The 58,210-nt window shown below is 36.6% G+C and overlaps 6 protein-coding genes and 1 pseudogene across 6 annotated transcripts; 3 read left to right on the forward strand and 4 right to left on the reverse strand.

Annotated features, from left to right (window-relative positions):
- Nucleotides 1–4,730: 4,730 nt before the first annotated feature.
- Nucleotides 4,731–8,600, reverse strand: LOC116134801 (annotated as a pseudogene).
- Nucleotides 8,601–9,230: 630 nt separating this feature from the next.
- Nucleotides 9,231–10,384, reverse strand: LOC116134771 (glycine-rich cell wall structural protein 1-like). The gene is made up of 3 exons (XM_031420420.1): nt 10,378–10,384; nt 9,558–9,737; nt 9,231–9,502 (listed from the first exon to the last, which is right to left on the reverse strand). The coding sequence occupies exons 1-3, from the start codon at nt 10,382–10,384 to the stop codon at nt 9,231–9,233; spliced, it is 459 nt and encodes a 152-aa protein (XP_031276280.1).
- A 3,683-nt stretch (nt 10,385–14,067) lies between these two features.
- On the reverse strand, nt 14,068–18,106 carry LOC116134723 (calcium-dependent protein kinase 10-like). Its single transcript, XM_031420382.1, has 7 exons — nt 17,431–18,106; nt 16,811–16,954; nt 16,547–16,699; nt 15,709–15,824; nt 15,422–15,589; nt 14,542–14,772; nt 14,068–14,450 (listed from the first exon to the last, which is right to left on the reverse strand). The coding sequence occupies exons 1-7, from the start codon at nt 18,104–18,106 to the stop codon at nt 14,277–14,279; spliced, it is 1,662 nt and encodes a 553-aa protein (XP_031276242.1). The 3' UTR covers nt 14,068–14,276.
- Nucleotides 18,107–25,798: 7,692 nt separating this feature from the next.
- Nucleotides 25,799–30,287, forward strand: LOC116134730 (pentatricopeptide repeat-containing protein At1g74750-like). Its single transcript, XM_031420391.1, has 2 exons — nt 25,799–25,992; nt 27,577–30,287. Exon 2 carries the CDS (start codon nt 27,580–27,582, stop codon nt 30,139–30,141), a length of 2,562 nt encoding a protein of 853 aa, XP_031276251.1. The 5' UTR covers nt 25,799–25,992; nt 27,577–27,579; the 3' UTR covers nt 30,142–30,287.
- Nucleotides 30,288–31,085: 798 nt separating this feature from the next.
- LOC116134720 lies at nt 31,086–40,316 on the forward strand. Its single transcript, XM_031420380.1, has 15 exons — nt 31,086–33,979; nt 34,067–34,195; nt 34,288–34,479; nt 34,556–34,608; nt 34,742–35,054; nt 35,237–35,384; nt 35,458–35,637; nt 36,694–36,807; nt 36,996–37,192; nt 37,344–37,559; nt 37,720–37,995; nt 38,144–38,291; nt 38,376–38,509; nt 39,226–39,312; nt 39,393–40,316. The coding sequence occupies exons 1-15, from the start codon at nt 31,337–31,339 to the stop codon at nt 39,477–39,479; spliced, it is 4,917 nt and encodes a 1,638-aa protein (XP_031276240.1). The 5' UTR covers nt 31,086–31,336; the 3' UTR covers nt 39,480–40,316.
- Nucleotides 40,317–42,397: 2,081 nt separating this feature from the next.
- On the forward strand, nt 42,398–43,646 carry LOC116134712 (LOB domain-containing protein 27-like). The gene is made up of 2 exons (XM_031420374.1): nt 42,398–43,330; nt 43,431–43,646. The coding sequence occupies exons 1-2, from the start codon at nt 42,579–42,581 to the stop codon at nt 43,531–43,533; spliced, it is 855 nt and encodes a 284-aa protein (XP_031276234.1). The 5' UTR covers nt 42,398–42,578; the 3' UTR covers nt 43,534–43,646.
- A 5,677-nt stretch (nt 43,647–49,323) lies between these two features.
- On the reverse strand, nt 49,324–50,204 carry LOC116134772 (zinc finger BED domain-containing protein RICESLEEPER 2-like). Its single transcript, XM_031420421.1, has 2 exons — nt 50,016–50,204; nt 49,324–49,920 (listed from the first exon to the last, which is right to left on the reverse strand). Exons 1-2 carry the CDS (start codon nt 50,202–50,204, stop codon nt 49,324–49,326), a joined length of 786 nt encoding a protein of 261 aa, XP_031276281.1.
- Between the last annotated feature and the right edge of the window lie 8,006 nt (nt 50,205–58,210).

The following is a 58,210-nucleotide window of genomic DNA, read 5'->3' on the forward strand; positions in this document are numbered from 1 at the left end:
TAAAGCTAACTGTCCTATATACATCAGAATTATAACGCCAAGTAGTACCCATATTAGTTATTTGAGTTTGTTGATACTTCTCTATTTCCATGTTGATTAATAGTGTTTATAGCATGCCTTTTAAAGTACTAGTACCATTACCTGAATCAAATTTATAAACATTTGCACAATATTTGCATATTGCTTTCTTGACTTGAACGCTATTTTCTGTCTCGTAAAAATTGTCGAAATGCACCCAAACGTCTGATGGTGTCTGTCTCGCTTCGACGGCAATTGATGATCCCGCCTCAGCTTGAGATGAAGTTGGAGAGGACGACAATTACGAGGACGACTTCTAGAACCACCGGGAGCTGTTGAATCGACGGCATATTTGAGGTGTATCGGATTCTGAGAATGGGATTGGGACAGCGGGAATATTGAATCTCCTGCATTCTAGTAAAATCAGCGGGACTAGGACTAGGATAGTAGTTTCTTTCATCATTGAAATGAGGGAGAGAAATATCTTCCATTGTAGTTGAAAAAAAAATTGATGTAGAAGAAATAAAAATTAAAGAAGAGAATTGGAATATGGAAATTGGAATTTGGAAAATTGGAAATATGAATTGAAAATTGCAAAAACTAATAAAAATTAAAATAAGAGCAAATTGATAACAAAAAGATTAAGAGAATAAATGAATAATTGAGAGAATAGAGATTAGAGAATATGAGAGAATGAGAGAATTTGAGTTGTGAGAAAAATATGAGAGTTTAAGGCCAATTTATAGAAAAAAATGGGGAAAGAAAATGATGAAAAAGACCCCTCCAACGGCTATAAAACGGCTATATTTTAAGGGTAAAAGTGTAATTTAAAAAACTAAATTAATTTTGCATTTTTTTTTTAATTTTTTTTTTTGCCCAACTCGGCGGGTTGGCACACCCAACCCACCCGCAACCCGCCGGGTTGCGGTCCTCCTGCAGAGAGGACAAAATAGCAACCCGTGGGCCGGCGGGTTGCCATTTTGCAACCCGGCCCGCCCGGGGGTTGCTGGCAGGTTGGGCTCAACCCTCTTTTTTTCGGGCTGGGTTAGGGTTGACCCACCTAACCCGGCCCATTTTTTCCACCTCTAGTAGCGAACCCTCTGGTCACCTCCATCACCTTCCCCATCGTCTATCGTCCAAAACCCCTCTGGTTCCCGACTCATTGGGCCCTCCCATCGTCAGCGTCGTCAAGCTTAGGTTTTTGTCGCTCTTCGCTGGATTCTGGTCGATTCCGGCGACGAAATCCAATTGGACATCACTAATGCAACCAGCGTCTCGAAATCTACAAAACCCCTATGTCCCTAGCAACCGTTTAGTGGTCATTCGCTGGTGGAGACCGACGAAAACCAATCGCATGTGGCAACTGTCGTGGCTGGCAATCGACAAGTAATAAGGGGTTGTGAAGGGTAAGGTTTTGTAGAGGGGAGGATGAGGGTTTGAATAGTGGTGATAAGGGTGATTTTAGGTGGAAGAATCGTCGGAAAAGGACGAAAAACGTCGGCGTTGATGTTGGCTAACATGCGCCAGAGCTTTGTTAGGGGCGACAATCTGCTAATGTACGTCTCCTCTGTGAAATAACCAATTTACCCCTGAGCTGTTATATCTAACCATTTTTTATTACTTTAAGAGTGGGAATCTGAAATAAATGGAACTTGGGGTACCAACTTGGGATTTCGTCAAACCTTGGACGGGAATATGTCGTTTACTCAAATTTTTATCCAAAGTTATGGTAACAAATCAATTCCCAAAAAATCCTTTCGACAACTCCCCAGTTAATCTTCCCCTCCATTATACACCATTTATTGTTTTACAACAATACTACACTTATAACCCATTTTTATAAACTTCCTCTCACAATTTTGACATGACAGTTTGTAATTGGTTTGTTCTCAAATAAATATCATTTGCTCGCTCTGGGTCTTGTGTGTCTAATTACGAACTGTCACACAGGATTGTGAGAAAAAGTTGATGAGATTTAGTTGGAAACCAATCTTTATTAATAGCTATATTCACCGTTGATAAAGAAGCAGAATAATATTTGATAATACACTTCACATGGCAAACCCAAATGTAGGAATTAAAGTTATATATACAAAAATGGATAACTAGAAAAATAAATTGAACAATAATTGAGATACATGTTATCTGTAATCTGTCCTGTCCAGAGGGTTTGTTTTATTGGGATGATGAAGAGAATTTCTAAGGCTGGAAATTGTTCAGAGTCGGCAGCACACCACCACCGACTACACATGGTCCACTTCCATTAACTCAAATTTAATGCTATCCAACATCTCCACATGTTTTGCTTATAATATAAAGTTTTTATTTTATTTTTCAACGATGTAATTTGTTTTTGCAATCTTCTCAAAACAAAATATATACTTCTTACCCACATGGATATTCATATTTAATGAAAATAATATCTAGGGGATTCTGTATTCTTACCCATATGAAATGAAAATATTGATTTGTGAGATGAGTAAGCAATCAATATAAGAGACACAAAAAAGAGAAAAAGCAAAGTGGATTTCAGAATCTTTACATGAGAAAACAACATATTCCCACCCGCAATTTAGCGACACCCAATGTTGATAGCCCTAGTTGCATTTATTTCAAATTCTTACCCTTAAAGCAATGTTGTTTCCTTTATTTTGACAAATAGCACACATTAACACACTAAAGTACCCCGATGCTTTCTTTGGCAGAAGATGGACTCATGTTAGCAAAAAGTGAATCACGTTAGCAACGTCCAAGCTAGGGTTTTTGGCTTTTTCCAGTCGATTCCGAAGTTTAAAATCACTTCCAAGACTACCATTGGACCCCCCATAACCTCCTTTACAAAACCCATACCTTCACTTACCGATCTCACTCACCATTTTTTACCACCTCCAACAATCATTAACGATGTTACTTTAAGGGTGAGGATCTAAAATAAATACAATCAGGGGTATCAACTTAGAATTTCGCTAAACTTGAAGGGGAATACGTTTTTACTCAATTTACATAAAGAGAAGATACATCACTTTTCACTTTTTATATTTGTGTTTTCAACATTATGACAAAAAATTTCATAGGTATCTTCATTGCTTTCCGAAAAGCACTCACTTTTCTAAACCAGAATCAAACTCTCATTCGCCAATTGTCATCCAATCTCTGCAACTAAAATGACATGATAAGATACATGATAAAAGAAAGAATGGAATCAATCAAAACTCAAATACAAAAGAAAGAAGCCTTTGTAAAGACATCTTGTAGTGGTTGTGTGCATGTGCAAATCCCTTTTCTCTGTTGTTTCACAACCCAAAGAATCTTGCAATTTGTGTATTTCAGGTGTTATTATTTATATATTTTAACTTTCAAGCTTGCCCTTCTGTCGTTAATCATAAGCCAAATTGAAACATCCACAACTCACTTTCAGAAAGAAAAAAAACAAGCAGAAAGTGGGCATCAATGGACCATTATAAGCTCATTCATAGCTTTTGTTAAGTGTTATTTATTAGTGAAGTATAATTATTGGGTAGTACTATTTTTAAGTTATATGGCGTTTTCAAATCAAATCTGATGGGAGCCGAAGTTATCACATGGGGTTGAAGAAGTTGACCCAATTTGCTCTACTGGTCATAACAATATCAACTATAATTTTTGTATCGACAGCATGTGATTAGTAATCTTCTTTTATTGATGCTGTGAATCGTTCGTACATTTTTGCATCCAAAAATGAACCAGAAAATCCAATAATTTGGTTGCATATGAACCATTAAAAAGAATTCGAAAATGAGCATTTAAACAAAATAAGTTAGCCCTTCATTACTTTCGGCTGGACCAAACAATGAGGATTCGAAGAAATGCGGAAAGGAAGAGCCACCTAACTATTCATACAAAAACAAACAGCTCATTCACCAGATTTATGCAGTAAAATAATGATAATGTCTTCAATGTGACTGATAGATTAGCTACCATCCTCCAAAAACCCTCCTTCCTACGATACTCCCACTAAAATGTTACTATATACTAACCAAACTTGGGTAATTGACAAACTCTCCAAGATTTCTTTCTTTTGGGTAATTCCATGGCATATGATACAGTAATTTACACCTAGTATCACTTCCCAAATGATTTGGGCCTCCAAGAACTGAAGACAGAATCCAGAAATCCATCCACAGTGAAGAGTTTGTACTAACCTATTTTTTTGCATCTGAGCATATTAGACAACCACTGAAAGTTGTTGCCTTTTATTCAGGGCACGAATAGTGAAGATGATCTTCTGAATGAAAACATTTAGGACAGGAACATGATTTCTTACAAAAAAAAACTTGGCAACTCAATTTAATGTTTTACACAAATTAGAGAACGAACACTTGCCTAGAATCTTTCAAAAAAAAAAAAAAAAAACCAAAAAATGAAATATGATATTTCTCATGGTAAAAAATTCACCAGGTCACTCCACTGTCAGTTCAAATCCAAGAACAATCTTTCTAAATGTATAGTATACCAGCATCCAAATCACGGTAAATTATTGTAAGGAAAAAAATGACAGAAGCTTAGGTAGAATTTACCTACCTATTCCTTCCATAGACTGAAACTCAGCTCTTAGCTATACCATACCACACCAAAACCTGCCTAGCATTCACTTCTACGACCGCATACTATTATTTACATCTAAGATCAAGATACTCCAATGCTAATTTAGTTGTCCATTTGAAATGATTAAACTATGAAACTCCTCCAAGAACCCTTCTTAGCTCAGATTTCTGCCTGATGTGAGCATTGAAGGATACTTGACACTGATCTTGATCTCAATTACCTTTTTCCCAGGTTCTTTAGAAATTGGCATCCTTCATTTGGGACAACTACTTCAGCACCCGGTTTGTAATATCTGTCAGGGGATCATAATATTCCTTCCACAGGGTAGTCAGGGCAAGGGTCTTACTGTGAGGGCCTCCAGCAGTGTTATCTCTGGTTTACTACCAAGTCATTACCCTCCTTTTGTAAAGATCATGTGGCTTCTCATCTACAACAAAAATAAGATCTGCTGGAATAAGACCAGGTTCCTGGTTACCTTCTCCTCGAATGTTATTTTGTTCCCTTCTTCCAACCAGGTCTGATCTCAATGGTCAATATCAATAGTCCTTAGCTTACTGCCAAAAAGGTGCTCAAATATCAAGCTCAAGGTCAATGAACAGAAGAAAACCAAAATAAACATAGAATTAATGCAACTAAACAATAAGTGGATTGCATGAGAAAAAAATTATCATAACGTTAATATCAAAAGCCATCATTATTCTACATATTTTGAACTAGAAAGTGATAGGAACCCACTCCAATAACTCAACAATTGGGCTGAGCCATGAGTCTTTCATGGGCTTGGGTAGAACTCTCCTTGGAAAACCGGCTTGCCAAGGGAGGGTGCCCAAGCCTTTATAAACCACATGCCCACCTTTTTCCTTTCAATGTGGGATCCAACATTCCACCACGCTCCGAACCGAGTCCACGTCGGCCTCTTTACCCCCGTCGGCTCTTACCCCTTGGGTGACTACGGGATCCCCTTTTTCCCTGGGCCTCCATGCACTTTCTCCGTGGTAGCAGTCCGGGCCCAAGGTCAGCCTGCCACGAGCAGCCTGCCACGCGTGCGCTGCCACATAGGCACAAGATCATGCTCTGATACCAATTGATAGGAACCCACTCCAATAACTCAACAATTTGGGCTGAGCCATGGGTCTTTCATGGGCTTGGGTATAACTCTCCTTGGAAAACCGGCTTGCCAAGGGAGGGTGCCCAAGCCTTTATAACCCACATGCCCACCTTTTTCCTTTCAATGTGGGATCCCAAAAAAGACGAGAGTACCTTTTGTTACAAACTACTCTGCAGGTTTTAAAACATGAATTTGAAAATCTTTAAAATCACCTATAAGAGTCTCTTTAATATTTAACAGCATAAACCAGGAAACAGACACTCCTGGCCTAATCAAATGTAAGAAATTGCATAAACAAATGTACAATGAAAACTTGAGCTTCAAGAGAAACAGAAATGGAAGGAAGTTCTTAATCCCATTGATTTTCGCCTAAAAATCAAACTCACAACAATCAAGCATTTAGCTACTTTTCCACCGAGGAAAGAAAGATGTTTAATCAGCAACTATAATCATAGCTGAAATCATAATAAAAAGAACACAAACAGTTATAAAAAAACTCATTTTATTTACACTAAACAATAGCAAGTTTGCTTGTGGAAGAAAATCCTACATGCATTCTACCAAGAAGGAAAACAAGAAAAACCAAAATCCTAAAAATTGGAAAACACTTCAACATGACAAATTCTGCGCTTCCTAGTCACCTCCTACAGGAACAAGTAACTTTCAGTGTTTAATCAATGTTGCCTCTTCCAAATACAGGTGGAAAAATCCCATCCTGGTCCATATGGCAAACATCTTCTAGCTTATATATAATTCTTTAGTTTAAATGCCAAAGAAAAATTAATAGTGAGATTAAATTCAATCTGGTAAACTTTCCTGACGTTAACATCAGCAGCATCTAGATTTCAGACTGCAATACACCTGGAAAAATGTTCTCAAAATATTCATTGACTACTAAAACAAACAGTACACAAGTCTAGCGTTACTTGTCAAAGAACAAATGAAAAAGAAAACTTGCAGCAAGACAGAAGTGGCCTTCATTGCAAGGTTCATGAAAGAAAGTAAGCTACTTCTTGGCTTATTTTGGAACTTTCGAGTGGTTGCTTAACTTCTTCCTAATTTTCTGTATCCTATACAGCTCACAAATACAAATCGTTTAGGAACGAGGCAGCTCCTTTTGGGCTTGGACTGAAACTCATTAGAGAAACATTAACAGAATAGCAGATATTTATTATTCTAGCCTCTTTTATTAATATTTTCTCTCTCACTTGCATTCTCCTTCAACTTTACTCGATTACTATCATATCCTAAGGCCAAGAGATAATCTATTACCATCAACAAAGATCCATTTAAATTTTATCCAAGGAAGTGGATTCCATTTTACATCTTCGGTAGATCTCAAGAAGATATTTCCCTCACATATTTATCCACTATTATGAAATATTAGCACTTTCATGAAATTATTCAACATATCAAATATTTTGCTGCTCCTCGTTTTGCTCTTTAAGTCTGTTGGTTTGTTTGGCTATAATAAAAGTTTCTTTTTATAAGTAGAAAAGAAAACCAAGACCAGTGTTTTGTTTTAGATGAACAATGAGACATATATATAAATGTAGTAGTAGGACAAGCAAATGAGAACATCTTTGCAAGGAAACCTGGCACTGCACTATTGAAACCCTTAATTCACGTAAACAATTTAATTTGATCTCCATCCGTGCTAAAAAAATGAGTGAGACAATTTTTTATATTAATGCCCGATATGCTAACAGTTTTTTTTATCAGCAAAATTAAAGATTGACTATAACTTGCAAAAAATGAATAAGATACAATCATGATTGTTTTGTAGCAATAGACCACTAAACAAGGTGAATCCAAGAAATATAATGATAACACAACAGAAATCTCAGTCAAGCAAAAACTAAGTACATTGCACGGATGCTAACAGAATTAAATCAAACAACAAAAAAATTATACCAACTGAATGAGAATGGTTTGAAGCTATCCATAAATAAACAATTCATAGATCCTAGAGTAATAAAATCTTGACACTTCATAATATCTATGGTAGCATAAAGATCAATGGTCAGTGAGGCGCAACAATCATAGTCAAGTCAGCAAAACTATTTTTACCAAAAACAATCAAGAGAATCTTTAACCTAACATATAAGCTGTTAAACTCCTAAACTTCAGTAGCATGGTCTTGCAAGATTTCCAATTGACAACCTTCTAAGCATTTTTCAAGTACACATAAAATTCTTATAAGTAACACATTAAACATGTTTACATTAACAAAAAAAAAAAAGAAGAAGCAATTAATAGGAAGAAAAGAGAACATACCGAGAAACATCATAGACATTCCGGGAAATTCGCATCTTCTTTTTAGCACCTTTATAAATGTCCTCCAAGCTACAGGGCAAAACAGTCTCAACAGGCAAAGCTTTCTTGAAGTCGGCTCCATTAGCAGTACTAGTATTCCCATTCCTAAAATATCCATCTCTATGTCCTCTATACCCTCTTTGCCCTCCATTATTACTACTCTCAGATCCAAAAACCTCCTCATAAATATCCTCCGCATCTCTGGGATTAAACCGGAACGTCGGATTGGGATGCTGGCGTTGATAATAATGTTGGCCCTGTCCACGAGCCGACGTGGAGGCAGAACTCGAAGTTGGTGGGACCTGTCCTGCTTTCAACGCCTCCTCTCCGTACAAATCGTAGATCTGTCGTTTCTGCGGGTCGCTTAAAACATCATAGGCTTCGGAGATTTGCTTGAATTTCGCTTCCGCTTCTGGTCTTTTAGAAGTTGGGTTCTTGTCCGGGTGCCATATCATGGCCAATCTCTTGTACGCCTTTTTGAGGTCGTCATCGGTGGCGTTGCGATTCAATTTTAATATGTTGTAATAATCCATGCCCATTTCCTCAAGAAAAATACTCTCTTTCTCACTGTTCTTGAATTTGTTTTTTGTTGTTGGTTTTGGTTTATGTGGTGGCCGGAAAATTGGAAGAGGCGGGAATTATAACCGTTGGATGGGTAACGGAAAAGGAAACGAGGGTGAGGATCTGACGGTTATCACAAAATCCTAGTAAAGCTGGATTATTATTTGATTACGATTTTATGAATTGTTCACGACGTGTTTAAAGGGCGAAATATTGTGCGTCCCCATAATCACAAACGTGGAGGAAACTAACTACTGGGATATTGGGCCTAGCCCATAACATCAACCATCGATTTAATGGGCTTTGTGGGCCTGTGAAATTATTGTAGAAAAAATTATCACAAGAATTATTGAAAACAACCACATTATTAGAATTACCGGATTATGATAATGAAAAACTAAAATAAAATATTGTAATAACCATCTAAGAATAATAACAAACATATTTTAAAAATTTTACTAAATGTAAAATGAAAAAGGGTCATTAAAAAAAAACAGACAATTCTAATGAAAATTTTACAGTTGATTTAACTTAAAAATAAGGGAGAGCGATAAGCCGACAATATTCCACCCAGGGTTTGGCCAAACAACATTTTCCACCCAGAAAGTTTCAAAAAGACACTTTTACACCCATAATTAAGAACTTAAGATCCATCGGTTAACTTTAATTGAAAAAGGATAGAATGGTAAATCACTCTAATGTCTATCCCAATTCCACCTCCACCACCACCACCAGCTTCATGCCTTTTTCCAATACCACATGCTGCTACTCCTCCAACACCACCACCTATACCTGCACCTTCTCCTACATCTCCACCAACTCCAAACCCACCACCATGACTTGAACCCCCACCTATTCCTCCTCCACCCTCGCCTCCAACTACTTCTTCGCTACCTATGCCTCCATCAGCTCCACCTCTTACACCGTCACTAGCACCAAATTAAGCCACCCCCATGTCTAGATCCTCTACATAATCCACCCTCAACTCCACTTCCACTTCCACCCCCAACACCATCACCTCCTCCTCCAACACCACCACCGACACCAAAGCCTACACCTCCTCCAACATCAAAGCCTCCATTGTGGCCAGAACCACCAACAACAACACCTCCTTCTCCTCCCTGCTCCACCACCACCCGCTTAATATAGCCTTAAGATGGATTTTGGAAAACAAAAAAGATTTACTAAAAAAACTTTGTAATTCAAGAATCTTTTCCAAATTTGACATGAAGTTAGGATTTTGGAAAATTCAAATTAAACTAGAAGATAGATATAAAATTGCATTTATTGTACCATTTAGTCAATATGAATGAAATATAATGTCCTATGGGTTAAAAAATGCTCCATCAAAATTCCAAAGAATAATGAATGATATACTCAATCCATATTTTCAATTTCTTATTGTCTATATAGACGATGTTCTTGTATTTTCATCTAGTATAGATCAACATTTAAATATTTAAAAACATTTATTCACATTGTCAAAACAAATGGTTTGATTGTGTTAGAAACTAAAATAAATCTTTTCTAGATAAAGATTCGATTTTTAGGTCAAATAATCTATAAGCCACAATCATACCTATTCAAAGATTTATTGAATTTGGTCAAAAACTTCCTAATGTCATCACTCATAAAACTCAATTACAAAGTTTCTTAGGAAGTCTTAACTATGTATCCAAAACTTAGTCAAATTTGCGAACCCTTATATGAAAGATTAAAGAAAAATCCAAAACCATGGACAAGTCTTCACACAAATATAATCCGACAGATCAAAGCCCCAAATTACCCACCTGCCATGATTACATATAACAAATCCACTAGCCTTCAAAATAGTTAAAACAAATGCCTCAGACTTAGGATATAGAGGTATTCTCAAACAAGTAAAAGATAACAAAGAACAAATTATCTAGTATACTTACAAATTCTAAAATAAAACTCAACAAAAATATTCCACCATAAAAAAAGAAATTTTATCCATTGTCTTATGCATTTCCTAATTTCAAAGTAACTTACTCAATCAAAAAATTTTGCTTTGTATTGATTGCCAAACTACTAAACATGTTTTGCAAAAATATGTTCAAAATATTTCATCAAAATAAATTTTTGCATGTTGGCAAGCAATTCTTAGAGCCCAACCGATGAAGATCGGATCCAAACTTGGATAAACTCATTTCGGAAAAGTTGAGAAGTAGCTTTAGTTATGATTGGGCTAAAAACACCAAATCTTCCAAAAAAAAAAAAAAAAAAAAAAATTTAAAAATCAAAATGATTCTCAAACTTTTCCAAAAAATTCCCAAGAAGAATTTTCCTAACTTGATAATTTCAATAAGTGAATTACAAAAAATAGCTGAAATCGCTCTTTCAAAATATAAAGAACTTCTTTTGGTTACATCTTTAAAAACCCTTAAACTAAGACAAAAATATATTTTAAAAGGAATCATTTCAAATCTTTTGGTTTTTGAAGATTTTGAAAACCCAAAACAGTTGATTGAACAAGTATTTCCAAAAGGTTTTCATTTCATCCATGAGGATTTAAGAAAAGCTCACAAATTTTATGAAACTCTTGTTAATTAGACTCTTGTGAGTTCAAACACTATGATGATAAAAACAATGCAAGATTCATAACTCATTCAATACTTCGCATCATGAAGCTCCTTAGTTTCTGATTGGGGATCTAATCCAAACCAATTTAAAAAAAATTTCCCAAAATTTTGATCTACTTGGATATAATTACTCGATTATGAAAAGGCCTAGTATAGATCACTCTTTTTTCAAAATATTCATCATGGACAATCCTAGATGATTTACTTCAAAATAAAGACCTTGGTCAAATTTCCCAATTGGATTACCAAATGGTGGGACCGTTTTGGCTTAACTTCACAAATTTACCCTTAAATGTTCAAGAAGGATTCAATGAGTTCAAATCAAAATTCAAAGTTTCCAAAACCTATTCAAATTTTCCTCCAACACTTCATTTCTCAGCAAAATTCCATCTATCATGGATTGTAGCTTAGGAATATGAAAATGTCCAAAATGTTAGCAATCTCCCTAATTTGATCCAAAAATCCAAGATCAAATGGTGGGACAAATATGATGCATCCATGTGTCCAAAGAAAAAATTCAACTTCACTTATCAAATGTACCTTAGCCAATTTAAGCAATTACCCTTGAAATTGCCAAATTTTTACAGACAAATATCCTTAGTAGGTGCTAAAACAAAGCAAGAACTCAAAGACCATCTCAAGACAATCTTTTCTCAACTCCAAGAAGAACCCCAAGAAGAAGATGAAGAAGAGCCCAACCAAGGCTCCAGTGCCTCTGTCAATCTCGCCCAAAGCAATGAAGATGATTGTTACAAAATCATATGATCTACTCCTAACAGTTCAAAATCGTCATCTCTCTCAAAAAAAAAAAAAGAATTGCCAAAAAAAATTATCAAAATTCTTATGGAAACTGACACCAAACAATACTCATGTGAAGTTACAGGAAGATCACTTGTGACCAAATAGTGCTCATGTGAAGCTATAGGAAGTCCACTTGAGACTAAATAGTGCTCATGTGATGTTTACAAGAAGTCCACTTGTGATCAAACAATGCTCATGTGAAGCTACAGAAAGTACACTTGTGACCAAATAGTATTCATGTAATATTACAGTATCTTAAAGTTTTATAAATATTGTAATTTATTTTATTCAAGGCATGATTTTTCGTACCGAAAATTCTCTTATGTAAAAACACTCTCTCATTAGCTACTTCTTGAAAACATTTGGATTAGCAAGTAGTAAATGTTTCAATTTTATTCAATGAATTTTTGAATTTATTCGAAGTTATTTTAATGATTTTTATCTTTCAATTTTTATGATTCAATTTATGCTTATATATATATACTTTATTTAATCATATTAAGTGTTCAAGAGAAAAATAAAAAAATAAAAAATAACCCCCTTAATCATAAAAGTAAATTGTGTACCATTGATTAATGATTCATCTTTTTTTCTTGTTTAGAATATTAGGAGTTAAGAACTTTGATATTACTTCAATTCTAACTAAATCTGTTTGTTGATACAGAAACTTGCACCAACCATAGAGATCCAATTGACTTTGGTGGAATCGAAAATATTATGAATGGAAAGTAGTAAAAGAATGATTCAAGAGCAAAAATGCAAGTAATGACAATTTTTAAAGTGGTTTAGCAAGTTTGAATCTTGAGCCTACGTCCACTGTTTCTCTTATTGAATGAGAATTATAAATGAAGAATCTTTTCCTAGAACAATTGCCCAACCCCTGGAAACAAGTTCTGATGGGTTTATATAGCACCTATTTACATAATAGAGTTGAGGTAAGATTCAAATACGTAGGATTAGGAAGTTGCATGATTTTCGGCTACTTTAGTTGGAATCTAAGTTAATTTGAATATTTTCCTTCCAAATTGAGCAAATCTAAATATCAAATATCTTCTTTACTAATTGAACAAATCTAAATATTTTCCTAGAACAATTGCCTAGCCCCTGAAAACAAGTTCTGATGGGTTTATATAGCACTCATTGATATGATAGAGTTGAGGTAAGATTCAACTACGTAGGATTAGGAAGTTGCATGATCTTCGGCTACCTTAGTTGGAATCTAAGTCAATTTGAATATCTTCATTCCAAATTGAACAAATCTAAATATTTTCTCTCTTAACAGGGAATTATCCTCTCCAGATTTCCCGCACAACACTCTTCGATTCTTCATTCCCATTATAACTGATGGAAATTCATAAAAGTGTCTTCACCTATTTGGAACCATTAGTCGTTGAATTTGGTTGGTAGCAGGGCAGCCAAGCCAAGGATGCATGGTGAAATGTAAATGTGATTCAAACTTCTCAAGAGGTCTTCTCCCCTTCTCAGGAGGTTCAGATGCTTGTTTATTTTGGTGTAGTATATTAGTATGGCTTGTTTGGTTGCTTAGAAAATGAAGGAAAATAAGAGAAACTTTGAAAATCTGATAGTGCTGAGACTTGAGAGGTTTGCTGGTCTGGAGAGAAAGATAAAAATGAGATTGATTTATTGTGGAAAAAATCAACAGGAAATGTTTTCTCAATAAGAAAGTTGAAGAAAAGAGGAGAAAGCTTTTATTTGCTGACCGTTGAACAAACTTTCTGACTAATCCAAGATAAAAGGTGGTGCTTCTTTTAGAATGATTAAAGGTAGAAAAACGGACGAACATTAAGTGGTAATTGCATAACAGAGTCAATAGACAAAATTCTGCAAGACTAAAAGGAAAATTGAAAATTCCTTGAAATTCACATGGCCAAGGCCAATAAACAACTCTTAACTGGTTTATCAACAAAATACAGAGGTAGAAAACCAAGTTAAACCAAACACCATTGACATTTGACATTACATATATATACAATCAAATACGGGCACATGAATTTCGGAATACTTATTCCTTCAAGATCTCCGGCAGTGGCAGCAACCTTAACCAATGTGCAGTCTTCTCCGGCATGCTTAAACCAAACCAAACTCCAATTAGTACCAAAGAATCTTTGGTCTCCCCTCCAGGAAGGTTCTTCAACTTAAAATTCACATTTTGTGAAAATCCAGGGGCCACGCACAGCCCATACTCTCCAAGAATAGTATGTATAAATATAACTGGAAAGAAATACCCCAGGGCACAAACAAAACTAAATCAACAACACCCTAAGTCAGACAGCAATAGCTTGACCGGTCATTGCATCGTGAAGCTGAAGTGAACCGTCTTTCATCAGGTTAAGGCTCAAACTCTTGAATCTCTCCCTTGAATACTGGCGAGATGCCTTTCTCCAATCAGTTCCAGTTTTCATCATCGCAACAAACTCATCATAACTGATACACCCATCCTGGTGAAAAATAACACACCAAAAGGTTAAGAATCACAAAAAATAAATTTGTAGTATAATTACATTGCGCATGAATGGACAGAAATCAAACCTTGTCAGTATCAACTTCACGCATAATGTCATTCAATACATCAGTATCTGTTTCCCCTGACTCATCAGCTAACGCCTCCCGCAGCTCATCTAACTCAATATACCCGCTCCCATCTTTGTCAAAAAACATGAATGCTCTGCGAAAATGCTCATCGTTTTCCATCTTCTGCAGGTGAATTGTTACTGCTACAAACTCTCCATAGTCAAGAACTCCATTCCCATCAACATCAGCCTAAATAAAGAAAACAAAAATAATGTCACTAACAGTGAAAATAATATTAGCACAAAAATTAAGCACTCAATTTCACAATAACTATAAACCTTTGCTTTTACTAGAACATTCGGATATAATCAGTAAAAAAAAAAAAGTTAACAGAATTGTGAAAAGTTGTAAATTTGGTCCATTTGTTAGTAGTAAACTTTAGCCCAGAAGGGACTAGAACACTTTAATAATTAAATAATACAACTGACAAAATAAATGTAAAATCTCCAAGTTCTAATCAACAAAAAGATATCTCTTTTGACATGTATAAAATGCAATATTCATTTAGTGATCCAAGGTGGCGAGGATGCACACACTTATTGGAAACCAAACGTGTATATGACACCTAATATGATCAACTTGTAAACCCTGGTCACTTTATTGTGAACAAAAAGAGGAGCCAAACTCATTTTAGCATACACATTGAAGAGCACATTCAACTGTGCACTACTATGGAAGCATGTAGCAGGGTAATGAATTCAAGAGTAGCAAAAACTATATTAGGAAAGATATAAATCCACACATGTAAATATAGCAGTCCAGCAATAGATTGATGACATTAAAAGTATGAAGAATCTTGCAATCTCAATTCAGAATTTAAGTAACCACAGGAATTTACCACTTCCATCAACATCCTCATCTCTGGTTCAGCCAACTGTGAACCAACTTTCCGAAGCCCTGTCTTCAGTTCCTCATATGTTACTTTTCCATCATTATCCGTGTCCATCAATTTAAACATATCTCTAATTACTTCTACCTCTTCAACAGATAAGTGTTCTGCAATTACCTACAGTATTTGATAGAACAAAGTAAAATCACTAGCAGAAATTAATGAATTGCCCAAGATTAAAATAGAACTTGGAACTTGAGCAAAAACTAGAAAATAAACAAATCAAAGATGCTTACCCGCAGTGCTTTCTTCTTAAATCTATTCATAACAGAGAACTGCCTTAGCCTTGTCCTGACAATATCACCTAATGGGACATTTGATGCTTTCTTTGCATTTTGTAACCAGGGGTGTTCTACCAAAAAAGAATAGAAAAGCCAAATCAATACAACTAATTCAACAAAACTATCCATGTGCTATAGAAATTCAATCTTCCAGCAAACCACATCCTGAACAAATTATCTCCTGTTAACAATGGAAGCTTTTGAATCCAAAAATGAAATGTGTGTCTTCAAGTGATTGTGCACATGCTTTCACTTCGATGTCCTGGTTATGCTCAATGCTAAAGCTATATGTAGCCATACTTTGTCAACGAAAGTATGATGGAAACCCCAAGCAAACAGTCCAATAAAGTTAAAAATTAATTTCTGTCAGCTGAGGCTTGGTTCCACATCGAGTAAAAATATCATTAGACAAAACACTCTTCATGGAAAAAAGGGAAATGCTAGATATACAAAGACTTTTACAAAGAGTCTTTGTACAAAATGATGTAGTAGCTGCCACACCACTAGTTTGTGAAAAGAAAGAGAAGATTGATGTAAAACTAGTGCTGTGACAGCTGCCATATCACTTTGTACAAAAACTCTTTGTAGGAGTCTTTGTACATCTAGCATTTCTCTGGAAAAAAAATGAAAAGGGAAACATGAATCTCTCCCACTCACAGCAGTCAAGACATTCACAGGCAGACAAGACATGCATAAATTGAACCTAGAAGCATCTTAGGATTCCAAAAAGAATGGAAAAATGTAAAACTCAGGCACAAAATCAGAAAAAGTAGAAATGGCTAGATTGGCTTACCAAGCACCTGTTGAGCAGTTGGCCGCTTCTTAGGATCCTGTTCCAACATCATCCGAACAAGACTCTTAGCATTTTCCGAAATCTGAGGCCATGGCTCCCTCTTGAAGTCAATGACCCCCCTCAAAATTGCTAGAGCAACACCCTGTTCAGTCTCTGCGAAAAAAGAACATCCAAGGAACAACTTCACAATTTAATCCAACCATTGATCATCAACATTACCTCCAAAAACTCAACACCAAGTAACTTAATTTAGCAACAAATTACCTGCCCAAAATGGGGGAACCCCGCATAACAAAATATAAAGAATCACCCCAGCACTCCATACGTCAACTTCAGGCCCATAATTCCTCTTCAACACTTCAGGCGCCATATAGTATGGACTGCCCACGATCTCTGAGAACTTGTCCCCTGTAACAGGAACCCAGTAACTAAATCACACAATCAAGCAAAACCCTGTTCAGCAATTAACTAAAATCCCATGAACAGTTGAAGGACCCAATTGTCAAAGTTCAATCACTTAATTCAGCAAAAACGCATGAAAAAATCTCGCAAAAACAAAACAAAATCGTCCACATCTAAAGCTCAAACTCAACAGATAAGCAAAAACTTACTAATAACTCAAAACCCAAAAACCCGAAATTCAATCGCACAGCACAAATGAAAAAATAAAATAAAATAAAAATAAAATAAAATAAAAAATAAAAACACTTAGAAAACAAACAAATTACATACTTCAAGCAACAAAAACCAGGCTCCAAAATCAAACAACTGCTCAAAAAATAAAACAAAATCCAATCCCACCCACATACCAGAATTAAACCAATACAAAACCCATCAGAACCAACCAATAAAAAGATATCCAACCACTAAACAAATCCACATACCAGGCTTAAAAGTCACGGAAAGCCCAAAATCAATAGCCTTGAGAAGTGAATTCTCCTTCTTGTTCGCAAACAAAAAGTTCTCAGGCTTCAAGTCCCTATGCATCACACCATTTTCATGACACATTCTCACCACCTCCATTATCGTCCTGGCCACTGCAGCAGCCGCTCTTTCACTATAATGCCCTCTCGCTACAATCCTATCAAATAGCTCCCCACCCTCGCACAACTCCATAACCAAGTGAACATTCTCTGAGTCCTCGTACGTGGCTCTGAGTTTAATCACGTTAGGATGATTTGGCAGCGTTGACATTATCATCACTTCGCGTCTGACGTCCTCAATATCCACGGCTGTCCGTAGTTTCCGCTTGGATATTGACTTGCATGCAAGGTCTTCTTTTGTCTCGCGGTCCGTACAGAGGTAGGTGATGCCGAACTCGCCACGGCCCAGTTCCCGGCCCAAGACGTACTTGTCAGTTATGCGAGTCCGGTGACTGAGAGGAATTATGTCTTTGAGGACACGGATCGGGGCGGGGGAGAGGATCTGGTCGCTGAAGTGGGAGGAGTACGGGTTTGGCCTCCGTTCTTTCTCTTTTTTCTTACGTCTCCGCTGTTTCTCTTGCTCCTGGTGGCGTTTGGAGTCTTGGTCAGGCCTCACACAAGCGTTACAGTTGCCCATGCTGCTTGTGTGTTATCTGAGTGATGCAGTTTGATGGCGTGTCTGTTTTGTATGCTGATGTTTGAGGTCAAAGGGTGCGTTTGAAGGGGGTTGTTGTTGATGTTGCCTTGCCGGCGGTGGTGGGTGGCGGGTGGAGAGAAAACGCGGGTCAGTTTGAGAAAAATGTGGATTTTGAAAAATTCTCTTATAGTGGTTAAGTTTTCAAAGTTTTATAAACTTAATTAATTGGATAATGAGTACTTAATTAAATAAATTGAAGGAATTAATAGAATGATAACTCTGTTAAAAAAAATATTAACAATTTATTAATCTGGTTTCTTGTTTGGGTGAAGATTAAACCAAGTCAATGGTTCATCTTGAGTCCTTGACCTCGCTCATATAGATCAATTACGTAAGAATCAATGCAATGATAAATGGACCCACATATTTACACGAACAACATCTTAACCGTCAATCTTGAATATTTTAATGGAGGGAAGAGAGGAGAAGTGGTTGAAGTTGTTTACCTGATTATTACTCTTTGTTTAGCATTAGGTGTGGCATAAGCCAACCACAAAAACTTTGCTACAAATATTTGTTATTTAGGCCGACCTACTAATAATTGTTTTTAACAAAATTTCTATGTACTAAATCACATATTATTGGATAAGTATGAGAAAATACAGAAATATTTCAATACATTAATAGATTCTAGAAAGAGAATCTTAAATTAAGTTTTCATATGCTTTCAAATGAATCAAATTCCAACAACAACAACTCCCTTAGCATTGACTTGTTCCACCTTGATATACAAGGCTTAAGCCTTAAGGTTAAGGGGAGATTCCAAATTTCCATGTATTTGGTTGTTTTCAAAGTTTTGACATTTGACATTATGCTACAGCCAAATTCAATACTTTAATATAAAATATCTGAGTATGGATTAGGAATTAGAATGGGAATAGGAATGTACGACATAAATATTATTAGGATAATCACTATTGGGGATTTAAAGGTAAAAGATTAAAAGAGGATATAAGTTTACATGGTCTCTCGGTTCGAGTCCTTGCAACCCATAATAAGTGTGACCATTGGAGCTCTTATCCGATTAGTAGTTCTAACTTCTAGGGTCTTGAGGGATTAATTCAGGTGCACATAAACTAGTTTGAACACCCGTTCATAAAATATATATATATATATATATATAGGCTCCGTTTGGCACATTATTTCTACCTATATTCCCAATCATATTCCCAAAATATTGTTTGTTTTGTTGTTTGAGAAATACTAGTATATTTTTTTAATTACTTTTAGACTCCTTAAGTTTATTAATTTCATTAAATACCCCTAGAAAAAAAGTTAAAAAATTAACAAAAACACCCTCACCCACCCATTTTTGCCAGATTCTAGAATCTGTCACAACGGCCTACAAACAACCAGAACTGACTGTTAATTCATCGATCTAGCCTTTTCCAGCCAGATCCACAGTGGATCTGGCTGGAAAAGGCCAAATTAAATGGTCGTTGTTGACGGTCAACGACGGTCATATCTTTGGTTGTCACTGATGGCCAGATCTGAACTTTTTCGGCCGTCGATAGCTAGATCTGGCAAGATCCGTGGTGGATCTGGCCGGAAAAGGCCATATCGATGCCCTACCCGTCATATCCCACCGGTCTACGTCGTAACGCCATTTTTTTGCCAGATTCTGACGGTGGTGGTCGGAATCTAGCACTATGGGTGGATAGGGGTGTTTTTGTTATTTAACACAATTTTTATATATTGGGGTGTTTAGTTAAATTAGCAAAGCTAGGAGGTTTTTTTATAAATTTTTAAATTTTATCTCATAATGCTCCTCTATTCAAATACCCAATATTATTCGCAAAATTTTATCTAAAATAATAAAACAAACGACCCATAGAAATATATTATTGGGACTAGTAGGCGGAGAAATAGTCAAGTCAAAATGGAGAAAGTTTATAAGTCCTCAAGTAGAGCTATCAACAACATTTAAAACACCGTGTAATTTCATGGAAATTTTCAAGATTCCATAATTCAAAGTCAACATAAATTATGAAACCAAACATCTTCTTTACTAAAAGTTGATCCCTTTGTTCCTTCCTCTTTGCCTCTATTGAAACCCAATTAAGAAAAAGCACTATATATTTTTTTTCTTTCTTTTGGTTGGAGACTAATTAATTAATTAATTAAAAAAAAATACCCTTTTGGAGAAGTTAGTTGTGTTCAATTATTTGTAGATTGGTTACATCAAATCAATTTACAAATAGAAATAATAATAACGTGAACTTTATTTATCAAATTTTAATCTTAAATTATATCCCCATGTGGTGGTGGTATTATAAGCTATCTAAAAGCATATGAAAAGTCAACAAAGAGAGACCCAACCTTTATCTTCTTTAGAGGAGCTCCATTAGAAAAGTCTTTTCATTTCAGAGACAAAACATTTCAAGTTTTTGGGTAAAGAATTTCCAACCCTCCCACCAAATTTCATTCCAGAGACAAGACAAATTATCATCATAAATTCTTTACACCATCACAACTTTCAATTTTAATGGACAACCAAGCACACGAAGAATCCAAACTCTTTTTTTTTTTTTTTTTTAACCAAAAATGTTCGGATCAGCTTGCACATACCTCAACTAATCAATCGGGATCCTGAACCAATCTCTCGGGACCTTAGAACTACTAACTAGGTAAACATCCAATGGTCACACCTATTAGCAGCCAAGTCTTTTAAGTGATACATTCAAGAGTCACTATCGAACCACTCGACTATCCAGAGGTAGTTTTGTGTCATTGTAATGGAATATATATTTAATAACGAACATATAGCAATTATGATGTGATATTATTGGTTCAGATAAGTTAATGTTGCAATAATTTAATCATGTGTTGATTAATGTAAAACGTAGGAATAGGTCGAAACAGGTAGTTAAGCTATAAATTAAGGATGTGTAAAACCAGATTAGGATGTTAAATGAAAAGTAATGATGGAGGTTGTTGATGGAAGAAGGTAACTTTATAGTCTGGCATGGCCAAAGTTTGAAGAAGGAATTTGATAAGAAAAGGGGCGTGAGTGACCTCCATAATGATGTTTGATGATGGGTTGCAGGAAAAGCATGTGTTAATCCCCCCCCTCCCCCAGCTCATCTCCCCACGCCTCTTCAATAAAGCTTCCCTCTTTTTTTGATTTCTAAAAGTGCAAGAGCCCTACATTGGGTCACTCTCGTCCTCAAGAAAGAACTCTGCGATTTTTTTATTTATTTATTTTTTTTTAATTTGTTAGTCAAGTTTTGTGTGATTGCTACCTTGCTTAATTTATGATTAAAATGCTCCACCAAATGAAGAATATAATTTATTATTATTATTGTTGGATCCTTGATATGTTATTGACATCTCACTGAATTTGATTGTTGTAATTTATGGGGAAATTCATATATTATATGAAGAGCTTTAGATTATTTAAAGAAAATTATATTTAATATAATATGCAATACTTCTTGTTGTTGTTTCTATGTCATGAAACATTAAAATATTGGTGGAAAATCCACTAGATTTTGTTCTAACGTAAAATCAACAATAATAAATTTTGATAATCTCGCTTTCAACTTGTTTGGGACATGAAAGAAGCCATGTGGAGTATAATTGGGCCAAATTCAGAGTAAAGTTAAGGGAGAGCCCACAAATAGGCCCAAAGTTTGTCTATTGTGGTCTTTAGCCCAATCCACGACAACAGTACGTCCTTAGTGTTGGCCTGGTCAAGTGATAGACAGGCTTTTTTGTTTTGTTTGTTTGAAGGTCAACTTCCCTATTCAATATCTGTTTAGTAGAATGCTCAAATAACAATTATTGATAACATGGGCGCTAATAAAACTTCTAGATTTACAAGAAGATGGAGTCAGAGATAAGTGATGTAAGTTAAAAAGATAAGAAAAGGATAATTTTGGCATAAATTGAAATCTATTTAAATATAATTTTTTAATTAATTTTGGGGCTTAGAAAGAGTTTTGAGTGAGGTTTGAATAACATCATTTTTATGGTATATTTACTTCAAAGTTTTACAAGGGAATGGGCATTCCCTTGTTTACTTTCGCAATTTTTTTTGGGAGGAAGGGGCATTCCAAGGCGAGGAAGGGGAGGAAATTTTATCCTTGCTCCAGTTTCAAACAAATATTCCTGTTAGGAAAATACTATACTAACTCAAGACCTCTTCTCACAAACTTTCTTTCAGAATTCCAACATAGCAATTCGTCATTGGTTGACTCGTAAATAGGTAGGCGGGACTCATACAAGCAGGTGGGACCCATTTTATGAGTTGACCATTAATGAGTTGCCACGTTGAGATTGTAAGAGAAAGTTTTTGAGAAGGGGTTGTGAGTGTAGTATTACTGCTTTTATTATATCATTTTATAATTTAATTTTTATTTGAAGATGTAAAATTATTTATTTATTTAAAAATAAAAAAATTACTTGTCATGTCGGTAGATTGACAGACAAAAAGGCTTGCATGTGTCGACAGTGTTGTCGGAAGTGTGAAGGAACGTTGAAGTCGGACAACTTTGGCCGATTCTAAAAAAAAAAAAAAAAAATGATTTAAATAAAAATATATATTTATACTTATGAATAAAATAAGTTAATTATATTTTAGTTTTATTTATAGTAATTAATTCCAATGTAAGTATTTTTTAAATATGCTTAAAAAATATACATATATAAATTTAAAATTAAGTGTAATTTTGTCCAAAAATATAATTTTTATTCCATTCTATCACTATTTATTGTTACAAGTAAACAATGTAATCATATTTTGGATTTGTTTGGTACATTATTTGAAATATGATATTATGAAAAACTGTTCTGAATAGGATATATTAGGATTATGAGAATGAATTTGGTACATTTTTTGAAAAAATTTAAATTATTTTTAACGTCTTACGTTTGTTAATTTAGCTAAATACTTTTTATAATAAAAGTTTATAAATTTACAAAAACACCTTTACCTATCCAATTGACTGTCGGTAACCAACTACCATCGACGAACGATGGCTGACAATTATTGGAATGGCACATGACCGGCTAGATCTAGCCGGTCGTACACCGTTTTAGTATTTTTCATCCAAATCTACCATAAATTTGAACGAAAACGTTAAATCTGTGGCTAGAATCTGGCCGTCATCGAAAAATTAAACAAACAAGGGGTTTATCCCATCCCTGGTGTCCATTCCTGTTCTCATTCCAATGCATTCCCCAAAGTAAACACCACCTTAGTGAAGAGATGGAGGCATCATCTCATCAAATTGTTTTCCGACGGGCCTTACCAATAATTTTGAACCCGTCTACCAATGTACTCATTACTTGTGTACTTAAATCTATAGATAGAATATAAGACAATTGGCAAGGATTATCTCACACTCAACTCAGTTAATCTTAAACTTACCAACATTATCTAACAGCTTAATCTTTGTATTGATTTTTTGATTTCAATATTCAATTATTTATGGAGTTTTATCTATACACAGTGGTCAACTTGTATCTTTCTAACCGTTTTAAAGGATTTTAGAAAATTTCTGGCCCAGATATTTATTAAAGGCCGAACGACTTATACCTATCCAAGGTTTGGCGAAACGACAGATTGATACCTAAAAGGTTTCAAAAAGACAAACAGGTACCTTCTGTTAGTGAAAATACTAGAATGCCCTTTAAGAAATATTAGTCTATTTTTTTAATTACTTTTAAACCCCTTAAGTTCATTAATTCCATCAAATAACCCTAGAAAAAAGTTTAAAAATTAACAAAAACACCCCCACCCACCCATACTTGCTAGATTCCGGCGGCCACCGTCGGTGGTAGCCGGAATTTGTCACAACGGTCTACGCCACCACCATAAATGACCGGTAATTCACCGATCTGGCCTTTTCCGGCCAGATCCACCACGGATATGGCCGGAAAAGGCCAGATCTGACGTGAAAAGGCCATATCTGGCCAAAAAGTGATGACTAAAGAAATGGCCGTCGTTGACAGACAACAACGGCCAAAGATGGAGTGTTGCGGCTATGGACGGCTAGATCTGGCATTTTCCGACCATATCCGTGGTGGATCTGGCCGGAAAAGGCCAAATCGGTGAATTACCAACCATTTTCGGTGGTGGCGTAGACCGTTGTGATAGATTTCGGCTACCACTGATGGTGGCCATCAGAATCTAGCAAGTATGAGTGGGTGAAAGTGTTTTTGTTAATTTTTAAACTTTGTTTTGGAGGTATTTGATGGAATTAATAAACTTAAGAGGACTAAAAGTAATTAAAAAAATAGACTAATATTTCTCAAATGTCATTTTAGTCTTTTCACTAATGAAAGATATCTATTTGTCTTTTTGAAACCTTTTAGATACCAATCCTTGTTTCGGCCAACCTTAGATAGGGGTAAGTCGTTTCCCCATTATTAAAATAACACGTGTCAGTAATTTTCTGATCTATTCAATTGGGGACAACAACAGTGACATGGAGGTCGAAAGATCTTGCTTGATAAACAAGAAACACTTGACAACCAGACAATACTTCGGGGATTTGGGGCCTCTAGGATCACTTAGAAGATGTCACGTGTGCTGCTGTCAAAACCCTGCAATTCGTTAGACCATTCATGAGAACTAGAGCCGTCGATAGTTCTGACTTTGACCTTCGAAGATACAAATTCACATTTCTTTTAATTACGCGCTTAGAAAAAGAAAAAGCGTGGCGTGGTGACTCGCTTGGACCCCATCAAGTTTCAAGTTTCAACTACCACACCATATTATTATTATTATAATTATAGCAAATAAAAATAAATAATTGACCAAAGCAAAAAAATGAAAATAAAAATAGTTTTGAGTTTCTGCATGTGAAAATCAATAAAATGTGACTTTATCAAAAGTTGTAAAGGCGTGTGTGATACAGTACAGATACAGCCACCATTACTGCTAATCAAAAGGTAACTTACAATTAATAAGTAGCTAAACTCAACAGGTTGCACACCGTACCACGATAGAACTAGCAGTAGGGAATCGCATCCCTAGAATATAGAATCCTCTTTTAAAAAAGAAGGAAAAATGACATCGAATAAAATCATTTACCGCTCAGCATACAAACAAGCCGTCAGGATGCAGCCACGTGTGCCCTACAATTTCAGTTTTGGTAAATAAAAAATATCGTTGACCTTCTTCCTATTATTTGACCTAATTTTAATTAACAAACAATATAAACACATTTTTTTTTTTCCAAAATGATGTTTTCAATTAAATAAAAAGCAATTTTGATGAATTGAAAAACATTTGAAAAGATAATTAATAAATATCATAAAATACATATATTAAAGTCATAATAATCTCCGAAATTATTTAAAAACATATAGTATTGAAGAAAATTATTTAAAATTAAGATTAAGTTTAATAAAAAAACATAAAAGTTTATTTTTTAAACCAATTCATTCTGATTTGAATTAAACCTTTATAATATAAATATAAAAGAAATAAATTTAAGAAAAGTATAAATGATTATTATAAAATTAACCAAAATATAAATAATTATATGAGTTAAGTCAGAATGAGCACACGGGTTGCTGTTCCTGTTTTCGGGTAAAGCATAGTAATGAAAGAGCATTGCACAAAAGTTTTCCTCTCCCAAAAACGAGTAGGGCTGATTAAGAAAAGAAAATAAAAAAAAAATAAAAAAAAAAATGACTAACTACTTAAAAAGCTTTTGCATTTGGAGCCTTAACTTCACAGCCTCCCCAATTTGGTTGGAATAACTCAGGACTTGACGGCAGCACAGAGAGGACAGCCGCCTCTCTCTTTTTTGAACTTTCTCTTGTTTTTTCTTTCTTTCTTTGAACACCTGAATAAGCTTATACACCATTCTGAGGTACTTCTCATCTTATGATCTTCTTCTTTATGCATTTATAGGCTCATTGTTTACTGGGTTGTTGCTGTTTTTTTTGTTTGTTTGTTTGTTTGTTCTTGTGGTTGTAATCGCCCTTTGTTTGTTTTTCTTGACTTTGAGTATGCTTTTTATTGTATCTTGGTTACTAAGACAAGAAGATTGGTTTTTTGTTTTTTTTTTTTTACTAGATGTGGTGAATTTGATTGTTCTTTTTATGTATTTATATGATTGGATGTGTAGAAGATTGTATTTTGACTGTAAAGTTGTGATCTTTTTAGCTGCTTTGCATGTGAAAAAGAGAGAACTTTGATGATTCATTGAAGGAGCTTGGATTAATCGAGTTATTAAGTGTTTGTTTGAGTTATGGTTATTGTTTTGTTCGCTTTCTGGAACTGATTCTTTGTTCGTCATATTGAGGTGAACAAAGGAAGATTTTTGTTTGTGTACAAGGACATTTAAATTGGTGTGGATGATTTTATGGTTTTTCGTGTTTTGATTTATAAATGGGCGGGTGAAGTTGATATTTTGGTGCCACTTTTTGCACAAACCCAGACTATTTTGACTATTGTTTTCAGAAGCAAGAATGGGAGCTTCGGAATTGCTGTGTGGAGCAGCATCTTTAATGTACTCTATTTGTTTTTAATTGATAAAGCACAAAATGTTTACCTTACGTTTGATTGTGCACCTTGATTCTGCTTTTTGGCTCTAAGGTTGAAGTAAATGGAAAACAAGAGGAGATTTGCTCTTGTTCCCTTCTTGTTTCCAATCTTTTGTGCACAATAGATTGTAAAACAAGAGGAGATTTGCTTTATAGTCTTGTATACTATTTGATTTATTTTGTTCCTAACCCAGGGTATGTCCCGAGGTAGGATGACCGCTTTTTATTCTTCTTTTCCTTCATAATATACGCTTTCTTAGCCCCCCCCCCCAAAAAAAAAGAAAGTAAACGGAAAAAATAGATAATGTACCATATCTGTAAGGGAACAACAATAACAAGGATAACAAGCCTTTGTTTGGGGCATTCAAATTGTCTATTGAAATAACATCAAATGTTTTAACTTAATGATAATATTTCAAGATAACAGCAAGGTTTCTTGTCATAATTCTTACTCATAAGATATGGCTACACATGACAAATTTGTTATAAATGGTTCTCTTCTTCTACAATTTCTTTGTGTATTTAATATATTTACTGATTTTACCAAGCCTTTTATCAGTTGGCATGTTTTATTAGAATACAACTTATGAGTGCTTGTCCTGGTGGCTTGACTGCATGGTCTGGGATCTGAGCAGTTTTGTTGCTATGACTCATTGAATGGAATCGTCTCTCTTTACTTAATGTTCACTTGATGCTCAGTTGTGCTTTACTGCCTCGGTGTGGATGTCTAGTTGTTCCTATACACTTTTCTTGTAACATCGAGGGAGCATAGGCCGAGGAGTAGCATTGGCACGGTGGACTTGTATGCTGACCGTTGTGCTTGAGCTAATAAATTAGTGTATTCTCACTTGTGATGATGAGAATTATGTTTTTATGCATATTGCATTAACTTTGTGCGGTAATTGCAGATTATGTTGCGGGCAAAGCAGATTACTACTAACTTTTCAAGTACAGCTCGGTCATTTTTGCTTACCGGTTCCCGATGTAGTATATCAGATGGAAATTCCTGTACCTGCCCTGAGGATGAATCTTGTGTTTCACGAAGACAGCATAACACACAATTGCCATCCACCTCTTCCAGAGTAGGTGCTGTGATCTTTGGGAATGCCATTAAAGTGGTGGGTTCCTGCAAATCGGAGAGGGTATCTGCTCCTAGTTCTTCAGAAAAATCAGATTGTGTCAGTTATGCTAGTGGCATTGATGCTGCTCCAAATGATGTGCTCACGTCACCTCCTATTAGTGACCAGTTTGTTATGGCTGGTATAGCTGCAGTGGGTTTTTTGTCTGATTTAGTGAATCATAAGCTTCCTCTATTAGATGGAAGTGGTCTACCAAATTCTTCTAAGAACTGTATGGTTGATCCCACCAGGCCACTTTCGGGTATAAAATCTACAAATGTGAGGACCATTAGAAGAGAAAACTTTTCCAAAGTTTATACAAAATCATCTACTGAGACAACAGTGGTGTCAAGTGCTTCAAGTGACTATCATGGTGCAAAAGGTAAAGCTGATAAATCAAATTCTCAAGGTTTCAAGCGAGTTTCAAATTCAACTGGAGATTCACTGGAAACCCATAGTGTATCTTCAGATAGTTGTGACAGAAGGAGGACTATACCACAAAGATCCAAATCTCATTCAAATCACTTCACCTCAAATTTTAATTCTGATCAGCGCAGGTCAGGTGCAAAGTCTGTGGAATGTGTCTCTGAGGGTTTGAACAAACCCTATCGAGAAATGAAAATTCCTGCTGGAATTGCTCCAATGTCTCGTCAGTTTACTGGCTTTGGGAATGTTGTGGAAAGGGTTTCTCACATGTTGCGACAATTGAAATGGGGCCCTGCTGCAGAAGAAGCTCTTGGGAATGTTAATTATTCTATTGATGCATATCAAGCAAACCAAGTTCTAAAGCAGCTTCAAGATCATTCGGTTGCTCTTGGCTTTTTTTATTGGTTGAAACAACGACCTGGGTTCAAGCACGATGAGCATACATATACAACCATGGTGGGCATACTTGGCCGTTCTCGGCAGTTTGGTGCTATAAACAAATTGCTTGATCAGATGGTAAGGGATGGATGCCAGCCAAATGTTGTGACATATAACCGTCTTATTCACAGTTATGGACGGGCAAACTACCTTAACAAAGCCATTGAGGTGTTCAATCAAATGCAAGTAGCTGGGTGTGAACCTGATCGTGTAACCTATTGCACACTCATTGACATTCATGCAAAAGCTGGATTTCTTGATGTTGCCATGGACATGTATAAAAAAATGCAAAGAGCTGGTCTTACTCCTGATACATTCACTTTTAGTGTTATAATCAACTGCCTTGGAAAAGCTGGCAATTTAACTGCTGCCTACAAACTTTTCTGTGAAATGGTTGATCAGGGTTGTGTTCCTAATCTAGTGACCTACAATATCATGATTGCCCTGCAAGCCAAGGCTAGGAATTATGAGAGTGCATTGAAGCTGTACAGAGATTTGCAGAATGCAGGATTTGAGCCAGACAAAGTTACTTACAGCATAGTGATGGAGGTTCTTGGACATTGTGGCTATCTTGAAGAAGCAGAAGCAGTTTTTGCTGAGATGAGAAGGAAAAACTGGGTGCCGGATGAACCGGTTTATGGGCTTTTAGTAGATTTGTGGGGAAAGACTGGTAATGTTAGAAAGGCTTGGGAGTGGTATCAGGCCATGCTCCATGCAGGTCTGCGCCCTAATGTGCCCACTTGCAATTCCCTGCTTAGTGCTTTCCTTAGGGTGCACCAGCTGTCAGATGCTTATAACTTATTGCAGGGCATGTTGACATTGGGTCTGAGGCCTTCTCTGCAAACGTATACCTTGCTCCTAAGTTGTTGTACAGAAGCACGATCACCATATGACATGGGGTTCTGTCGTGAGCTTATGGCAGTCACAGGACACCCTGCACATATGTTCTTGCTTTCCATGCCGTCAGCTGGACCTGATGGTCAGAATGTGAGAGATCATGTCAGCAAGTTCTTGGATATGATGCACAGTGAGGATAGAGAGAGCAAGAGGGGACTTGTAGATGCGGTGGTGGATTTTCTTCATAAGTCAGGGCTCAAGGAGGAGGCTGGCTCCGTCTGGGAGGTGGCTGCACAGAAGAATGTGTATCCGGATGCTGTTAAACAGAAAGCCTCGTGTTATTGGCTGATCAATCTGCATGTCATGTCAGATGGCACTGCTGTGATAGCGCTTTCTAGAACACTAGCCTGGTTTCGTAGGCAGATGTTGATGTCAGGGGTTACTCCTAGTCGGATAGATATAGTGACTGGTTGGGGCCGGCGTAGCAGGGTGACCGGAGCTTCTCTGGTGAGGCAAGCAGTGCAGGAACTTCTGCATATTTTTAGCTTCCCATTTTTCACCGAGAATGGCAATTCTGGGTGTTTTGTAGGGTGTGGGGAGCCTCTTAATAAATGGTTGCTCCAATCATATGTGGACCGGATGCATCTACTATGATTGATTATGTTTTTTGTTCTACCATTGTAGTGATAACACAATTTTGTGGGAAGGAGAAGAGGTATTCTGATATCTGGTGCATTAGTATGTATTATGTGCTCTTACAAATTGTAAATGAGAGATTGAAGCCAGAATTTGCTGGATTACTTGTTTATTACAGTTTTTGTATAATGAAGTAGAATCCTTGATAATCATGATAACTACTCGCTATTCTGAACAGGAACCAGAAGGTAAACAGTTTTGCCCTCTACAATTATCCACTTATAGTTGGCCCTTGTGCAATGTGTGGTTGAAATGCAATATGTGGAGGGATAATGATATTCATATTTATTACTCACTGTAGTCATCTTCCATTGTTTGCCGTGTTCTTTGAACTGAAGTTTGATAGTCATGTTTGTAAAATCATTCCTTGACCTAGAACAATTGGATTGAATGATAAAGACAGAGAGAAGCAATGGTGGGTTTGGTGGGAAAATCTCATTTCTCCAATTAAGTACTTACGTAGAAGTTACAGAATAGGTTTGTTTTGGTTTGGTTCTAACTTGTAAATGTGAGCTCTTTAGTATACAGTTGCATCCATCACAATTTGGGATCTCATTTTTGTTTGGTATCACATCTACTACATCTATTCCTAATCAATCAAAATCAAATAAATAATTTCAGACATTAATCTTATTTGGTACTCACGTGCTGAGATTATTAAATAAATGTAAAAGGCTCTTTTTGAACTGGAGCATGGAGAAGAAGAAGAAGCCCTAAGCCTCTAAAATTAATTGATGATGAAGCATAATTACATACAATAAATTAGATTAAAAATGGAGGAGAGACTGTCAATGACGAAAAACAAAAGGAAGGCAATCCCATCACCATAATAATAATATAATTAATAGGATATTATTTATATATATATAAACATAACCCACATTCCTTAATCCATCCTTTTCTCATCGCCTTTCTTCATGGGTTAGGTGTCTCTCTTTCTCTCTGTCACACTTTTCCGTCAGTCTCTTCCAACTCTTCACTCTCTAGTCTCTTCATCGATTTCAACGCCGATCCAATACCGTCACCGTTCTTACTATTTAATCTCTACTTTGCCCTTAACGTTTCCTTTAATTACAAGTAAGTATTTATATCTTCTCTTAAAACTCATTTCATGTAATATATGCATGTAGATAAATCAAGATTTAATTAATTGATGGGGCATAAAAAGAAAAACACTGCTCCTCGTTCTAAACAACCACAACCGGCGCCGCCGCCTCCGGTCGCTTCGGCCGCCGTCGAAGCAAAGCTGTGTGATTTACTGTCCAGCCATGTCAAGACCGAAGTACTGGAATCGGAGGGCGGCGTTGCTGGTGGTGGTTCGACTTACTCGGCGGTCAAGCTCGAGTGTGAGCGTGCCCTGACGGCTCTCCGCCGCGGTAACCACACGAAAGCGTTGCGGTTAATGAAGGAGTCCTGTTCCCGCCATGAGAACTCGGCTTATGTGGCCCTGATTCACCGCGTACAAGGCACTGTATGTGTGAAAGTGGCGTCGATCATCGATGATTTCAACTCGAAACAACGGCATTTGAGAAACGCACTCGAATCGGCAAAGAAAGCGGTGGAGTTATCGCCTAACTCGGTCGAATTCGCGCACTTTTACGCGAATCTATTGTACGAGGCTGCTAATGACGGCAAAGAATACGAAGAGGTAGTTCAAGAGTGTGAGCGTGCGTTAGCTATAGAGAATCCTGTAGATCCTGCTAAAGAGAGCTTACAGGATGAGAGTCAGCAAAAAATTTTGACAGCAGAAGCGCGAATTGCGCACGTGCAGAGTGAGCTAAGGAGCTTGATACAGAAATCGAACATTGCTTCGATTTCTACATGGATGAAAAACTTAGGGACTGGTGAGGAGAAGTTTAGGTTGATTCCTATTAGGAGAGTGACTGAGGACCCAATGGAAGTTAGGTTAGTTCAAGCTAGGAGACCCAATGAGATTAAAAAAGCAACCAAAACTCCAGAAGAGAGACGAAAAGAGATTGAGGTTAGGGTTGCTGCAGCTAGATTGTTGCAACAAAAATCAGAGACGGGTCAGTTGCAACAAAATAATGATGGGGAGAGGACTATGGATTCCGGTTTGGTAGGGACTGAGAAAAGAGATAGAGAGAGGAGGAAGTTTGGAAGTAATGTGCGAAAAAATGGGTCGAAAGAGGAGAGGCAGAATTTTGTAAAATCATATTGGAATTCCATGAGTTTGGAAATGAAGAAGGAGTTGCTTAGGGTCAGGATTTCTGATGTTAAAGCTCATTTTGGGTCACTGAAAGATGGCTTGGCGAGTGAGGTTTTAGCAGAGGCATTGACATTCGCGGAGGAGAATAAGACTTGGAGGTTTTGGGTTTGTTGTAGGTGTAATGAGAAGTTTGCGGATTCAGAGTCACATATGCACCATGTTGTGCAGGAACATATGGGGAATTTGTTGCCTAAAATGCAGGCAGTCTTGCCTCAGAGTGTTGATAATGAGTGGATTGAAATGATTCTTAATTGTTCTTGGAAGCCGTTGGATATACTAGAAGCTGTCAAAATGGTTGCACGGAATCAATCAAAATCCCAGGATTCTGAAGTTGGTGAAGATTTCTACTCAGGGAACCATAATGAGGAGTGTGATGATTGCTTCAAAGATGCATGGGATTCTTCACCTGAGAAGGGAAATTTAGGGGATAGTTATAATTGTAGTGTTGTTGAGGGCAATGATTGTGAAAAAAATTTGAGCATCCAGTGCAAAGAATGCGATGGTAACCAAGGATCTATTGTATATCCGGTGATTGATAGTTGGCCAGTGTCTGATGACACTGAGCGCGCAAAGCTCCTTGAAAGAATTCATTCTTTGTTTGAGCAACTCATTAGACATAAATATCTTGCTGCAAGCCATCTTAGCAAGGTCATACAGTACACAATGGATGAGTTGCAGGGTTTGGCTTCTGGTTCTCAGCTTTTGAATCATGGTGTGGACCAAACGCCAATGTGCATATGCTTTTTGGGAGCTTCCCAGCTCAGAAAGATCGTCAAGTTCTTGCAGGAATTATCTCATTCTTGTGGTTTGGGTAGATGTTCTGAGAAAAGTAATTCCATGGATGATGCAAGCAGTGCATCTCCAGGTCTTGAGGTGAAAGAGAATATTGTTCTTAATGGAGATGCATTACACCTCTTTTTGGACGAACATGTACTACCAGCTGAATGCATATCTGGTGACGCTGTAACAGATAATGCAACTTCTGTTAACGGCAATGAAAATGTGGGTGCATCAGATGCAGATTCTCTGCTCTCCTGGATCTTTGCTGGCCCGTCAAGTGGGGAGCATTTGGCATCTTGGATGCGTATGAAAGAAGAGAAAACACATCAGGGAATGGAAATCCTCCAGACTCTTGAGAAGGAGTTTTATCACCTACAGAACCTCTGTGAGAGAAAATGTGAGCATTTGAGCTATGAGGAAGCATTGCAGGCAGTGGAGGATCTCTGTCTTGAAGAAGGTAAGAAGAGGGAAACTGCCACAGAATTTGTCTATCGAAGCTATGAGTCTGTCCTTAGAAAGCGAAGAGAAGAGCTCCTGGAGGGTGAAGATGATATTATGTTCATCAGCAGTCGGTTTGAGTCAGATGCAATAGCAAATGTTTTAAAAGAAGCTGAATCACTTAATGTCAATCAGTTTGGATATGAGGAGACTTACGGTGGTATTACTTCTCAGTTGTGTGATTTGGAATCTGGTGAAGGTGATGAATGGAGAACCAAGGACTATTTACATCAAGTAGACACGTGCATAGAAGTTGCAATCCAGAGGCAGAAAGAACATTTATCCGTAGAGGTAAGCTCATTTGTTCTAGATACACCTGTTGATGGCCAAAACATTGATACTGTTCATCTGTTTCAAATCGTTGGTTTGCTCATGCAGCTCAGCAAAATTGATGCTCGAATCATGCGGAATGTCACTGGGATGCAGCAATTGGAACTCAAACTTGAGCCTGTCTCAGCCCATGACTATCGGTTGATATTATTGCCTCTAGTGCAGTCATACTTAAGGGTTTGATTTGAACAACTTGATCTTCATTTGGAGTTTCCTTTTGTTTTTCTGGATCTAACTTATCAATTTGAATGTTAAATCTTTTGTTCCAGGCTAATTTGGAGGATCTTGCAGAGAAAGATGCCACAGAGAAGTCTGATGCTGCAAGGGAAGCATTTTTAGCAGAACTTGCACTTGATTCTAAGAAGGGTGCCCAAGGAGGTAGTGATAACTCGAAGCATACACACGATAAGACGAAGGATAAAAAAAGAAACAAAGATTTCAGGAAAACCAAGGATTCAAAGGTTTCAAGTTTGTGGTTTTCTTTTGTTTGTACGTACAAAATCCATGATGCAGGTCTAATATTTTCGTATTTTTCAGTCTGTTGGTGGTAATCAGCGTGATATGGTTCATGATGAGACGTCTGAGCGGGTGTATGTCTTCCTTTTGCTCTTTCTTTGCACATATGCCTTCACTCTTTCTATTACATGCCACCATTTTTTGTAAATAGATGCTATACTGGGAGGGGGTTTATTGTTAATATATTGAATTCATGGCTTAGTGCAGTTCGTATCCAGAATCTGATGGTGATCATCCAGATTCAGAGACTGGTGTTTCTGTGAATGGTGATGACTTAAAACTTCTGGAAGAGGAATTTAGACGTAAAATTGAGCTTGAAGCTGAGGAAAGAAAGCTTGAAGAAACCTTGGAGTATCAAAGACGAATGGAGCATGAGGCTAAACTGAAACACCTTGCAAAGCAAAATAAAATATTTGCTCAAACATTTCCAGAAAAGGTGACGGAGGGAGTCTGTGATGTTTACTTGGATCATGGTGCTGTTGATCTTGAATTGCATGAACCCATCGAACCTCTGACACCAGTAAGCATCCATGTCTCACTCTGTTATATGTGATAAGATAAAGTTGGGGCTACTGGTCCTTAGTTGCAAGTCCATTTCCATTGACAATATCTCAGAGATATGCTAACAGGAATTCCATGCTGCTTATTATAGAGGAAGTAGATTCTTTATGTAAGGAAACCATATGAACTTGAATTTTTCAGGTGCATTTGATGTCGAAGAATGGGTTCCCAAGCAATTCAGAAGGCGTGTCTATGAGTTCTACCAATGGTGTTTCTGGGCCAACCAAATATTCATCCCATTCCAGTTTCCCGAATAATAATACTACATATGATCCCAGCATTAAACAAGGTTCTCACTAGTAAATTATCTGTATAGTGTGTAGTATATGGAGACAAGTTCATCATCTTTTCCTATTGTGCAGGGATACCTAATGGAGGAACTCCAGAGGATGGGTTTTTACCCTCCGATAGACGGACTGGAAGGAGAGGTAGACGGCAGAGGAGTTTTACTAGATCTCAAGATGGGAAGAATCAGGGCTTGTCATCTGAAAAGGATAATATTGAAGTTACTAGATCCCGTGATAGCCTCCAAACTTGTGGTGGTATGCTTTATGCTCTTATTAGGCTTTGTAATTTACTACTTTAATGCATTTTACTTACTAAATGGGGACTTTTTGCATTGATTTTCAAACTGACTTAATGGTGCCTAGATCAGTCCATATGAGTAGGCTTTAATATTCTGGGGGAAGAAACATATTGGGATTTCAGCTCACCTTGAAACACAATGAAACTTATTAATCTTTTAGTTGCTCCTCATACCATATATGGTGACAGAAATCACGGTTGATTTTTTTAACCCTGATCAATAGGTGATAGAAGCATGAACTTTGATTTGCTTTTTTCTCTCATCAGTTTGGTCATCATTCCTCCCCCCCAAAAATGAGTTACAATATTTACTAGTGTGGATGAAGTTGATTAAATCTATGTTTTAAAACTTATAACAGTAATTCCTTGGGAATGCCCTAGGGGAGTTCACTATCAATTTTGACCACTGTCTCATTCAATTGTTTAAAATCGTGCCAATTGTGTCACTATAAAATCATTTCTAGTTACACTTGAAGCTTGTTTCTTGCCAAGGAGAATGCTTATATTTACTTTATCATCTGGGCAGTTTTGCTTTGGCCTTTGTCCATATATTGAACTGATCATTGCAATTTAATCCTTTGATAGAATTTAAAGTTGTTTGTCTGTCACTGTATATTGTGTGGGAAAGTCAAGGTCACCGCATGATTTTATAAACTAATTTGAGATTTTGTACATTAGAATTGGTATGTGTATGAGAGTTTTTTGATTGATTAGACAGAGTTTCTGTTAATGTCCAAATAGTTTATCTTCTGTTCTATTCATGATTCTTATTTGGATGTATTTATATTTGAAGTTTCCTAAATCTTCAATCTTATCTGAAGTATTTTCTGGTGTTATTATCTTGCAGTTACACATTTTTATTTTTATACATGCTCATTAAACATGTAATTGCGTACCTGTAAATATAAAACATCATTTCAAAATTGCTTTGTACTTATAAGTCAATCTTGGATCACCGTCCATCTCTTTAATATAGAATTAATGTTATCATGAATTTCTTCGCATTGATACAGCTGGTCCTAATCTGGGAGACAGTGGAACAAAGACGTTGAGGCAATTACAAGCAGAGGAGGATGACGAAGAAAGGTTCCAAGCTGACCTAAAGCAAGCTGTACGCCAAAGTCTTGGTAAACACTATCTCTTTTCTTAATTTTAAATTGGGCTTCTTCTTGTTATGTTATTCCAGTAATTATAAGTTTACATAACTGTTCAATATTCAATGCACTGTATAATAACTATTTCAATCATCTTAGCAGTGTTAAATATTCTCAAACTATTTGTGACCTCTGTAACCTTTTAATATTTTGTTTCTTAGATGCCTTTCAAGCACATCAAAAAATGCCCTTGACTTCAAGTTTGAGGATACCACAGAAGATGCCTCTGGAAGCAAATAATTTTGGGGGTTCATCAAGTGAAGTCACCAGCGAAAATGTGAATGGAACTGACATGTTTGGTACAGGGCTGAAGAATGAAGTTGGTGAATACAATTGCTTTCTGAATGTTATTATACAGGTAGGCATCCCACAACCCTATTTTTGTGGCGTTGTCTCTATTGGTGTGCTTTTCATGTATTTATTTATTTATTTATCTATTTTAAATCTCTGTGTAGTTATCTTCTCTGGCCTGAACTGATTGCCTTCTTTTTCTTTGTGCACATATTCAGTCTTTATGGCATTTAAGACGGTTTCGAGAGGAGTTCTTGAGGAGATCACCTTCAGAACATGTTCATGTGGGAGATCCATGTGTCGTCTGTGCGTTGTATGAGATTTTCACTGCCCTGAGTGTCGCATCAACAGATTTGCGGAAAGAAGCAGTTGCCCCTACATCTCTGAGGATAGCTCTGAGCAATTTGTACCCAGATAGTAATTTCTTCCAGGAGGTAAATTCATGGAATTATGTTTGCACCCTCTTCATTATTAAAAGTTTTACTTACTGAATATTGATCTTTCCCTCCTGATTATCATTACACTTTGATTATGAATTTAGATGCACCTATTTCTTTTGTTGAAAGTTGTGACTAAAATGGCAGCAATTGACAGGCTCAGATGAATGATGCTTCTGAAGTTCTGGCAGTAATATTTGATTGCCTCCATCGGTCATTTACTCCTGGTTCTAGGGTTTCAGATACTGAATCAGTGGAAAGCAGTTGCCCTAAGACTTGGGATTGTACAAACGGTGCTTGTATTGTCCATTCCCTTTTTGGAATGGACATTTTTGAACGAATGAACTGCTATAATTGTGGTTTAGAATCCAGGCATCTGAAATACACTTCATTCTTTCATAACATAAACGCTAGTGCCCTCCGAACAATGAAGGTATCTTATACATGAAGATTAATTTTTTTTCAGTTCACTTTTTTTTTTTTTTAATGATGAAGAGTTTGGGGAATTTGTTATTCCGTGTCTGGTTCAAGAAATATTTTCCCTGTTCCTCATTTACATTTTTTCTTTTTTGGCCATTCAGTCTATGTGTGCAGAGAGCCCCTTAGACGAGCTTTTGAATCTTGTAGAGATGAATCATCAGTTAGCTTGTGATCCAGAGGCTGGTGGCTGTGGGAAGCTCAATTACATTCATCACATTCTGTCAACTCCACCACATGTTTTCACGACAGGTGATTTCTGTGAGGTTCTTTACTTCATTTATTAGGAGTGCATTTTATAGGAGCTAATGTTGATGGTTATCTTTGGTTTTGCAGTTTTGGGTTGGCAGAACACATGTGAGAGTGCTGATGATATAACTGCAACACTGGCAGCACTAAGTACTGAGATTGATATCAGTGTCCTTTACCGTGGGCTGGATCCAAAGAGCTCACATAGCTTGGTTTCAGTGGTATGTATACTTGAATTAACCTTGACAGTAAATATTTTCATGAAGAGAATATAATGATCTTGTCTTGGCTGTAAATTTGGAAGGATGGGCTTGGCTCTTCTAGTATATGTGGAAGGAAAATTATATCGTTTGTTTTGTTTTGTTTTTGTATTTTTTTTCTGGGTGCTAGGATAGTTGACTTCTCTATGGTGAGGGTAAGAGAATAGGAGGTAATAGCAGAGTGGGAGCTAATGAATTGATATAAGCAAATACCCTGAGCAGTGCCTTCTAGGCAGACTGTCCAAGAGTTATATTGAATAAATGCATACTAGTTGGAAATTGGTACATTTTTGAATCTCATCGTAAAGTCTTGTATCATCATTTGCTGGCCAGTAATATATAAAAATTAAAAGGGGAAAAAAAGAAAAAGGAAAAATAAATTTTAAGAGGGAATTATGAAGCCCGAGACTTTAATCATAGAGCGTGAATGACAAAAATGTTTCCTCATTCTTTTTCTTTGGAATGGCCCATCAGAGAAAGGTTTATTAATTTCCAGTTTTAATGCCAATAACTTAGGGGTTCTCTCTCTCTCTCTCTTTAAATATTGATACCAGAACTATATGGGAATTTACAAATAAAATGAACACTGTCCACAAAAGACAAGATTAACTTGGAAAAATATCTTCATGATCCAGACACCAATTCTGACATATCTATTTGTTGCTTTTGCAATATAGGTTTGTTACTACGGGCAACATTATCATTGCTTTGCCTATAGTCATGACCATGAACGGTGGATTATGTATGATGACAAAACTGTCAAGGTATGATCACCTTTTATTTTGAACAATGTCATGTAAAAGGTACTGCTTTTCCTGTGTTATGACTAGCATTTGGTGTTCAGGTGATTGGTAGCTGGGCTGATGTTCTTGACATGTGTGAAAGAGGACACTTGCAGCCTCAGGTTCTTTTCTTTGAAGCTGTGAATTAGATATGTTATGGTATTTTATCTCAATTATTTGCTGCAAAGGGGAAGCATCATTTTTGTCGTTACCTGGCGCCCAATAATTGTCTCTGATGGGACGTTGTTTATAGAGATGTATTACGCCCTACATCCATGCAGTTCAGACAGCGATATTGGTTTCAGAAGAAGTCAAAAAGTTTTGATAAAAAATTCAGAAGTGTGGTGTAAATCAAGTTTCAAGAGTTTTGTGATGATATAAGTAAAGAATTTTGTAGGAGAAAGGGTTGTTTTCAGAGGGAACAATGTGTCAAAAAGGAGATTCCTTTTTATGTTGAGGGAAGGAGATAATAGAGTAGCCTGACATGGTAGTGTTTGGTGCCATTGCCCCCGAATATTTTTCTTGGATGCCTCGATGTCGATTAATAAGATTGGTCTGGTGTAAGGGAAAAGAACGTAAATAGCGGCGGGTCAGGAATGAATTGAAGGAGCATGTAATGCTGTTGCCAGGAGCTGAGCATACTTGTAAGTGGGGAATTTAGTTTAATTAGAAATCAAAGTCTCTATTAGATGTTTCCTTTTTTCGGTTAGAAATATTTTTCCCCCAATTTAATGTTGTGTATAGATATCACATCATGGCCCCCTCGGGACCTCAACTCTTTGTACCCCAGCATAGAGTAAAAGTTATTATTATGATGATGCTGTTGAGGCTTGAGGGTTGAAATTTTGAAAATCAGAATATTGAGAAATTTGAATGGTGAATGAAAACCTGGGTAGGAAGGGATATGGGCTTGTTTTTTAATTTAAGTTTTTGCCATAATCAGAATCCATTGTAGTTGGAAAATATTTTAAGCAATTTTTTTTTCATATCATAGGAAAATTTGTTTACTCTTACTAGAAGCACGTCAAAATGGTGTTATATATAATTAACTTCTCACAATGATGGAATTATGATAAATCAATAATAAAAAATAATATAAGCATTTGATTACCATTACCAGTGTTTTAAAACCTAGCCGGTTGAATCGGTTCAATTGGGACCTCGGGCTTTTATCGGGCCAAGTTACCAACTTTCTTATTCACTCAAAACTCTAGATATTAGGTTGATGATTAGCGAACAATTGAAGTTTGAGTTGTTGGGGCTTTTGAAGAGGAGTGGTTGGTGATACTGAGTGCAATGGTGGCAATGGATGTAATTTCTGGTGAGTGGATCGATTTAAAATAAAGAAAATGGGCAACGGCAACAATTGGTTTTTGTTGGCGATTGGCAAGGCGAACGGGGATGAGATGAGATGAGTTTTGGTAAGGAGGCTGAGGGGAGTAATTTCATGGTGATGGAGAGGGTTATTGACGTTGGCGGTGGTGAGATTTGGTCTAGGTTGTCGACGTTGGCGTTGGTGAGATTAGGCCAAAATCGAAATCTTGGGTAGATTTTATGGAGAATGGGCTCAAGGGATGATTGGGATTACATTTGGTGTGTCATCATCGTCAACTAGTCGATTTTAGATTTATATTTGGGGTGTGTTTGCTAAATTTTAAACCTGTAAGAATTTCATTGTAATTTTTAGGGGTGTATTTATTGAATTTTAAACTTTTTGACACTCGGTTTGATCGGCCAGTCAAACCAGTCAAACCGGTCAATCTTGGACCTAGCAACTTTGGTGGGTTTCATTCTAGACTGGTTATTAAAACATTGACCATTGCTACGAGTCTATGACGTGAAATTGGATTACAGTGGGCGCATGTCTTTGAAGTTCGAAACGATTAGCCAATTAAAAAGAGAGAAATATTGGCAAATGATTTAGAAATTAATGTAAAACTTCAGCCAGATACATATAGCATACCTTTTATAATGGGAGTCATTTGAAGGAGGTTTTTAATATTAAGTCCAAAAGTATCAATTGTTAAGGCTCCATTTGTTACACTCTTGGGAATACTATTATTAGTATTCCCAATAAAGTTAAAACAGTAAAATTGACTTATTCTCAAAATATTATTCTATATTATTCAATTTCTTTTAAACTCCCTCAAATTTGTTAATTTAACTAAATACCTCCAAATATTCTTTTTTAGAAATTATTAAAACACCATAGCAACCCACATGTACCAGATTCCGGCCACCACTGTCGGAAGCTGGCCGGAATTTGGTATAATGGCGCACTACCAACTGAATCTGGCTGATAGTGCGTCGATCTAGCATTTTCCGACCAAATCCACAGTGGATTTGGTCGAAAGAGGCTAGATCTACGGCCAAAGATTTGACCGTTGATGGCAAGATCTTTGGTTGTAGCCAGTCGTCAACGACGGCCAAGATATGGTCGTCGTTGACCTTCAATGATGCTGTATCTTTGGCTGTCGTTGATGACCAAATGCGGCCAGATTTGGCATTTTCTAGCCAGATCCATCGTGGATCTGGCCGGAAAAGGCCATATCAACGCATGATCGGCAAGATCCAGCCAGTCATACGTCGATAAGGCGACTCCGACCACCCTCTGGCGGTGGTGGCCGGCTGTTCCTATTTAATGGGTGAGTTGAGGGTGTTTTTGTTACCTTTTAATATTATATTATATGGGTGTTTAGTAAATAAACAAACATAGAGGGTATTTTTGTTAATTTCCAAATCTTACATCGTAATATCCGCCCAATTTAACTTTTTTTTTTTTTCAAAATATTATTCTAAAAAGTATCAGAATAATGAACCAAATGGACCCTAAATTCTTTAGTTAAGTAATTTACATGTTAGGAATTGCAAATTATCCCAAAAATATTAGAAAATATAATTTAAAGTTATAATTTAAAATGTAGTAATGCACACGTTGGTTATTGTTGTGACAGTATTTGTATCAGGAGTCTAATCCGATTTCCCATTATCAGGAAGTGACCCACATAGGAAACACCCCCGATAGTTTCGGTTCAGTTTTCTTTTAGTTTTACTAAGTCTCTTCACATCCAGTAAATCCGCTCATATCAGACCAGATCAAAGTGCTGATTGTGCTGTGTTTACCCCATATCAGTTTCAACCACATCACCTCTCTCTTATATCTTCTTCTTCTTCTTCTTCATCTTCCCATATCATTATTATTTATTCTACAATCTTCACCTTTGCTCAGACTTTTGAATGTTACAAATATGACCCTTAAGGGTGGCACCAGCCAAGCCTGTGCTGCGTGCAAGTACCAACGACGAAAGTGCCATGCTAAGTGCCCTTTAGCTCCATATTTTCCTCCTGACCAACCTAAAATGTTTGCAAATGCTCATAAATTATTCGGTGTTGCCAATATTTTAAAGATTTTAAAGAATTTAGACGCTGATCAGAAGGCTGAAGCAATGCGTTCCATTATTTACCAGTCTGATATTCGTGATCGGTATCCCGTTCATGGATGTTGGGGCATTATTTGTCAACTACGTTACAGAATTTGGCAGGCCGAAGAAGAACTTCAAACTGTTCATGCACAACTCGAGATGTATAGACATCATTATCAACAACAGGTCACATCTATGACGGATGATGTGTCACAACTTGAATTAGGCATGGCTCCTCCCAATAATTCCCTTTCACTTTTCAGTCATACTCCACAGCTGCCGGCTTCTTATAATAATGCTCCGCCTTTGCCTCTTTCTCAACACCACCACTCTTATTCTGATAACAACAACTCTACAAGTTACATGGATTCCAAAGATAATGTTGCTAATTCCATGTGGATTCAACATCAATATGCTACTGCAACCAACAACAATTCCAATTCCATCGCCGTTCAATCTCATCAGTTGGCTGCCTCTCAACCTTTGGTTGTTCATGATTACGATGAGATGCATCCGTTTTTCGATACTATTGATGACAGACAATCATACATTTATTCTAAAGAGGCTTACGACTCAAGGTAGTTGATTGATTAACTTCTTAATCCGAATCATTCTTGTTGTTTCGGTTTCATTGTTGTTTTGATTCTGAAATTGATGGTGGAAATAACTGTTTTGCAGTTCGGAAGAATCGTTGAAAGACACAACCCAATCGATCGAGGACGTTGCAGAAAATGAATTGAAGAGTGCGGCTGCAGGCTTCAGTCTGATTAGTGTCAATTGATCAAAAAGGCCAGACGACAAGACAGCAGTGCGTTCCATATTCTTTTTCTGCTCAATTCATAAAAGTTTTATAGGTTAGATTCCACAATTCTGGGCATATTTTTTCTTTTTATTCCATAGACAATGTAGTTCTTTGTTAATCATTTACTTATAAAATTTACATTCTACAGTTTCTTTTATTTAGAATTATAATAAAATATTGCAGAGTTTCAATATGAAGATGGAATCATCGAACGAATAGAATAGCCATTGTTGTTCTGGACAATTGCTTTCTTGGTAGCAATTAGAAAACCAATTACAGATAAATTTCAGACTTAAATCACATTAAACATAACAACTAAGATTATTCGAAAGATTAGCAGTAGAGTGCTTTCTCTCAATTACAAGTGGAAGAAATTGGATTTCACATAAGTTCATCTTTTTCAACATACTTGCTCAATTAAGGCGCAATTTATTCACACACCATTAAGCACATTCAGAGAAGCCTAGTTTTTTTTTTTTTTTTTGTTGTGATCAGGGGTGTCCGAACTAGCTTATACGCATCTCAATTAATCCCCTGGAGTCCTGAAGTGAATGACTGGATAAATCTCTTTTAGTAACCACATCTATTAGTGTCTAGAAGACTCAAACTCAAGAACTCATTTTTGACCCCTTTGCTCTTTTAGGGTTGTAGGATCCACAGGATGGGCATTTTTTGATAGAGCCAATGGAATGGAGCAGCTCCTCTCTTTTCACAATCATTGCATAGTATTCCCCGTGATTCCTTTTTAAGTTAAAACATGTAGGGATTTATAGAATATGATAAAATAGAGAGAATAACGAACCTGAGTTCGGCCAGAATACTCCTGTGGAATTTTCTCCTCGGCCAACAACGCATCTAACATCCTAAAATACACCTGTAAAACATTTTCAATAGTATTAAGTTAGTTCAACCAAAATGGCAGTTAAGAAAGCACTTCTCGAAATAAAGTGATGGAAGAAGTTAAACAAAAATTCAAGTTGAGGTAATAAGTAATCCAGCTACTATATGAAACTTTTCTGTCAGCTGAAAAGATGTTTATGTCTACACAAGAGCTAATGTATACCTGTTGAAGTATGAACCACCTATTTTGGTGAGTGCAAGTCTGCCCATGGTTGAAGAGTTGATAAGCTGCACCGTTTGAAGAAGATTTTGAAGATAGAAGTTGTTGCCGTGGCGTGCGTTCTGTGAGAACGTGGCGGCAGAAGTTCGCCGCAGCAGAAGAAAAGCTTGCCGCGGGGTCCGTTAAGAGAGAGTTCGGAGTGCATCATTGGTCAAGAAATATGTTGTTTACTGTTACTAGAAACACGTCAAAATATATTCCGGTGTTATATATAATTAACTTCTCACAATCAAGGAACTATGATAAATCAATAATATAAGCATTTTGATTAACTTCTCGGAATGGTTTCCATCAAGAAGCAAAGAACATTTTCAACATCCAAGTTGATTTGTCCTGTGAAACATTGGTTCAAATTCAACTCAAGCTTTGGTATTACTAAGTAAATCCAATCAGTTATGATACTTCGATGAGAATCATATGACTCAAACATTGTTCTAAACCCCTTGATGCAAAATTTCATCAACCCAACTCATTAGATGTGTATTTACCCCTTTTTCATCGGCTTTTCCTCTTCTTTTCTTTCCATTCCTGGAGACCCGTTCCAGCTTCCCAAGCGCTTTTTTTTTTTTTTTTTTTTTTTTTGAAGTTAAAGGGATTGAAGTTCGACTGACGATAAGCATGGAGTTTAATAAAATGTAGTAATGGTTATTGTTATTAGCAGTTAAGAGATAATTTGATGAGATCCTTTCCTTCAATAATATATAGTCAAGTCATGTTAGCAAATAATTAATTAAAACCTTAATTTTTTTTGTCAAACTTATTTTAACTCTTTTTAACTTTTAAAAAGAAGAGTAAACAATATTTTCGCCCAAGGTTTGGCCTAAAGACACTTTCCAACCTAAAAAGTTTCAAAACAACACTTTCCCACCCACGTGCTAGATCCATTAGTAAAATTTGCTCTAAAGAAGGGTAAGATGGTTAATTTACATGAAGCCGCAAAAATCAAAATTTATAGCAAGCTTGAGGTTTTCTGTTCAAGCTCAAGCTCGCTACCAAATTCAAGTACTCGAGCTCGGCTGAAGCTCAAGCTAAATCAAAAAATTCTCCAAATGGTGTTGCAACCTAAATAATAATAATAATAATAATAAAAGAACCCATACTAAAAATTTTCTTCAGTTTATTGAAAAAAAAAAAAAACTAATCCGAACAATTTCAATCAAATTTTTACATATACCGTAACAATCAAACCTAACAACTTCAATTACAATACATCAAAACTTACATCTAAATAAAAGTTTAATTTCTTCATTTTTTTCATCATAAATTAAAAAAGAAAAACCAAAACCAAAACCAATGTTTTAAAACCTGGCCTGACTTGGCCGCTTGAATCGGTTCAATCGGGACTTGGGGCCTTCACTGGGCCAGATTAGCAATTTTCTTATTCACCAAAAACCTTAGAAATTGGGACGATGATCGGCGAACAATTGAAGGCCAGAATGTTGGGGCTTTTGAAGAGAAAGGGCTGTTGAGTGCAATGATGGCGACAAAGGTGATTTCTGGTGAGTGAATCGACCGAAAATTGCAAAACTAAATCAGCGGAAACAACGAGATTGGTGAAGCAATCGAGGGAGGGGTGATATGGGTTTTGGTCAAGAGGCCGAGGGGAGAGTTTTCATGGTGATGGGGAGTGTTGTTGCCAGAAATAGGCCTGATTTGCCCTAGTTTGTCGACGCCGGCGGTGGTGTTTGGGGTGTTTTTGCAAGATTTCAAACCTATAAGGACTTATATGTAATTTTAAAAGGTGTTTTTGTTGTATTTCAAACTTTTTAGACACTGGTTTGACCCGCTGGTCAAGCCGATTAAACCAGTCAACCTGAGACCTAGCCACTTTGCTGGGTTTCACCCTAAGTTGGTTATTAAAACATTGACCAAAACCAAAATCATGAATTACTCTCAATGGGAGAAGAAGACGAAGAAGAAAGGAAAAAGTGGAGAAGAGAAAAAATTAAAAGAAGAAACAGAACAATGGAGGAGAAAACAACTTGCTACCATAACTATGACTTTTTTTTAATAGGTACAAGAGAAAGAGAGAAGAGTTGGCGAGTTAAAAGAGAATGAGCATTACTTGTTCCCATAAGGGAGAAAATATTTTTTATTTACATCTCATTAATGTTTTGCGTCATAAAAAGTAAATGACAAGTTGACAACTCAATTAATGTTTTGCCACAACATCCCGAGCCCACCAATGAATTGATTCGTTCTTTGATTTTTTATGGGTGTGTTTGTCACTTTTACAAGCTAATAAATTATCTATACCCTCCAATAGATGCAAAAATAGCATATACCCCTTCTCGAGATTTGAGTTCCCTGAAGCTCACGAGCTTGTTGAGCCGAGTATTGGCACGATCGAACTCGGCTCAACACTATAGTCAATTTGCTTGAGCTTTTCTCAAGCCGCTTATGAGCGGCTCGACTCGACTTACACCCCTAGCTGCTATGGCAGATTTGAGGGGTGGTGGTTATGGTTAGGTGTGCATACGAGCCGAGCCGAGCCGAGTAGTGGCTAGCTTGAGCTCAGCTCGGTAAGACAAGGTGAGAGCTGGAGCTCGTCGAGCTCCAGCTCGGCTCGGCAATTTAATTGCATGGCTCGAGCTCGACTTGGCTCGACTCATCAAGTTTCGAGCCGAGCCGGGCCGAGCCGAGCTCGAGCTCGAGCCAAGGTCGTTTGCAGCTTTTTATGTTTGAAGTATTGATAATGGGATACTGCCACTTTTTTCCTTGGAGTCAGATCGAGGTTAAGCTTACTCAGTTGTCATCTATACATCCTACAACACCTCTGTGGCAACTTATATGATTATTATTTTCCTTGCTGTAGTCTTTATGCTAGGACAATAATTTTATGTCATGTGCTGAATCATTAAATGTTGCCTCATATCTTTACTTATATCATGAAGTCAGTACAGAACTGCAAGTTTAGGCTTGATGGGAGTTGGTTCTCACAATCCATTTGAAACTAATTTACTTTGTCATTTCCCTCACTATTTAGTATCTTATTAACCGTTAATTTTCTAATGGCAGGTGAAATTCAATGTGAGCATCCAAACAATTCATTGTACAACTTCAAATATTTTTTTCTCCATTAACATTAAGTGCAGACTCCACGTAGTCATTCACTTAGCAGTAAAAATTTTGGAGTATTACCCATATGATCATTGATATCTCAACAACACATTGGATCAGCATCAGCCTTAAATATGAATAACTTTGGAGAGCAAAAGTGAAAGCAAGCATATATTTATTGAACATATGGATAATAAGGTGCCCAGATGACCAATATCTTTCATCAACATAGTTCAATTTATAATCTAAAGACATTCCAAAAGCTATAATGTGAAAAGAAACAGACAGAATTTGAGAGTATAACCCATATGGTGGAATTCAAAGTTGACCACAGGGTTAGCATATTAAATTTTTATGTCTGCTCCGATTTTCCCTTGTGATGAGGTTGATCCAATTATCAAATAATCAGAAACTTTAGACAGAATAGCTACCGAGAAACAAATTTTTCAGACCATCTTCCTTCATCAACACCTTTCTTCAACATCCTATGCACATGTAAAACATCCCAAATCATTGAAATTTGCATACAGCAAATAGATTATATTCAATTTTCAGAAATAGTAACACATTATTGCCTAACTCAACAACCACAAAGTATGTTCAAATAGTAACTAATTTCTCATAAAAAGTTTAACATTTACTATCACTAACCTGTCAAGATTCCACCAAAACTTCATAGGATCGGAAGCCGAAACTCCTCATTTGTCTTCTCTTTCTAAACAACAAAAAGGAAAACTATTGTTTTAGTTTCAATAATGTCAATAAATGACTAAATTAATACATAATTTTAATAAAATGGACTATAGAAGTATGAAACTTGCTTTGTAACTTCTCTTGACTCCATAGAGATTGCGACACCAATCACCACCACAGAGTAGCATTTGCACGGTATTGGGAGACAACGATGATCGATAAGTGTCAATAACTTGACTCCCCGCACTGAAAGTTGCCTCCGAAGCTACCGTGGTGATTGGAATGGCAAGTATTTCATGAGCCATCTTAGATAGAATGCGATAGTTTGTTTGATTTACCTTCCACCACTGTAACACATCAAATGAGGTATCATCCTCGTCCCATAACAAACATTTCTCCTTTAGATAAAGATCTAACTCAGATTTCTCATGTTGCACCATTTCAGTTGTCCTAACAAACTGGTAGAACCGTGAACTAGTACGTTTAGGGCGTTGTACATTGTCTCGTTGAACTTTACTGATTTCTACCGGTGGTTCACTGTTGGCAAATTGAGTTTCCGCTGCATATTCCTCATAAATCTCATACAAGGTAGCTTGCACTTCATCAATTTTGTCTTGTGCTTCTTCAGTAGGATACATTTGTGGGTAGGCAAATTGCAACATCCTCATTTTCATCCTCGGATCCAATACAGTTGCAATTGCTATTACGAAATTGCATTCCCCCCAATACTTGTCAAAATTTTCTTTCATCTTTTCCACCATTGACCGAATGAAATCACCATCATCAGAACACTTTTCATCTAGCAATTCTTTTATGTTAACAATTTCTTGCAAAAATAAGTTTGAAGCGGGGTGGTCACTCCCCGATATGACATTAGTTGCCAAGTTGAAGGCTTCCTAAATCTCACACACTTTCTTAAGTTTTTCCCAATCTTCATTTGTTAGGGTAAAAGTAAAGTTATTATCCAATTGAACTAACATTGGAAACACATCTCTATACTGAATTGCAAGTGTCAACATCTGATAAGTAGAATTCCACCTCTTTTTGCAATCAAGTATGAGTTTCTGTTTAGGCAACTGCAACATCTGAACAATCTCTACAAACATAATTGCTCTGGTCTTTGATTGCTTGACATACACAGTCACTATGTCTTGAATGATGGGCTTAATCTGGGAAAGCCCATCCTGAACCATGAGATTCAATATGTGTGCCGCGCACCGCATATGAAACAACCTCCCACCACTCATTAGCTTCTTGTTTCTTCCTAAATTCTCCCTCAAAATCTTGATTGTCACGTCATTACTTGAAGCATTGTCAACCAAGATACTGAACACCTTGTTCTCAATTTCCCATTCAATTAAACACTTATGAATAGTAGCAGCAATCTCAACACTATGCCGAGGAGCCGGTATATGAACAAAATTGAGCACACGCTTCTGAAACTTCCAATCATTATCAATAAAATGTCCGGTGACAACCATGTACTCAAGCTTCTGATTAGAAGAATTCCATAGATCAGTTGTCAAACTAATTTTGTTAATACTCTTAAGCAAATTAACCAATTATTTTGTATCTCATACATAGTCACACAATGTTGTTTCAAAGCAGTACGCATTATCTTCTCCCATAGTGGCATACCACATTTTTGCATCATGTTAAAACCCTCCTCCTCCACAATTGTAAATGGATGCTCGTGCATGAGCACCCAATTTGCAGCTAGTTCTCGCATCAAGTTCATATCAAACTTGGCATCTGAAAATGCAAGTGCAAATCGCATTGAGATATCATCCGTTGAACTGGGTGGCCGAAAAAACAACTGTGTTTGCATCTGACTACCTATTCGCTTCAAACATGATTTCAAATGTCTTGCAAACTGAGTTGTGCTCTTGGTCTCCGTTATTGCAAGCTTTGCCTTACAATGAATACACTCTCCCTTTGTAGAACCATCTGGTAGAACTACCTCTTTAAATTCATTCCAAACCACCGATGTCTTTGGTCGTTTTTTTCCTTTGAAAAAGATTAATTTCCTGCATCAACACCATCACCAGGTGTGCCTGTGGGTGTCGCATCATCATCAGACCAGGTTTCAAAGATATCTTTTACTGGTTGCATTCATGAAATGGAAGGGTGTGTTGGATTGGGGGTGAATGACAGATGCTCCATTGGAATAAACAAATACCTCTGCAAAAAAATATAAAGTCAGAATGCGAAATCAAGTAACTTTGACTTGTTAAAAGTTATCAAAATCCCATAATCTGTTGGTTCAATTATCGAAGGAATTTCATTCTTCAATCTCAAAGTTGCCCCATTAAAGTTTGGAATCATTTGGTTCCCAAACCAAGTTGTCAACCCCAAATAAATGTTTACAGCTATATGTTCAAAAATACGTTGAGTCATGCCAAATGGTGTTCTATTCCTATGGTTCTAAATTCAAAACTTTCCTATGTTTCTCACTATAGGAGCACTGTTGGTGTTCTGTCATGAAGAGAGCTTATTTTGGCTCATAAAGAAACTGGATTTCCACAAAAACAAATATTATAAAATACCTCTGAGAGAAGAGTACTTAAAATATGTTGAGACAAAAGAAAAATTAAATTATAAAATGGAAACTATAGTGCCACGAGTATAAGGAACATGATACGTATTGGAAGAATTAGCACCACGAGAACACAAATACGAAGGATATATGCAGGCAACGAAGGGTACCAAGGATTTAAAGCAACTGGACCATTAGGATATGGAGGAAAACCTCTAGACGTTGACGCATCAGACGTTGATAGAAAACACTCGATATGAATATCAACACTATAAATCCCGCATCTATATCGCCAATAACTACTACAATTATGAACTAGTCATTAAGAAAATTTATATATTACTTGAATATTCATATATAAAAGTCAACAAGTCTCTCAGGAGTTTAAACAAAAGTACATTATTAACTTTGACTTGTTAAAAGTTATCAAAATCCCATCATAACCATCAAAACTCTTCTCTCAGAGGCATTTCATCAAACACATAACAAGTTCTCTGCAAACTTCCAAAAATTAACGCAACTCATCACCCAGCTTCTAATTTCCAAATATCTAGCAAAGTCAACATAAACCCATGAAGAATTTGTAACTAAGAAACAACTAAATAGGGAGGAAAAAAAATAAATTAATGAGACTCACGGCAAGAGACAACTTTTACCCATAACATGTTGTCCTATAGCTTATATATTCTATTTTAAGCTATTCAGCAACACAAGAAGCAGGAAATTAATTAATGAAAGTCTAATTACACTTGCTTAAGTTGAATTACAAATTTGGGTGTCAAGAAACAGGAAAATCTACCTTGTGGCAGCAAGGAAGTGAAGAAGGGAAGACGATGGTGGACAGTAGTAGCTGAAGTTGGTCGTTGGTCGGTAGTAGCTAAATGAAGGCTGGACAATAGTGGTGTCTCAGATCTTGCGATGTGTTTTGGCAGAGGTGAATAGCTGAATGTCTTTGTTTTCGGTTGAATGAATGACTTGATTTCAGATTTTAGGGCAAATATTAATACGCGAGCTTTGCCTCACTGATCAATCTCACGAGCTCTCCTGCTCGAATGATGTCTCGAGTTCTTCGAATAGCTCACGAACAGTTCGAATCGAGCCCAAAAAACTTGACATTATTCACGACCTTGAAGTTGAGCTCGAACTCGTGAACTACTCATTCTCCGACGAGTCGAGGCCGAGCTCGTCAAGAGTCGAATCCGAGTAGCTCATGAGCTACTCGGTTCGACTGCACCCCTAGTTGTGGTTGGCTATGGTGTATGAATTTAATCAAATGAAGGGCAAAGTAAAAAACAAACATTTTTATTCGAAGCTCATTAACCCGGATCATAGTTTGATGTTAAAAACCCTTTAAAACAAACATATACATAAGATTAAACAAGAGTTGTAATCAAATCTTTGATTGGAGGCTCCTTCGGATGTTGTAGCAAAATGCTTCCACTTCACGAATGGAAACCCACACAAAGACAAGAATCCCCACACAATCAATTTGCTAGTTTGATCAAGGAGGTTCAGAGAAGAAAAAGAGGAGAAATTTTCCTTAGAAAATTCTCTCTACAACTTTTAGTTTAAAAGAGGCAAGAGTGAGCTAATAAAATTTTAGGGTTAAGCGCCTTTTTACAGGCAAGCCCTATCCCTAATTACCCTTGAACAATTACAAAAGTGCCCTCCACTAATATCTATTATTTATATATAAATAATTAGACTTTACTTAGTGCCCAAGAAAAAGCCGGTTTGGTATTTTATTATTATTGCTTTAACCGTACAATAATAATTCACTTTTTAAAATGCATATACACCAATATATTATTTAAATAATGATTTATTTATTCATTTTAATATATATATATACACACACACACGCACACACACACACACACACACCCCAATATTTATATTTGAATAAATCAGTAATCTTACAAATTAAAATCCAATATTAAAATTGGGCATAAGCAACAACCTATTAGGCAACAACCTTCAGCAAATTTAATTGCACCGTAAGAATTACCAAAATACCTTTCACCCTAAAATAACAAAAATGCCCATACTCCAAATCTTCTTTGATTTGTCTTTTAAGTGAGTAACCCGTAGGTTTCTTATCATATCGACAGTGGGTAATATCACAATTTACACTAAATCAGTTGTCTCATTACACATGGACCCTGGTTGGCCTCTAGCAACGTATCAGGGTCACCCGATAGATTCAGATTCAACGTATCAACTACCTGTCAACAATATGATTACTGTGTAATCAAATTCTTTCATAATCAATTATCTCATCAAGGTTTGAAGTACAAAAATAATGTCAACTTCAAATATGCTGCATTGACATGTTCGTACTCGGTAATTCAAACTAACGACTTAACAGAACTTGAGCACCAACTCAATTCCACTGTGGCCACAGTTTTGCTTTCGTTTTTGTTTATCGAATTATCCAGTGAGATAATACTCTTGTAATCAAGAGTGATGAATCATATATCGATCTACCACAACCATAATATACTTCTCAATGCAACCAATCACTTACATACTGATAACCCTAAATAGGATTACGTTAGGCCAATGCCAAACTACACTGATATTTACACACAATGCTTTGGTGATCTCAAGTTTGATGATCACATACACCACCATTCATTAGAGGATGTATTCCATAGATATTGGGGTTATCATCTATATAGAATCCTCTGGTTGGTTATGTCTAGTGAACTTGCCAATTGCAAGCATACATGCGTCACACCAAGTTATTAACAAACAACTTTAACATGCAAAATCTGTTACTAACTTTTGATAAAGTCATCCAAAGATATGATAGCCTTACAGTATTATATGTGCCTTTACTTCATAATAATATTAGGGTTACGGACGATTTCTAGAATGACCATCTAATGTGATCATAGGGTTATTACAATCAAGATTTAAAGCACTTGATACCCTTGTCATGATTCTACCATTCTAAGAACATATATCATAACATATACAAAATACGATTTACATAATATAGTTCAGACTTATAACATAGTCAAATTGCCTTTTATTAATATCAACATATTTTACAAGTAGTTAAATGCTACAATTTGATTGACTTTAGGGCACCTACCTTAACATGTGGAAGTTGTGTTGCGACAAGATTAAGGTGTGGAAGACAAGAGTGGGGCTGTAAGGGGGAGAGCGGCAAGATTTTTACAGAGAAACAATGGTGGAAAGGCAGTCGTGCGACACGATTGTTAAAGTTGGAAAAGAGAGGCAGCAACGTCGAGGATGCAAGCAGACGATGGCAGTGAAGACAGACATAATCAAATTATGTGATTGCAAAGACAGGTGCGATTGATCACAATTGATTGCAGTGTGGCGACGAGGTTGCAGAGAAGAAGGCTTCGGCTGAGAGTGTTGTGGTTGTGGCCGAATGATGGCGAATGCCTGCAGATGCACCTTCATAGTCACGAGATGTAGGTGTGACTGAAGCAAGAAGAGACATGACAGTTGTGAACGATGTTAGTGCACCTATGTGTGGATAGGAGGCTATCTAGGATGGTAAGGCTGTAATCGGGCACTAGAGATTGACAAAACCCACTAATGACAACGCCTATAGTATTCAAGGGTCAACGATAACTTCATTTAATTAAAACATTACTTTAATAAAAAATTGGAAGGACAAATTGATAAATTACATCCCTTATATAATTGAGGGTATATCAATAATTTCATATTTAAATAGTGGGTATATAGATAATTGACTCTGTTGACATGACATAAAAAAATAAAAAAAAATATTAAGTTACATAATAAAGGGTATTTTTGTCTTTACAACAAATATACATTGTAATTAACAGATTTTACTAATGAATAATTGAATATGACCTGTGGGTGGGAAAATGTCTTTACGTCAAACCTTGGGTGGGAAAATGTCATTTACTTTTTAAAAGAAATTGGTTTTCTACTCTCATACTACTTCCTCTCTCGTTCTCATTAGTTGCCCTTTAGTTTGCTGTTGGTTCATCTTTCTGCTTCAATTCATCATTCTCGATCATACTGTTGGCATCTACTTCTATTTTCTCCCTTATCTAGTTCTACTTTCTCCCTCATCTTCACCACAATAGCCACCATTATCAATAAATTTTTCATTTGTTGTCAGTTCATCTTTTTCCTTCAATTCGTCATTCTCTGTCAATTCACCAACGGTCGCCAACTTGTTGGCAGCTGTCAACTCGCGGTCATCTCCTTTGAGTTTTTTTTTACTCAACCAATTTGATTTATGTATTGAAGTTTACCATAAGTTATCAGGTTTAATGAGATTCGCAATAGATCCTAACTTTTAGAGAGAAAAATGAATTTCAATATGTAATTTAATTGCTAGAGAAACATACAGTGTTGGTTTACAAGCTGGAGAATACAAAGGAAAGAACAAAAGTTTTTAGAGACTCCTGTGCTGGAATGGTTTGTCTCTTCTCTTCATTAGCATAAACAACGATTATATACAAACATTTTACATCATCATTTACATCACTTAAATACTTACTCTTGCAGAGAATCAAATGCATACCTAATCTACAGAGATATTTCTAAAACATTATAGCAGAGCCACATAATCTTAACTAACACAAAATATGTTAGCTTTTACAATCCTAAAATTCAGCTAAACTACTTGAGGTAGTTGACCAAAACTCTGACACAATAGCTTCTAGATCAGCTCTGAACCTCGACCTTTTCAGGTTGCATATTGCATCAGATTGCATGCACATTAGTTCGCATGCAATCCAGCTTGCATCGCTTCCAGGTCGCATTACTTCCTAGTTGCATCTGAACACATCTATCTACAACTTGCATCCATCTTAGGTTGCACACATCAGATCACAAGCATTCAGATCATATTAACATGCTTCCAGCAAGATATCACTTGCTTTAACACTTCTCATTGATATCTTTGTTGGAAACACCAAGTTTAAGTCTCAGTTCTTCAAACTTGGATTTGTTTAGAGCTTTTGTCAGGACATCAACGACCTGTTCTTTAGATTCAACAATGAACGATCTTAACTTCTTTATTTTTCTCGGCTTCTCTAACAGCATGAAACTTGATCTTTATATGCTTTGTTCAACCATGAAAAACAGGATTCTTGGCCATTGCAATAGTTGATTGATTGTCACAATAGATTATTGTGGGATCACATTGTTCCAGCTTCATATCCTTCAAGATCTTCCTTAGCCAGATCACTTGATTCACTGCAGCAGTTACATAGATATATTCTACTTTTGCAGTTGATTGAGCCATCGTTTCTTGCTTCCTAGACAACCAACTAAAAACTCTTGAGTTTAAGAAAAACACATAACCAGATGTGCTTTTCATATCTTCAACTGATCTAGCCTAGTCACTATCTGTATATCCAACTGGATTTAATTCTTCAGACCTTTGAACCATATTCCAAGGTCTACAGTTCCTTTGACATATCTGAGTACTCTCTTTATCACCTTGAAATGAATTTCACTAGGCGCGATCATAAATCTAGAGAGTAGACTGATTGCAAACATGATATTAGGTCATGTTACTGTCGAATACAACAAGCAGCCTATCAAACTTTTATATCTGCTTTCATCGACCTTGTGAACTCCATCTTCTTTATACAACTTTTGATTTTGTGCTAGTGGAGTGCTCACTGGATTACAACTCTCTATGCTGAACTTCTTCAAGATCTTATTTGAATATTTCTTTTTGCAAACAAATATGTCATTTGAAGATTGATTTATCTCCATCTCAAGAAAGAATGTCATCTGATCAGGATTGTTTCCTTATGCATTGCTTCCTTGAATTGCTCCACCCGATCAGGATTGTTTTCAGTTATAAGCAAGTTATCAACATACAAGGAGACTATAATCAAACCATCTTCTAACTTCTTCGCATGGAAAGTATGCTAATTAGGGCTTCTAGTATAACCGAGGTTGTATATATATTCATTTATTCGGCTATACCGGGCTTTAGGAGCCTGCTTCAAACCATATAAGGCCTTTTTCAACAATGATATCTTATCCTCACTCCTTTTAGCTATAAAGCCCTCTGGTCGCTCCACATAAATTTCTTCATTCAAGTAGCCATTCAAGAAAGCTGACTTGATATCTAATTGGAAAATCTTCTACTTAAATTAAGCTACCAAAGTAAGGAGAAGTCTGATCGTGTCATCTCTCGAAATTAGAGCAAATGTGTTTGAAAAATCTACTCTATATTGTTGTGCATAGCTTTTGGCTACAAGTCGTGCTTTATGTTTGTTGACTGATCCATCAACGTTTAGTTTAGTCTTAAAGATCCATTTAACTTTAATGACCTTCAAATTTGATGGTCTATCAACCAACTTCCAGGTTTCATTCTTCTCGATCATGCTTAAGTCTTCCTTCATCGTAACTCTCCATTCTTTTGACTTCGTAGCTTCAGAGTAGCTTGTAAGCCCATTATAGCAACATTACACCTCTCATATACTTCAACTAAAGGCCCGATGCCTTTAACTGAAAATTCCTTATCAGCATCTAAATCTTCTTCATCGTTGTTATGGTTCTCAACGACCTTTTTCTGCTGAGGCCTTGCTTCTTCTTCGATTCTTTTCTCTTCCCAATTCTAAACCGACATCTCATCGACTCTGACATCTCTTGTGATCAGAATCTTGTTAGTGTTTGGATTGAAGACTCCATAGGCCTTGGATTGACTGTTGTAGCCAATAAAGATTCCAGTTTCAACTTTTTCATCAAGCTTGGTTCCTTTGCTGGCTGGAACATGTGCATAGCAGATGCTTCCGAAGACTTTGAGGTTGTCCACCATTGGTTTAGCTCTATACCAAGCTTCAAATGGAGTATGATTACTTACAACCTTAGTTGGAAGCCTATTGAACAAATAGATCCCTATACTAATAGCTTCTACCTAAAAGGATTTTGACATCTTCTTCTCAGCCATCATGCATCTGGCCATCTCCATGATAGTCCTATTCTTCTTTTCACTCACTTCATTTTGCTATGGAGTGTAAGGACTACTCAGTCAGTGCTTAATTCCAGCTTCTTTGCATATTCCTTCAAACTCATTTGAAGTGTATTCAGTGCCATTGTCACTCCTAATTGATTTGATATTCAAATCAGTTTGGTTCTCCACTAACAACTTAAACTTCCTAAACACATCGGCTACTTCATTTTTCTATTTTAGGAAGTAAACCCAGGTCATTATAGAAAAATCATCTATGAACAAGATGAAGTATTTGTTTCCACTCAATGAT

The sequence above is a fragment of the Pistacia vera genome, unplaced genomic scaffold, assembly GCF_008641045.1.
Source record: "Pistacia vera cultivar Batoury unplaced genomic scaffold, PisVer_v2 Contig291, whole genome shotgun sequence".
Classification (NCBI taxonomy): domain Eukaryota; kingdom Viridiplantae; phylum Streptophyta; class Magnoliopsida; order Sapindales; family Anacardiaceae; genus Pistacia; species Pistacia vera.

What these genes read in the sequence shown, in the direction of transcription:
- LOC116134771 (XM_031420420.1), bottom strand. An exon ending in TGGAGTTGAGGGTGGATTAT is followed by an intron (nt 9,503 to 9,557) that starts GTAGAGGATCTA and finishes ACGGTGTAAGAG; the next exon opens with GTGGAGCTGATGGAGGCATA.
- LOC116134723 (XM_031420382.1), bottom strand. Translation starts at nt 18,106, where the DNA reads ATGGGCAACTGTAACGCTTGTGTGAGGCCTGACCAAGACTCCAAACGC. An exon ending in TTAAGAAGAAAGCACTGCGG is followed by an intron (nt 15,590 to 15,708) that starts GTAAGCATCTTT and finishes CAAATACTGTAG; the next exon opens with GTAATTGCAGAACACTTATC. An exon ending in GTGAAGTTGATACTGACAAG is followed by an intron (nt 14,451 to 14,541) that starts GTTTGATTTCTG and finishes ATTTTTCACCAG; the next exon opens with GATGGGTGTATCAGTTATGA.
- LOC116134730 (XM_031420391.1), top strand. Translation starts at nt 27,580, where the DNA reads ATGTTGCGGGCAAAGCAGATTACTACTAACTTTTCAAGTACAGCTCGG.
- LOC116134720 (XM_031420380.1), top strand. Translation starts at nt 31,337, where the DNA reads ATGGGGCATAAAAAGAAAAACACTGCTCCTCGTTCTAAACAACCACAA. An exon ending in ATAGTAATTTCTTCCAGGAG is followed by an intron (nt 37,560 to 37,719) that starts GTAAATTCATGG and finishes AGCAATTGACAG; the next exon opens with GCTCAGATGAATGATGCTTC. An exon ending in ATGATGACAAAACTGTCAAG is followed by an intron (nt 39,313 to 39,392) that starts GTATGATCACCT and finishes TTTGGTGTTCAG; the next exon opens with GTGATTGGTAGCTGGGCTGA.
- LOC116134712 (XM_031420374.1), top strand. Translation starts at nt 42,579, where the DNA reads ATGACCCTTAAGGGTGGCACCAGCCAAGCCTGTGCTGCGTGCAAGTAC. An exon ending in AAAGAGGCTTACGACTCAAG is followed by an intron (nt 43,331 to 43,430) that starts GTAGTTGATTGA and finishes ACTGTTTTGCAG; the next exon opens with TTCGGAAGAATCGTTGAAAG.
- LOC116134772 (XM_031420421.1), bottom strand. Translation starts at nt 50,204, where the DNA reads ATGCGATTTGCACTTGCATTTTCAGATGCCAAGTTTGATATGAACTTG. An exon ending in CTGCTTTGAAACAACATTGT is followed by an intron (nt 49,921 to 50,015) that starts GTGACTATGTAT and finishes TCTTCTAATCAG; the next exon opens with AAGCTTGAGTACATGGTTGT.